The sequence below is a fragment of the Prionailurus viverrinus genome, chromosome A3 (assembly GCF_022837055.1).
Source record: "Prionailurus viverrinus isolate Anna chromosome A3, UM_Priviv_1.0, whole genome shotgun sequence".
Taxonomy (NCBI): domain Eukaryota; kingdom Metazoa; phylum Chordata; class Mammalia; order Carnivora; family Felidae; genus Prionailurus; species Prionailurus viverrinus.
The window spans coordinates 115,326,557-115,398,645 of NC_062563.1; the positions used below are offsets into that span (position 1 = coordinate 115,326,557).

The following is a 72,089-nucleotide window of genomic DNA, read 5'->3' on the forward strand; positions in this document are numbered from 1 at the left end:
TTGATTTCATAAAACTATATCCTGACAATGATATTAAAATTGTGATAATTTTTAATTTAATAAATTATGTGTGGTTTGAGTAAAATGAATGTTGATAGCTGGTCAATATTGGAAATTTTTCCAGTGCTATGAAAAAGCCAGGGATGTGATGTGAATTTAAGGTAACCCAATTTTAATTTATGACTTATTCCTGTAAGACTGGAAATTACTGTGGGGTGCCTAGGTGACTCAGTTGGTTAAGCATCTGGCCTCGGCTCAGGTCATGATCTCACGGTTTGTGGGTTCAAGCCCTGCACCAGGCTCTCTACTGTCAGCACAGAGCCTGCTTCAGATTCTCTGTCTCCCTTTTCTCTGCCCCTCCCCTCCTCATGCTTTCTCTCTCTCTCTCTCTCCCACTCTCAAAAATCAATAAATATTTTTTAAAAATTAAAAAAAGAATGGAAATTATTGCTTGTGTGTCTAAAATAAAGGCAAAAAAAAAAAAAAAGTGCCTTTCCTTCCCTTGGAAGATATGGTGGCTCCCACCAGTTGTAAATAGTGTAGATTGTCTGGTAGGTGTCAAGTGTGGTGCTGGTTTGTTCCAGATGCTTGGAGTGTTGTTCAGACTATCAGAAGGTCAGACACATGGAATCCCTTGATCACTGTATTATTTTTATATTGCCACTATCATAAATTATCACAAACGCTGTGGCTTAAAACAACACACATTTATTTTCTCACATTTCTGTCTTCCAGATGAAGTCTGAAATCAGTTTCACTGGCCCCAAACCAAGGTGTTGGCAGGAGTACTCTCTGCAAAGGCTCATGGAATCAGTTTCCTTAACTTTTCCAGCTTCTAGAGTGGCATTGCTTGCATTCCTTGGCTCACTGCATTCCTTGCTTGCATTACTTCTATCTTCAAAGCCCACAGTGTAGCATCCTCAAATCTCTCTCGGTCTGTCTTTCTGTTTCTCTCTGTCTCCTTCCCCCTCTTCTGATGTCACACATTGCCTTCTCTCTTCTGTAGGATACGTGTGGTTATGTTTAGGGCCCACATGGATAATCCAGGATAATCTCATCTCAAGATTCTTCATCACATTTACAAAGTCTCTCTTACCATCTAAGGTAACATTCATAAATTCAAGGGATTAAGACCTGGATATCTTTGGGGCCAATATTCAACCTACTACACTTATGAATCTTCCTTTGTCCTTTCTATAATGTGTCCAGTGCTGTGATAATCCCTACAGACATATAGATCAATGTGAGTTTTCCCTCAAGAAACTCAGTTTAGATGGAGAGAAATATATGCATATAAAGTGATATATAAAGTGACTGTAATGCCAGAGAGGTTTACAAATAGGGTTTTCACAGTATCAAAGAGGAATGGCTAATTTTCAGTGAGAAACCGAGAAAGCCCTGGAGATCTGTCTTAATGAGAATATTTTAAGTGGAACATTAGCACTGCAATACAGAGAAGGGTGATGAGGATAGAGAGGAGTCTGAAAACTGCTACCCAAGAAACGGTTAAATATCCTACAGAGAAGAACTTTTTAGAGGATATTGATAGAAGAAGAAGTGTCCTTAGTTTCTCTTGCATAGAAGAGAAGAACTAAGGGTAAGGGGTAGATGTAAGGTGAGGAACAGGACAAGGATGTCCATTCTTACCCCTTTTATTCAACATAGTCCTGGAAGTCCTAGCCACAGCAGACAACAAAAAGAAATAAAAGGCATCCAAATTTTTTTTTTTTTTTAAATTTTTTTTTCAACATTTTTTATTTATTTTTGGGACAGAGAGAGACAGAGCATGAACGGGGGAGGGGCAGAGAGAGAGGGAGACACAGAATCAGAAACAGGCTCCAGGCTCCGAGCCATCAGCCCAGAGCCTGACGCGGGGCTCGAACTCACGGACAGCGAGATCGTGACCTGGCTGAAGTCGGACGCTTAACCGACTGCGCCACCCAGGCGCCCCGAAAGGCATCCAAATTTTTTAAGAAGGAAGTAAACTTTCATTATGTTCAGAGGACATGTTACTCTATAGAATAGGCCCTAAAGTTTTCTAGTTCTATGAGAACTGATAAATGAATTCAGTAAGGTCACAGGACACAAAATCAGTGTGCAGAAATCTGCTGCATTTCTATACACAGATTTAAAAAAAAACAGCAGAAAGAGAAATTAAGAAAATAATCCCATTTACAATTGCACCAATAATAATAATATACCTAGGAATAAACCTAGAAGGCGAAATATCTGTATTCTGAAAACCATAGAACATTGATGGAGGAAATTGAAGATAATGCAAGAAATGGAAAGATACTCCATACTCATGGACTGGAAGAAATATTGTTAAAATGTCTCTACAACCAAAAGCAATCTACATATTTAATGCAATCCCTATCAAAATACCACCAGCATTTTTCACAGAACCAGAACAAATAATCCTAAAATTTATATGGAACCACAGAAGACCCCGAAGAGCCAGAGCATTCTTCACAAAGAAAGACAGAAGTAGAGGCAACACAATTCCAGATTTAAAGTTGTGTTACAAAGCTGTAGTAATCAAAACAGGATGGTACTGGCACAAGATAGACACATAGATCAATGTATCAGAATGGAAAACCCTAAATGAACCTACAACTATATGGTCAATTAATCTTCAGCACAGCAGGAAAGAATATGCAATGGTAAAAAGACAGTCTCTTCAACAAATGGTGTTGGAAAAACTGGTCAGATACATGAAAAGAATGAAACTGGACCACTTTCTTATCCCATAAACAAAAATAAACTCAAAATGGGTTAAGAACTTAAATGTGAGAGCTGAAATCCTAGAAGACAGTACAGTAATTCCTCTGGCATCACCCATAACAACATTTTCCTAGATATGTCTCCTGAGACAGGGGAAACTGAAGCAAAAATAAACTATTGAGACTACATCAAAATAAGCTTCTGCATAGCAAAGGAAGCAACCGACAAAACTAAAAGACAGGCCACTGAATGGGAGAAGATATTTGCAAATGATCTATCTGATAAAAGGTTAGTATCCAAAATATATAAACTTGTGCAATTCAATTCCAAAAAAACACAAATAATCCCATTAAACATAGGCAGAAGACATGAACAGACATTTCTCCAAAGAAGGCATACAGATGGCCAACATCACTCATCACTCATAATCATCATCAGGGAAATGGAAATCAAAATCACAGTGAGATACCACCTCACACTTGTCAGATTGTTTAAAATCAACAACACAAGAAACAACAAGGAGCCCTCGTGCACTGTTGGTGGGAATGCAAACTGGTGCAGCCAGTATGGAAAACAGTATGAAGGCTCCTCAAAAAATTAAAAATAGAATTACCACATGATCCAGTAATTTCATTACTGAGCATTCAACCTAAGAATATAAAAACGCTAATTTTAAAAGGTATATGCACCCCTATGTTTTTTGCAGCATTACTTACAGTAGTCAACATACAGAAGCAACCAAAATCTCCATCTATAGATAAATGGATAAAGAAGACATGGTGTGTATATACAATGGAATATTACTCCGCCATAAAAAGGAATGAAATCTTGCCATTTGTAACAATATGGATGGATCTAGTGGGTATAATGCTAAGTGAAATAAGTCAGTCAGGGAAAAACAATTACCAGAGAGGAGGTGAATGGTGGGATGAGTGAAATAGGTGAAGGGGATTAAGAGAGCATTTATCATGATGAGCACTGAGTAATTGTAGAATTGTTGAATCACCGTATTTTACACCTGGAACTAACATAACACTGTATGTTAATTATACTGGAATTTAAAAAATACACACATACATACATAAATGAAAAAAACCACAGCCAGACATAAAAGATAGATCACATACAAAAGAATAACAGACTTTAACCTGACAATAATGGACACCAGACGTGATAGAATGATATCTGTAAAGTGCTGCAAACAAGTAAGTGTCCACTTTGAATTTTATATCCAGGAAAATAGTCTTTCAAAATTAAAGGTGAACAAGAAAAATTTTCAGGTGCACAAAATCTGAGAACTTATCAATAGATATTCACTAATGAAACTTCCCAGGGATGTATTCAGCATTATTTACAATAACAAAATTATGGAAGCAACCCAGTGTCATCGATAGGTAAATGGATAAAGAAGATATTGTGTGTGTGTGTGTGTATACATATATGTATACATATATATGTGTGTATATATGTATATATACACACACACACGCATACACATACACACAATGGAATATTATTCGGCTATAAAAAAGAATGAAATCTTGCCATTTGCTACGATGTGAATGGAGCTAGAGAATATAAGGCTGAGTGAAATAAGTCAGAGAAAGACAAGTATATGATTTCACTCATATGTGGAATTTAAGAAGCAAAACAAAGGGAAAAAAAGAGAGACAAACTGAAAAACAGACTCTTAGCTATAGAGAATGATCAGATGGTTACCAGAGGTGGGTGGGGGGATGGGTGAAATAGGTGAAGGGGATTAAGAGTACTCTGCTCTTGAGGAGCACTGAGTAATGTATAGAATTTTGAATCACTATATTGTATCCCTGAAACTCATATAACACTGTATGTTAACTACACTAGAATTAAAGTTCTCTAAAAAAAGAAAAAAAGTAAGGGGTAGATATAATAGAGAAGCAGATTTGCTGCACGTAAGTAAAGCACTTCACCATACTTCCCCTCAAGACAGTGCATGCCCACCACTGAGAATGGATAGGAAGGACAGGATGGTTGTCTGCTGGAATTGGGGCACAGAGGATTTCCGTCTTTTTATAGGAGTTTAGGGGAGACACATTCCAAAGATTTATGAATCACACAAACCAAGAAGATTTCAAAATAACTTGGATAACTCACATAGGAATACTAAATCAGTTTTGATATGCCATATGATGCCATGGTAACAAAACCACCACAAAACAGGTTTATTTCTTGCTCATATTACATATCCATTTCAGGTGGACAAGGGGCTCTGTCTTATATTGTCCCCATTCAGGAATCCAAGCTACAGGGGCTCTATCATTTGAAATGTTGCCAGTTGCTGAAGCAGGGAAGGGAGTTCTATAGTGTCTTACACTGGCAAGAAATTAAACGTTCCACCCCCAAATCAGTGCCCTATATTACATATGCTCCCAAGTTATTGTCTGGAACCAGTCACATGGTCAGTCCTGTCATATATATTGAAGGAGAAGAACTAGAAATATAAGTGAATAAACTAATACCCATTGTAGCCCATTTCCTGGACGCTAAATAGTTGGTTCACGCTCCTCCCCACACAGAATGCCTCCATCCCCTCCACAAGGGAGATGCCCCCAAACCAAGGAACTCGGAGTGAAGACTAGAGTCTCTACATGTAGTGGCTCTTGATTATGAGATTTATGAACTAAAAATTCAGCCTTAAAACTCAACCTGTATCCGCTGGTGAAACAGGTACTGGATAAGCTGAATAAACATTTCCATTCTGAAAGGAAAAAAATGGAAGCAGTAGATACTGATCTAGACAATTCCGAAATTCACCTACGTAGATATTTTTGAGAGCCCTTTACCTAAAGACATGTAGATAAATGAGAGTTTGCACTTGCCCTCAAAGAACTCAGTTTAGATTGGGGACATACATGTATATAAATGGCTGTAATGCAAGAGAGGTTGAAAAACAGTGTTTTCACAGGGCACCTGGGTGGCTCAGTCAGTTAAGCCTCTGACTCTTGATTTCAGCTCAGGTTATGATCTCGTGGTTCATGGGTTTGTGCCCTGCATTGCGGGTCTGCACTGATGGCGTGGAGCCTTCTTGGGATTCTCTCTCTCTCTCTCTCTCTCTCTCTCTCTCTCTCTCCCTCTCTCTCTGTCCCTTCCCCACTCTTGTTGTTTCTCTCTCAAAATAACTAAGTAAACAAAAAAAAATAGTGTTTTCATAACATCAAGGAGGATGGTTAATTCTCAATAAGAAACTTGGGAAGATCTTGGAGATCAGTCCTGTGAAATTATTTTAAGTGGAATATTCCTAGATTAGGCCCCAGGTAGGCTCTCTGAGAGGGCTATAGAGTCCAGTTACTGTAGCCCTTGGCTTCTCCCTCAGAGAAGATTCTTTCCTTGACATTAGTCCCATTGGCCACACAAGAAATGAGCATTGGGACAGGGTGTGAATAGCCTTATTGAGCTCCTTGTAGTCTGTAGATATTTGGTGTCCAAGGGTTGTTTAAAATTTTCAACAAAGACTCTTTTAGTCCTAGCCCATGCTTCCTCAGTTATTTCAAAATCTTAGTAGTCTCTCTATCAGTATAATTAAAATCGGTTGCATGTGCCAAATAGGCACATCCACAGTTCTTTTTCAGACACAGTTCTTAAATTTCTGTATTTGCTTTGTCATCCTGATCTCTCTCTGGAGATCTGCAATTGCACATGCCTTGATTTTATTGGACTTCAGTGGGAAACCACAGTTTTAGCACCTTTTTCCTGAGTTATTGTGTCTAATTGAGAGAATCTCCTTGGTGGAACACTTTAATAGGATTTTGTTGATATTGTTTGAGATGACTTAATTCACTCACAGGTGTTAACTCTCCATATAATGGCTCTTTTTTTATTTGTTATTAAAAATGTTTTTTTTAACGTTTATTTATTGAGAGAGAGAGAGAGAGAGAGAGAGAGAGAGAGAGCATGAGCACAGGAGGGGCAGAGAGAGGAGGAGACAGAATCTGAAGCAGGCTCCAAGCTCTGAGCTATCAGCACAGAGCCCAATGCGGGGCTCGAACTCACAAACCACGAGATCACGACCTGAGTTGAAGGCGGACACTTAACTGCCTGAGCCACCCAGGCACCCCTCCATACAATGGCTCTTGATTTGACTCTTTCTTTAAGCCCAATTTTAATCAAGTTTTGTATCTCAAATGTTTCTTTACTGTTGGAGTTGGGAAGCAGTTGCCTCTTCCAATCTGCTACAGTTTGCAAACAAACAAGTGTCAAATCTTTTATGAGCTAATTTCTTTGCCAAATGCAGCAATAAACACACACAATTCTTGTCCTTTTTTCAAATTCTGTATGCAAGTTCACTGAGTACATGATTGCCTCCTAACTTACTGTTGGCTACAGTTTTACCAAATGGTTTGCCACCAGATAACTTGAATTTCCATCTCTCCAGCCTCCAGTATCCATTTTCTCACTTCCCATTGCATGCTTTCTTTTAGCCAAGGCTATAGATTTAGATTATTGGTTAGCAATATCCCTTACCACTTCAGTTATCAATGTCTGTATCAGTCATAATAGATTATGTTACTGTAACAAACAATCCCTAGTCGCTGTGGCTTAAATTGATGAAGATTCATTTCTTGCTCTAGCAAAGTTCACTGTGGGTTGGGAACCTCTCCAAAAAATGTGTCTTCCATATGATGGTTTAGCATTTACCTCCATATCAACATTTGCTTCTCTGATTATTCCCAACAGTAGAACAACAGGGTGGATTGTTGAACCTCAGCAATTAAAAGCTTCCATGTGAATTAAAATATGTGACTTTTAATTTTTTTGACTAGAGTAAGCCTCACCTAACCTCAAGGAACTCAAGGAAAATCAATTCTCCAAGGCCTGAAAGAAAAAGAATTAGACAGCCCTGATATCCACCACAGATGTTAACTTTTTATTTTGTCTGGTAAGAACATTAAACACACGTATATACACACACACATACCATCCTGTCCTCTAATAATTCACCATCTTTTCCTTAAAGAAATCATTTTTTAACCATTAGGTACAAAATCACCTGTGGAAAACTCTGCACCACTTTTTTTTTTCTATGCTTAAGGACTGAAACCACATTTTTCAGAGTCCCTGACAGTGGGATTCTTTGTTATATTCTTTCAAGGACACATTCACATGTGATTTGGAAGGCAAAAGAAAAACAAAAGCAGTTACTGTGCCTATGTCTGGTGAGCAGAAGGTGGGCTTTGGTGAACAATGGTACGTTCTTGTGGCCTGCTGACAATCACTCACTTGATGCCCTAGACACCTGAGCTTGCTGGTGATAGCTTCCTGGGATTCCTATATGGTCAGTACCCTGGACATTTCTACATTTTTGAATGTAGCTTCTATCTCTGAGATGTATCCCTTCTTGCTTGAAATATCTACAGGGGCTTTTCTGACTGAAAAAGTGTATGATGGTAAGAAACACACCCTCACATATGGTGATCAGACCTGGTTATGTTTGAAGCAGTAATGACTTCATCTACTGGAGAAACACAGATATTGGCATATAGTGGCAAAACAGCTACTAAATTATCAGGTGTAGTTGTCTATTATAAAGTGCCTGTTGACGGCAAAGCTTTAGGGGGGCCAAGTGCTTGCTTCAATAGAGTATTATAATGGATATGAAGACCACGAGGACTATGGCATGGGATAACTACTTCTGACTGCATTGGAGAACATTTAAAAAGAAAAAGAAAAAAAACCTCAAAACTTAAATTTCTTGGCTCAAAGCATTGTCAGAAAACCAGAGAGCTTTTATGACTGCCTTAAAAGAACCTTTTGTCTCTTGTAGTCATAGCCATCATTAATGTATCAAAAACATAAGATTCAGAATTTGATACTGTAGATTGCAGAGTTAAAGCAAATTTGGATTCAGGGCTCACCAGATCTTTTTTAAAAGTTGGGGCATTGATTGGAAAGAATGGAATTCTAATAACTGAGATAGAGACATCTATGTGGAGTTTAGTGATCTGGTTTCTTTTTAAATTTTTTTTTTCAACGTTTATTTATTTTTGGGACAGAGAGAGACAGAGCATGAACGGGGGAGGGGCAGAGAGAGAGGGAGACACAGAATCGGAAACAGGCTCCAGGCTCTGAGCCATCAGCCCAGAGCCTGACGCGGGGCTCGAACTCACGGACCGCGAGATCGTGACCTGGCTGAAGTCGGACACTTAACCGACTGCGCCACCCAGGCGCCCCAGTGATCTGGTTTCTTGTCATAACCTCCATTGCTTGAGGTCTCTGTAAGGACCTCGGTTATAGTTATTTCACAGGGATGCTTATTCATCTCAAGACTCAAGACTCCTAACATCTTTTATTACTCCAGACCCATAACAAGAAATAGATCACCAAAGATTTCAGGGGATAGGTAAAAATGTCTGACGTTGCAGGAGAATTATAAGATTTTACCAATTTATTTCTGCCTATAGAAGGAATGCAGCCTTGCTGAAACTTGATTATATAGATAGCATTGCAAAAACACATTTTAAGACTTCTGACCCCCAGAAGTGTAATATAACAAATTTGTGTTAAGCCATTAAGTTTGTGGTAACTTTTACAGCAGTGGTAGGAAATGAATACAATGACCTACTCAAATCTTAAAAAAATTTTTTTTCAATGTTTATTTTTGAGAGAGAGAGAGAGCGTGCAGAGGAGGGGCAGAGAGAGAGGGAGACACAGAATCTGAAGCAGGCTCCAGGCTCTGAGCTGTCAGCACAGAGCCCGATGTGGGGCTCGAACCCACAAACCTGAGTTTGAGAGATCATGGCCTGAGCTGAAGTCAGACGCCTAACCGACTGAGCCACCCAGGCGCCCCCTAAGGTTTCTTTTTAATATGTATCATCAAAACAATTGTAGTTCTGGTGAACAGAGAAATAATTTGAATAGTCACAACATATCATTTAATTCCAAGATCTAAGCCAACTCTCAGAGAGGGCCCCTTGAATGAAGTGAAAAACATGTCCTTTTGAGGAAGGATCCTGAATGCACCTACAAGTATGTACTTTAAGTATTTATCCTAGCTTTTCTGTAAAGAGTTTATGAATGGAAAATGGGAATACCTAATCTTTTAAGGGTTTTTTGTACAGTGACTCTGAAGTGACACTAATCCCTGATGACCAAAAAGGTTACTGTGTTCTGTCAGAGTAAAGTTTATAGATGTCAGATGATAAATAATAGTTTTCACCTGAGTCTTATCAGAGTGGGTATTAGTGTATTAGTTTTCTATGCTGTGTAACAAATAACCACAAACTTAGTGGCTTAAAACAACACCCATTTATTAGCTCACAATTCTATAGATCAACTGTGTAAGCTTGGCTGGGATCTCAGTTTAGGGTTTTCCAAGGTCAAAGGTATCATGTGGGCTAGACTCTTATTTGAAGGCTCTATGGATAAACCCACTGCAAAGTTCATCAGATTGTTGGCACAATTCAGTTACTTATTCTTGTAGGACTGAGATTCCAGTTTCCTTGCTGACTGTTGACCAGAGAGGTTCTCCTCTGATCCTAGAGGTTGCCTGCATTCCTTTGCATGTGACCATCCCTTTCTATTTTCAAAGCCAGAAATGACATATCGACTTCTTTTCACACGTTGAATCTCTGACTTTTCCTTATGCTGCCAGCTGGACAAAGTGCTCTGCCTTTTAAGGGCTCATGTGATTAGATTAGGCTCAGCCAGATAATATTCTTGTTTTAAAACCAGCTCTGCCATATAACTAACATAACCATGAAGATGAGAACTCCTCAAATCCACAGGTTCTGGGGATTAGAGTGGGACATCTTTGGGGGACCATTTTTGAAATTCTGCCTACAATACTGGGCCAAGTGGATCTATGTATCCACTCAGCAATTACATTCTATTTTATAGTTGGAATAGATATTCTTGGCTACTGGAAGAATCCCAACAATGGGTATCTGACTTGTGCAAGAATTCTATTATCATAGGAAAGGTCAGTTAGAAGTCTTTGGGGATATGATAGAAAATAGTGCCAACCTCAGTCTCTGGTACCAGGTATAGAGCTTTTATTTTTATTACTTTTTGAAATTTTACCATATTTATTTTTAAAAATTTATTTATTTAAATTCAAGTTACTTAACATACAGTGTAGTATTAGTTTCAGGAGTAGAACCCAGTGATTCATTGTTTACATATAACACACAGTGCTCATCCCAATAAGTGCCCTCCTTAATGCTCATCACCCATTTAGCCCATTACCTCCCCCCTCCCCTCCAGCAAATCTCAGTTTGTTTTCTGTATTTAAGAGTCTTTTATGGTTTGCCTCCCTCTCTGTTTTTATCTTATTTTTCCTTCCCTTCCCCTATGTTCATCTTTTTGTTTCTTAAATTCCACATGTGAGTGAAATCATATGATATTTGTCTTTCTCTGACTGACTTATTTTGCTTAGCATAATAAACTCTAGTTCCAGCCATTGTTGCAAATGGCAAGATTTCATTCTTTTTGATTGCCGAGTAATACTCCGTTGTATATATACACCATATCTTCCTTATCCATTCATCAGTCGATGGGCATTTGGGCTCTTTCCATACTTTGGCTATTGTTGATAGTGCTGCTATAAAAATTAGGGTGCATGCATGTGCCCCTTTACATTAGGACTTTTGTATCCTTTGCATAAATACCTAGTAGTGCAATCGCTGGGTTATAAGGTAGTTCTATTTTTAATTTTTTCAAGAACCTCAAAAATTGTTTTCCAGAGTGGCTACACCAGTTTGCATTCCCACAAATGTGCAAAAGAGTTCCCCTTTTTCCATGTGCTCACCAACATCTGTTGTTTCCTGAGTTGTTTATCCATTCTGACATGTGAGGTGCTATTTCACTGTCTTTTTGATTTGTATTTCCTTGATGATGAGTGATGTTGAGTATCTTTTTATGTGTATGTTAGCCATCTGCATATCTTATTTAGAAAAGTGTCTATTCATGTCTTCTGCCCATGTCTTCACTGGATTATTTGTTTTTTGGGTGTTGAGTTTAGTAACTTCTTTATAGTTTTTGCATACTAGCCCTTTATCCAATATGTCATTTGTAAGTATCTTCACCCATTCTGTTGGTTGCATTTCAGTTTTGTTGATTGTTTACTTCACTGTGCAGAAGCTTTCTATCTTGATGAGGTCCCAATAGTTCACTTTTGCTTTTGTTTCCCTTGCATCCAGAGATGTGTCTAGTAAGAAGTTGCTGAGGCTCAGGTCAAAGAGGTTTTTGCCTGTTTTCTCCTCTAGGATTTTGATGGTTTCCAGTCTTACATTTAAGTCTTTCATCTATTTTGAGTTTATTTTTGTGTATGGTGTAAGAAAGTGGTCCAGGTTCATTCTTCTGCATGTTGCTGTCCAGTATTCCCAGCACCATTTGCTGAAGAGATTGTCTTTTTCCCATTGGATATTCTTTCCTTCTCTGTCAAAGATTAGTTGGCCATACATTTTTGGATCCATTTCCAGGTTTTCTATTCTGTTCCATTGATTTATGTGTCTGTTTTAGTGCTACTACCATACTGCCTTGATGATCACAGCTTTGTAATATAGCTTCAAGTCCTGAATTATGATGCCTCCAGCTTTGGTTCTTTTTTTCCACAATACTTTGGCTATTCAGGGTCTTTTCTGGTTCAATACAAATTTTAGGATTGTTTGTTCTAGTTCTGTGAATAATGCTGGTGTTATTTTGATAGGGATTGCATTGAATATGTAGATTGCTTTGGGTATTGACATTTTAACAATATTTGTTCTTCCAGTGCATGAACATGGAATGTTTTCCCATTTCTTTGTGTCCTCTTCAATTTCAATTTCTTTTATAAGCTTTCTATAGTGTTCAATGTATAGACTTTTTAGCTCTTTTGTTAGGTTTATTCCTAGGTATCTTATGGGTTTGGGTGCAATTATAAATGGGATCACTTCCTTGATTTCTCTTTTTGCTGCTTCATCATTGGTGTTTAGAAATATAGAATATATATTGGTGTGTAGAAATATAGAAACTGACTGGGTGTCTCAGTTGGTTAAGCCTCTGACTTTGGCTCGTGGTTCTCATGATGATCTCATGGTTTGTGGGTTCAAGCCCCACATCGGGTTCTGTGCTGACAACTCAGAGCCTGGAGTCTGCTTCAGATTCTGTGTGTCTTTCTCTCTCTCTGTCCTTCCCCACCTCTCACTCTGTCTCTCTCTCCCTCTCTCTCTCAAAAGTAAATAAAACAATTTTTTAAAAAAGAAATGCAACAGATTTCTGTACATTGATTTTATATCCTGTGGCTTTGCTGAATTCATGTATCAGTTCTTGGTATACAACTTTTAATCTGGGCTACCCTATATTCTTTAAATCAACAGAAAAGAACACAAGAAGTAGGTAATTATTTTGTGTGTTTTTTTTAATGTTTTGGGACAAAGTATAACTTTACTGTTTAAAAAATTTTTTTTTTATTTGAGAGAGAGAGAAAGTAGGGGAGAGGGGCAGAGGGAAAGAGAGAGAGAGAGAGAGAGAGAGAGAGAGAGAGAGAGAATTCCAAGCAGACTCCATGCTCAGCATAGCGACTGATGTGGAGCTTGATCCCATGGCCCTGGGATCATGACCTGAGCCAAAATCAAGAGTTGGACACTCAACTGACTGAGCCACCTAGGCACCCCTACCTTTAGTGTTTTACTCAAGTGTCATGTCAACTGTCAAAATTGAGTCTGCAGAGATCTTGAACATGTCAGTTTTTTACAGAGTATCATACTCTCCACTATGCTGATAATATGGTGTTGATGGACCACCATCAACTAGCAAATTCCTAGGTGTTTTTGCTAGACATATACATGCCAGAGGATGGAAGATAAACTTACTGTCCTGGTGAAGTTTCTAGGAATTCTGTGGTCTGGGGTTTATAGAGATCATGTCCTTCAAAGTGAAAGACACATTGCTGTATCTTGAGTCCTATTACTAAGAATGAGGCATGGCACTCAATGGGATATTTGAATTCTGGGCAACATATCTCTTATTTGAGTTTGCTGTTCTAACTTATTTATTAAATGATCCATAAGCATAGGCTGCTTTTCTACTTGGATCTTATGATCCAGATGGTCCAATAATACCCAAAGTATCTGGTAGGGACTTTGGCATGTACACACATATGTGTGCACACACGTATATACATTATGCTATATTATGTAGTGTTAAATATTATGCTGCATTATAATATGTAATGCTATATGTTATAATACATATAGCACTTATGGAAAACTATTTTTTATATATATAGATTTTATATATATTTATAATTTATTATATATATATATAAAATCAGGCTTGATTTCATTTTATTTTATTACATATATTAAAATCAGGCTTGAACAGGTACTAAAGGTAGGAATAAATTGTGGAAACAAATAGCTCAGACTCCCGGGGAGTTCCTTTTGACCAAGTAATGAAGGAGCAAAAACTGGCTTAAAAATATTCCATCTGATGCTGGTAGCAGCTACATCAATCTAGTCCCACTCATGGGTATACTGGAAAGACTGGAAAGAAAGAATGTTCTATTGTTTATTCATTTATTTGCCCACTGGAAGACAACACCTGGTGGGTTGGGGCGCTATCCTATCATATATAGTATATGCTTTAAACCAGTAAGTTACAGCAGGTGCTATTTCTTCCATTTTCTCCCATTATCCCATAGTCCATCAAGGGGAAGAAGTGGCCTGGCTCCTCTCTCTATTGTATGTAGTAATATATGTTTTGCTTCCCATTTCTGCAACTTTGGGCTCTGTTGATTTAGAAGTCTTAAAAGTTTAGTTTCTAATGCAGTTTTATTTCCACCACTGGGCAAAAAATCGTTTGATTAAGCTAGAAGTTGAAAATGCCACTTGGTTACTTTGTATTCATCATGTCACTGAAACAACAGGCAAAGGAGTTGTTGATTCTGATTTTGAAGGGGAAATAGAATTGTTGCTATCCAATGTGAGTAAGAAGGAGTGTATCAGGAATCTTAGATTCTCTAGGGCATCTCTATGCCCAATCGTTAAAGTTAATAATAGAATAGAGCAGCCCAGAATTCCCAAAGCTCAGAGTCTTTGGGAATGAAACTTTGAATTATCTTATTAGATCATAAAAACATTTCTAGCTGAAGAACTGGCTGAGGGCAATGGGGACAGTGGAATGGATAATGGAAGAAGTTATAGATATCTACGATGGACCAGTTGTAGAAATATGGATTGTAATAGTTGTGCATATTTTCTTCTGAAACACCTCCAAAATTCCTTCCATATCAGTTTAATTTTACAGATAAGGAAACCAAGGAAACTTGCAAGTTAAGTAACTTGCCTAATCCACACAGATGTCACATGGCAGGGCCAAACTCAAACTAGATCTGTCAGAATTCAAAGCCCATGTTTCTTCAATTATACTCCAAAGAAGGCAAGACAGGAATGCAACTTAAAAGAAGATAGCTCAACGCTTGACATAAGGAAATGGTGGTATAAGGAAAATGGTTCATGTAGTATTTCATTTACCTGGAAAAACAAAATAAAATTAAGTAGGATAAATTTGCCATAATTTCAAGCCCTGTGGCCAGGAGCATAGAAAGAACACATGGAAAGTGACTCTAGCTGAGGGGGCTTCTAGCATGAAGGGCTAGTGCACTGCCTCTACCTCCTCCCCCCAGAAAACCATTTTTTGTGCACGTGGTTCTCAGGGAAGTAATTCCAGCATTGAGCCCACGAAGAAACAAATCCATGTGTACTTCATGCCCTTTCAATTCTCAAGTGCTGTGTCATGCCACATGAGTGGGAGGCTAAATGCTTACTTAGGACATTGTGGGATGGCTTCAAGGGAGACTATTAGGCACAATTCTGAATTTTCTTCAATATGGGATGGGACTTAGCAGGATCCAAGACCACAAAGAGCATTTTTGGGTCTCAGCCTACTATTGTTTGGAATCCACGGCTGTTCCTGGTGTTCTGGAGGAGCTGGAGGGTACATCTGGAGGGTTGCCTTGCTGCTCAAGAAAACTGTCATTTCATCTTCATAATGTGCTGCACAAAAATTTCCCAAGCCTGTGAATGGAGGGTCAGTTCCAAAGTGGGACAGCATAAATCTTTGAGCCCTTTTAAAAAGCAGAGCATTCAGAGTGGAGGAACAGAAAAATTGTAAAATCAGGGGAAGTCCTCACCAAAAACCTCTTTCATAACGGGATATGCTGGGTAGTAATGGTACTGAGGTGCCCTTGTCCAACTCCTGATGCTCTGTGCAAGGCCATGTTCTGCTAGGCACTGGGAGAACTGGTCTCACACAAGTGTAAAGGAAATGTTCTGGGCTACAAGAGCAGCACTACTGCCGTCTCCAGCTCCTTCCCTTTGGGGTTGGTCCTTCAGCTCCTTCTTTTTGGGGTTTGCCCTTACAAATTGCCTGTGGGTTTTCATTTGGGCTAGAGAGTTGCCACCACTACATATAGCCCTGGAGGGTAGAGTTCCTAACAGAGTACTCTCAGACCAGCTGCATCTGTATCACCCAGAGTGGCACTAAAAATGCAGGTTTCCTCATATTGAATCTGGACTCCCTTGACATCTGTATTTAGAGAAGGTTCTTACACATTAAAGTTGAGGCCCACTTCTTCAGGGACTTTTCCTTTTTACATGATAGTAAAAGTTAACATTTAATGAATGCTTATTATATACCAAGCATCATACTAAGAGCTTATCTGTCTTATTTAATGTTAACACTGTTTATCAAGGTGAGACTTATCACCTCCAGAATTTTTGCAGAAGCCAAACCCGAGGCACAGGGAAAATAAATCATTTGTTCCAGGTCACATAGTCATTTATGGAGTCAGGATTTGAATCCAGGTAATCTAATACAGAAAGCATGTTCTTAGTCACTATGCTACACCCTAGGAATTTATCCTTCGTTTTCTTACTTTGACTAAGACAAAGTGGATTTTTTAAAGATGAACTTTCCTAATAAATGAAAGGAAATTGTGTTTCAGAGAAGAATTTCTTTATCCCTACATCACAAGACTGTCCAGGTATAGTTGGTTGGGTTGGCACAGCCTCCCCGCCACCAAGTCCTCATCTCCTTCCTGTCCTTAACTCGTGAGGAGGCGTGTTGCCCCCTCTGCTTCAATCTACTAACTTTACTTCCTGCTCTCCTGCAGGAACCCTGGCTCCAGGTGGGCAGGTCTGTGTACCTCCTCATGCCTGCATCTTGGCCCATTGTGGTTTATTTGGTCTTCCCACCTAGTGAAGGACAAATTTATCCTCATACAACCTCTAAAGACCAGTCGATCACATCCTCCTTCCTCAGAGAAGCTACCAGGAAGCCCACAAAGGTCCTTCCTCCCACAGGCTTTCAGCCTACTTTTCAGCCCTGGACTAGTTTTCTGGGTTCTTCTTTTCTTTCCTGTAGTAGGAGGCAGTGCTTAGCTACTTATCTTCTTAGAGCTTCTCTAACTGGAGGGATTCTGTTCCTTTCATGCCAAGTGGAGCATGGGACCTAGTTTCCTCATTGTCCTAAAGGCAGCCACACAGCCCTGTGAATGGTTTCAGTACCATTTGTAATGCAAGCATGGCACATTGTGCAGTTTGATGAAACTTACTTTGTGTTGTTGTGCCTGGTGCACAGTTCTTAATTCTCTTCCTGAGATGGGCTTTCTGCTCCCTATGTTTCCTCTGAGGGTGAAGCTTCTCTTTTCCTCTTGTCAACCCCAAGAAGTGAACATAACACAGACCCCTTGCCAGTACAGTGCTCTGTGTCCCAACTGGGGCATTTGCATTCCAACTGCTTTAACTCGTGTCACCAAGCCTATGTCCTGCCCTGGAAGAGCTGCTTTGGGACACTTCCTCTCAGAAGTCTTCCCTGCCCATTTCTTCCTGAGGTGAGCTCCTCAATTCTTAGGTCATGTATGGGAGAACAGCTGTACTCGTACTTTATAATAACCGTTACTGTGAGTGTGAGTGCTTCACTTTCATATTGTGATACATAACCATTAAAATTCTGTAAAATTAAATAACAAATTTAATTAAAAACAATTAATTAAATTAAAATGAAATAAAATTAAATAAATTAAATTTTGTAAAATTAAAATCCTGACTACTCCCTTGAAAGGCATCCAAGGACAGTAGGCAAGAGAGAAGGTTGATGAGGCCACATCAAGGCTCATGTTCTAGCCATCATCTCCTTTGACCATGAGAGAGGAACTTAATACCATTTGTTGAAGACACTGACTTTTTCCCATTGGATATTCTTTCCTGCTTTGTTGAAGATTAATTGACCATATAGATGTGGGTTCATTTTCTGTGTTTTCTATTCTGATCCAATGATCTATGTGTCTTTTTTCATGCCAGTAGCATACTGTGTTGATCATTAGAGCTTTGTAATATAACCTGAATTCCATAATTGTGATGCCTCCAGCTTTGCTTTTCTTTTTCAAGAATACTTTGGCTATTCAGAGTCTTTTGTGGTTCCATACAAATTTTAAGATAGTTTGTTCTAGCTCTGTGAAAACTACTGATGTTATTTTGATGGGAATTGTAGTAAATGTGTAGACTGCTTGGGATAGTATAGACATTTTAACTATCTGTTCTTCCAATCCATAAGCATGAAATGTCTTTCCATTTCTTTGAATCATCTTCAGTTTCTTTCATCAGTGTTTTATAGTTTTCAGAGTACAGGTCTTTCATCTTTTTGATTAGGTTTATTCCTAGGTATCTTACTGTTTTTGGTGCAATTGTAAATGGAATTGATTCCTTAATTTCTTTCTGCTGCTTCATTATTAGTTTATAAAAATGCAACATATTTCTGTACATTGATTTTATATCCTGGGATTATTGAATTTGCATATCAGTCCATCAATTGATGTGTTCATAAACAAGATACATGTGTGTATACACACACACACATACACACACACATATATTCACATATCAGTCCATTGACTGATGACAGATGAATGGATAAAGATGTGTGTGTATATTATAATAATATGGAATATGATATACTATTAATATAATATATAACATATAATATATATTAAGATAATATATAATATATATTAATATGATATATAATACACACAATGGAATATTACTCAGCCATATAAAGAATGAAATCTTGCCATTTGCAAAACATGGCTAGAGCTAGAGATGATTGTGCTAAGCAAAATAAGTCAGAGAAAGGCAAATACCATATGATTACACTCATATATGGAATTTAAGAAACAAAGCAAATGAGCAAAGGGAAGAAAGAGAGAGAGACAAACCATAAAACAGACTTTTTTTTCAAATTGGTCATACATTCTTATACAATAGTACATTGTTTTATTTTTTTTTATATATTAAACACAATTTATTGTCAGATTGGCTTCCATACAACACCCAGTGCTCATCCACACAGGTGCCCTCCTCAGTGTCCATCACCCACTTTCCCATCTCCCCCATCCCCATCAACCCTCAGTTTGTTCTCAGTATTTAAGAATCTCTTATGGTTTGCTTCCTTCCCTCTCTGTAACTTTTTTCCCTCCTTCACCTCCCCCATGGTCTTCCGTTAAGTTTCTCAGGATCCACATATGAGTGAAAACATATGGTATCTGTGTTTCTATGCCTGAAACACAGGCATAGAATTATTTCACTTAGTATAATACTCTCCAGTTCCATCCATGTTGCTATAAATGGCCAGATTTCATTCTTTCTCATTGCCAAGTAGCATTCCATTGTATATATAAACCACATCTTCTTTAGCCATTCGTCAGTTGATGGATACTTAGGCTCTTTCCATAATTTGGTTATTGTTGAAAGTGCTGCTATAAACGTTGGGTTACATGTGCCCCTATGCATCAGCACTCCTGTATCCCTTGGGTAAATTCCTAGCAGTGCTATTGCTGGGTCATAGTGAGGACCCTCCACACTGTTTTACAGAGCGGCTGCACCAGTTTGCATTCCCACCAACAGTGCAAGAGGGTTCCTGTTTCTCCACATCCTCTCCAGCATCTATGGTCTCCTGATTTGTTCATTTTAGCCACTCTGACTGGTGTGAGGTCATATCTCAATGTGGTTTTGATTTGTATTTCTATGATGAGGAGTGACGTTGAGCATCTTTTCATGTGCCTATTGGCCATCTGGATGTCTTCTTTGGAAAAGTGTCTGTTCATGTCTTTTGCCCATTTCTTCACTGCATTATTTGTTTTTCACGTGTGGAGTTTGGTGAGTTCTTTATAGATTTTGGATACTAGCCCTTTGTCTGATACATCATTTGCAAATATCTTTTCCCATTCCGCCAGTTGCCTTTTAGTTTTGTTGACTGTTTCCCTTGCAGTGCAGAAGCTTTTTATCTCGAGGAGGTCCCAATAGTTCATTTTTGCTTTTAATTCCCTTGCCTTTGGAGATGTGTCGAGTAAGAAATTGCTGCGGCTGAGGTCAGAGAGGTTTTTCTTGCTTTCTCCTCTGGGTTTTGATGGTTTCCTGTCTCACATTCAGGTCCTTGATCCATTTTGAGTTTGTTTTTATGAATGGTGTAAGAAAGTGGTCTACTTTCATTCTTCTGCATGTTGCTATCCAGTTCTCCCAGCACCATTTGTTAAAGAGACTGTCTTTTTTCTATTGGATGTTCTTTCCTGCTTTTCAAAGGTTAGTTGGCCATGCATTTGTGGGTCCAATACTGGGATCTCTATTGTATTCCATTGGTCTATGTGTCTGTTTTTGTGCCAATACCATTCTGTCTTGATGATTACAGCTTTGTAGTAGAGGCTAAAGTCTGGGATTTTGATGCCTCCCGCTTTGGTTTTCTTCTTCAATATTACTTTGGCTATTCAGGGTCTTTTGTGGTTCCATACAAATTTTAGGATTGCTTGTTGTAGCATTGAGAAGAATGCTGGTGCAATTTTGATTGGGATTGCATTGAATGTGTAGATTGCATTGGGTAGTATTGACATTTTGACAATATTTATTCTTCCAATCCATGAGCATGGAATGTTTTTCCATTTTTTTTGTATCTTCTTCAATTTCATTCATCAGCTTTCTATAGTTTTCGGCATACAGATCTTTTACATCCTTGGTTAGGTTTATTTCTAGGTATTTTATGATTATTGGTGCAATTGTGAATGGGATCAGTTTCTTTATGTGTCTTTCTGTTGCTTCATTATTGGTGTATAAAAATGCAACTGATTTCTGTACTTTAATTTTGTATCCTGTGACTTTGCTGAATTCATGTATCAGTTCTAGCAGACTTTTTGTGGAATCTGTTGGGTTTTCCATGTCATCTGCAAAAAGTGAAAGCTTGACTTCATCTTTGCCAATTTTGATGTCTTTTATTTCATGCAGTTGTCTGATTGCTGATGCTAGAGCTTCCAACACTATGTTAAACAACAGCGGTGAGAGTGGACATCCCTGTCATGTTTCTGATCTGAGGAGGAAAGCTCTCAGTTTTTCCCCATTGAGGATGATATTAGCTGTGGGCTTTCATAAATGCCTTTTATGATGTTTAAGTATGTTTCTTCTATCCCAACTTTCTTGAGGGCTTTTATTAAGAAAGGATGCTAAATTTTGTCAAATGCTTTTCTGCATTGATTTAGAGAATCATATGATTCTTTTCTTTATTAATGTGATATATCACATTGATTGATTTGTGAATAGTGAACCAGCCCTGCAGCCCAGGAATGAATCCCATTTGATCATGGTGAATAATTATTTTTATACGCTGTTGAATTTGATTTGCTAGTATCTTGGTGACAATTTTTGCATCCATATTCATCAGGGATATTGGCCTGTAGTTCTCTTTTATTGCTGGGTCTCTGTCTGGTTTGGGAATCAAAGTAATACTGGCTTCATAGAATGAGTCTGGAAGTTTTCCTTCCCTTCCTATTTCTTGGAACAGCTTGAGAAGGATAGGTATTATCTCTACTTTAAATGTCTGGTAGAATTCCCCAGGGAAGCCATTGGTCCTGGACTCTTATTTGCTGGGAGATTTTTGATAACTGATTCAATTTCTTCACTAGTCTGTTGTCTGCAGACAACAGTCTGCACATGGAACATTCTCCAAGATAGATCACATACTGGGTCACAAAACAGCCCTTAATAAGTATTAAAGAATTGAGATCATACCATGCACACCTTCAGACCACAATGCTATGAAACTTGAAATCAAATTTTCTATTTGATTCAAATTTCCTGTTTCTTCCCGTTTGAGTTTTGGAAGTGTGTAGGTGTTTAGGGATTTTTCCATTTCTTCCAGGTTGTCCAGTTTGTTGGCATATAATTTTTCACAGTATTCCCTGATAATTTCTTGTATTTCTGAGGGATTGGTTGTAATAATTCCATTTTAATTCATGATTTTATCTATTTGGGTCATCTCCCTTTTCTTTTTGAGAAGAATGGCTAGAGGTTTATCAATTTTGTTTATTTTTTCAAAAACCAACTCTTGGTTTCATTGATCTTCTCTACAGTTTTTTTAGATTCTATATTGTTTAATTTTCCTCTGATCTTTATTCTCTTCTTCTGCTGCGTTGGGGTGTCTTTGCTGTTCTGCTTCTAGTTTCTTTAGGTGTGATTTTAGATTTTGTATTTGGGATTTTTCTTGTTTCTTGAGATAGGCCTGGAATGCAGTGTATTTTCCTCTCAGGACTGCCTTCTCTGTATCCCAAAGCATTTGGATTGTTGTATTTTCATTTTCATTTGTTTCCATATAAATTTTAATTTCTTCTCTAATTGCCTGGTTGACCCATTCATTCCTTAGTAGGGTGTTCTTTAACCTCCATGCTTTTGGAGGTTTTCTAGACTTTTTCCTGTGGTTGATTTCAAGCTTCATAGCATTGTGGTCTGAAAGTGTGCATGGTAAGATCTCAATTCTTTTATACTTTTTAAGGGCTGTTTTGTGACCCAGTATGTGATCTATCTTGGAGAATGTTCCATGTGCACTCCATGAGCAGAAGAAAGTATATTCTGTTGCTTTGGGATGCAGAATTCTAAATATATCTGTCAAGTCCATCTGATCCAATGTATCATTGAGGGCCCTTGTTTCTGTATTGATTCTCTGTCTAGATGAACTATCCAGTGTTGTAGTGGAGTATTTAAGTCCCCTGCAGGGGCGCTTCAGTGGCTCAGTCTGTTGAGCATCCTACTTTGGCTCAGGTCATGATCTCGTGGTCTGTGGGTTTGAGCCCCGTGTCAGGCTCTTTGCGGACAGCTCAGAGCTTGGAGCCTACTTCGGATTCCATGTCTCCCTCTTTCTCTGCCCCTCCCTGCTCATGCTCTCTCTCTCTCTGTCAAAAGTAAATAAACATTAAAAAAAAAGCCCCCTGCAATTACCACATTCTTATCAATGAGGTTATGTTTGTGATTAATTGTTTTATATATTTGGGGGCTCCCCCGTATTCAGTGCATAGACATTTATATTGTTAGCTCTTCCTGATGGATAGGCCTTGTAATTATTATATAATGTCCTTCTTTGTCTCTTGTTAACAGCCTTTAATTTAAAGTCTAGTTTGTCTGATATAAGTATGGCTACTCCAGCTTTCTTTGACTTCCAGTAGCATGATAGATAATTCTCCATCCCCTCACTTTCAATATGAGGTGTCCTCAGGTCTAAAATGAGTCTCTTGTGGACAGCAAATAGATGAGTCTTGTTTTTTTAATCCATTCTTATACCCTATGTCTTTTGATTGAAGCATTTAGTCCATTTACATTCAGTGTTTTTTTTAATAAATATTTTTATTGTTTTTATTTATTTTTGAAGGAGAGAGACAGAGCATGAGTGGGGGAGGAGCAGAGAAAGAGGGAGACACAGAATACGAAGCAGGCTCCAGGCTCTGAGCTGTCAGCACAGAGCCCGATGCAGGGCTTGAACTCATGAACTGTGAGATCATGACCTGAGCCAAAGTTCGATGCTTAACGGACTGAGCCACCAAGGCGCCCCACATTCAGTGTTCTTATTGAAATATGTGGTTAGAAGGTGAGTCAAGATGGCGGCGTAGGAGGACGCTGGGCTCACCGCGCGTCCTGCTGATCACTTAGATTCCACCTACACCTGCCTAAATAACCCAGAAAATCACCAGAGGATTAGCAGAATGGAGTCGCTGGAGCCAAGCGCAGACGAGAGGCCCACGGAAGAGGGTAGGAAGGGCGGAGAGGCGGTGCGTGCTCCACGGACTGGTGGGAGGGAGCCGGGGCAGAGGGGCGGCTTGCCGGCCAAGCAGAGCCTCCGAGTCTGGCTGGAAAAGCGGAGGGGCCGGGCGGACTGTGTTCCGACAGCAAGCGCGACTTAGCGTCTGGGAGGACATAAGTTAGCAGCTCTGCTCAGAAAGCGGGAAGGCTGGAGGACAAAGGGAGGGAGAGCTGCTGAGCCCCCGGACGACAGAGCTCAGTTTGGCGGGGAACAAAGGCGCTCGCCAGCGCCATCTCCCCTGCCCATCCCCCAGCCAAAATCCCAAAGGGAACCAGTTGCTGCCAGGGAACTTGCTCGCTCCGCACAAACACCCAACTCTGTGCTTCTGCGGAGCCAAACCTCCGGCAGCAGATCTGACTCCCTCCCGCTGCCACAGGGCCCCTCCTGAAGTGGATCACCTAAGGAGAAGCGAGCTAAGCCTGCCCCTCCTGCCCCCGGGCACCTTGCCTACCCACCCCGGCTAATACGCCACATCCCCAGCATCACAAGCCTGGCAGTGTGCAAGTAGCCCAGACGGGCCACGCCACCCCACAGTGAATCCTGCCCCTAGGAGAGGGGAAGAGAAGGCACACACCAGTCTGACTGTGGCCCCAGCGGTGGGCTGGGGGCAGACATCAGGTCTGACTGCGGCCCCACCCACCAACTCCAGTTATACACCACAGCACAGGGGAAGTGTCCTGCAGGTCCTCACCACTCCAGGGACTATCCAAAATGACCAAGCGGAAGAATTCCCCTCAGAAGAATCTCCAGGAAATAACAGCTAATGAGCTGATCAAAAAGGACTTAAATATGGCACAAAAACAGACACATAGACCAATGGAATAGAATAGAAACCCCAGAACTAGACCCACAAACATATGGCCAACTCATCTTTGACAAAGCAGGAAAGAACATCCAATGGAAAAAAGACAGCCTCTTTAACAAATGGTGCTGGGAGAACTGGACAGCAACATGCAGAAGGTTGAAACTAGACCACTTTCTCACACCATTCACAAAAATAAACTCAAAATGGATAAAGGACCTAAATGTGAGACAGGAAACCATCAAAACCTTAGAGGAGAAAGCAGGAAAAGACCTCTCTGACCTCAGCCGTAGCAATCTTTTACTCGACACATCCCCAAAGGCAAGGGAATTAAAAGCAAAAGTGAATTACTGGGACCTTATGAAGATAAAAAGCTTCTGCACAGCAAAGGAAACAACCAACAAAACTAAAAGGCAACCAACGGAATGGGAAAAGATATTCGCAAATGACATATCGGACAAAGGGCTAGTATCCAAAATCTATAAAGAGCTCACCAAACTCCACACCCAAAAAACAAATAACCCAGTGAAGAAATGGGCAGAAAACATGAATAGACACTTCTCTAAAGAAGACATCCGGATGGCCAACAGGCACATGAAAAGATGTTCAGCGTCGCTCCTTATCAGGGAAATACAAATCAAAACCACACTCAGGTATCACCTCACGCCAGTCAGAGTGGCCAAAATGAACAAATCAGGAGACTATAGATGCTGGAGAGGATGTGGAGAAACGGGAACCCTCTTGCACTGTTGGTGGGAATGCAAATTGGTGCAGCCGCTCTGGAAAGCAGTGTGGAGGTTCCTCAGAAAATTAAAAATAGACCTACCCTATGACCCAGCAATAGCACTGCTAGGAATTTATCCAAGGGATACAGGAGTACTGATGCATAGGGCCACTTGTACCCCAATGTTCATAGCAGCACTCTCAACAATAGCCAAATTATGGAAACAGCCTAAATGTCCATCAACTGATGAATGGATAAAGAAATTGTGGTTTATATACACAATGGAATATTACGTGGCAATGAGAAAAAATGAAATATGGCCTTTTGTAGCAATGTCGATGGAACTGGAGAGTGTGATGCTAAGTGAAATAAGCCATACAGAGAAAGACAGATACCATATGGTTTCACTCTTATGTGGATCCTGAGAAACTTAACAGGAACCCATGGGGGAGGGGAAGGAAAAAAAAAAGAGGTTAGAGTGCGAGAGAGCCAAAGCATAAGAGACTGTTAAAAACTGAGAACAAACTGAGGGTTGATGGGGGGTGGGAGGGAGGAGAGGGTGGGTGATGGGTATTGAGGAGGGCACCTTTTGGGATGAGCACTGAGTGTTGTATGGAAACCAGTTTGTCAATAAATTTCATATAAAAAAACCAAAAAAAACAAACAAAAAAAGAAAGATATGTGGTTAGATTCATTGTGATATCTGTAGATTTCATGCTTGTAGTGATACTTTGTGGTCCTTGCAACATTTCACTCACAGAGTCCCCCTTAGGATCTCTTGTAGGGCTGGTTTAGTGGTGATGAATTCCTTCAGTTTTTGTTTGTTTGGGAAAACCTATATCTCTCCTTCTATTCTGAATGACAGACTTGCTGGATAAAGGATTCTTAGCTGCATATTTTTCCTGTTCATCACATTGAAGATTTCCTGCCATTCCTTTCTGGCCTGCCAAGTTTCAGTAGGTAGGTCTGCTACTACTCTTAAGGGTCTACCTTTTTAAGTTAGGGCCTGTTTACCCCTAGCTGCTTTCAGAATTTTCTCTTTATCCTTGTATTTTGCCAGTTTCACTATGATATGTCGTGCAGAAGATCGATTCAAGTTACGTATGAAGGGAGTTCTCTGTACCTTTTGGATTTCAATGCCTTTTTCCTTCCCCAGATCAGGGAAGTTGTCAGCTATGATTTGCTCAAGTATACCTTCAGCCCCTTTCTCTCTCTCTTCTTCTGGAATTCCTATGATATGGGTATTGTTGCGTTTCATTGCATCACTTAGTTTTCCAATTCTCCCCTCATACTCCTGGATTCTTTTTATCTTTTTCTCAGCTTCCTCTCTTTTCCATAATTTTATGTTCTAATTCACCTATTCTCTCCTCTGCCTCTTCAATCTGTGCTATGGCCACCTCCATTTTATTTTGCACCTCATTTATAGCATTTTATTAAATTCATCATGACTTTTTTATTCCCTTGATCTCTGTAGCAATAGATTCTCTGCTGTCCTCTATGCTTTTTTTCAAGCCCAGCAATTGATTTTATGACTATTATTCTAAATTCGTGTTCAGTTATATTGCTTAAATCAGTTTGGATCAATTTGTTAGCTGTTGCTACTTCCTGGAATTTCTTTTGAGGAGAATTCTTTCATTTCATCATTTTGGCTAGTTTTCTGTCCCTTATGCATTTTAAAAGCTTGTGTGCTCTGCACCTGTGAGCACTGCTATATTAGAGGAAGGTCATACACTTTCCAGTGTCTGGCCCTTCAGGAGGTGTTTTTTGGGAGATTGTTACTTGCTCTCTGTTGTTGTGACTTTGGTTATTTTATTACCCTACACGTAGTGGTATTTTGGACCCTCCACAAGGTGTTCTTTGATTTATTCCTTGGAGTAAAGGAAAGGAAAACAGACAAACAGGAGACAAAAACATGCAAACACCCAAACAACACAAATAAACAATAACAAAAAACTAAAGACTAAAAACAACCCCCAAACACTGACTACATGTAAAGAAGAGGGTGGAGGCGGTGCTGATGGAAGAGCACATACAAAGACAGAAATGACAGGAATGGGCAGCAGGGGGAGAAAAAATAAACATTGACTTTGCAGGGAGACTAAAAGGCTTAATCCAGAGAGAGAGAGAGAGAAAGGAAAATAAAGAAGGAGGAGGGGAAAACGAAATAAAGATAAAGTTCCCCAGACAGAGAATCTATATGACTTGATTATTCCAGAGAGAAAGGAGTGTAAAGAAGGAGATGTAGAACATGTATCAAAACAATGGGTTAAATATGTCTGTTTAGACAAACCAATAACCATTGTAACCAGCCTAGGGGAGGGAATAGATAGGAGGAGAAAAGGGGTGGGGCGGAGAATATATCTTTATATCCAGAATTGACCTAGAGTTAATCCAGGCAATGCTGCAGTGCTGGTCGGGAGGAGCTTTCTGCAGGGTCTGTGTTGCTCCGGGGATACGCAGTTACCCAGTACAAAGGGGCGCGGTTTGGTGTAGTCTGGACTCACCTCCACTATGGGCCCCGGGAGTGATCCCTGAAGCTCCGCCTTGGTGTGGCAGGGGCAGGAGATGGTGATCCCTCAGTCTCTTCGCCACAGAGCCAGATCAGGTGGACTCCGTTTGAGTCTTCCTCACTGTACTATGGGCGCAAGCGGAGCGGTCCTTCTCTCTCCGCCAACTCCCCTGACCCTGCGCTTGGGTTTCAAAGTCCTGCTCCATGTGCTCTGGCGCTGGGAAAGCGCCTCTCAGTGTGGCCCGATTTGTGGTCCCAGCTGGCTTTGTCTGTGCCACTGCACTTCATGGAGGACAGCCTTTTCCTACTGTGGACTGAGCCACTGCCCTTGCCGCCTGAGCCCCTGGGGTGGTGGTCGCAGGCTGGCTTTGTCTTTTTCCACAGCACCCCAGGGAGACGGCCACCTTTTCTTCCTGCAGACTGCGCCCTCAGTCCAGCCACTGCCACTGGGGGAGGCGGACGCAGGCAGGCTTTGTACTATCGCACAGCCCTCCAGGAGGGAACTACTTTCTCCAACTTCGGACTGAGTCCCTGAGGTACCACCACACCCAGGGATGGCTACCCCCATCCCCTGCCCGCCCTCCCTTGCCGATGCGCGAACAGGGAGCAGGCCCAGTCCGAAGAAAGCCCTGCAGTTAGAGATCGGATCCCTCTCAGTCTCAGTCCGAGGTCTTTCTCCTGTCCAGATACGGTCCTACACTTCCCTAGCCACTCTTTCTCTTCCCTTTGTCTCTCCGCAGAAGGGGGGGGGGGGTCCCTCCTCTCCGTGCCCATGCAGCTTTTTTTTTTTTTTATCTCCCCCAGTTCGTAATCACCCACCCATCTTTTTTCCAGCTTTCCCATTTTCTTCCTGGTAGATTCAGTCTCTTTTCCTCCCAGGCTCTGTTGTTCAAAATCCTTTGGCTTCTGCACTTCTTTGTTTGAGAGACGTGGGAAGTATGGTTCCCACTACTTGTCGGCCATGTTGGCCTCCTCTGCCTCAGGTGCCGTCTGACTCTGCTCCGCCATTTTTTGTTGTCCCTCTGCCTCTAAGCCCACGCGAAGATCGCAGGGCACTGGGGAGCAGTTGACGATCCTCGGGCTGACAGAGCTCCCTCCGGAAGACGCGGCATGACAGGTGCTAGGGCAAGGGGCGGCCTGCGTGTGGGCCGCCGGAGCGTGGTGGGGGATGGGGGGGGCGGTGCTGGGACAGCAGACTCTTAACTACAGAGAAAAAACTGATGGTTACCAGAGGAGAGATGGTAAAAAAAAAAAAAAAAAAAAAAAAAAAAAAAAAAAAAGGAGAAAATGAGGAACTTAATAGATATTTCTTAAGTCAGGAAAACGGGGAAATGTGTTCTTGTTCTGACGTTGGAGGTTAGTCAGTGATGTGAGGCAGAGATCCCAGGGAAGATGGAGTGGTCCTTTGGAGCACTAGAGTGTGGGGGCTGAAGAGTGGACTCTGGAGTCAAGCAAGTTAGTTTTGAATCTGGCTGTCTGACGTACCAAGTGTGGAAACTTAATATGGGCAAATTAATGAATTGTTGTGTCTCAGTGTGCTTATCTGCTGTTGAAAGATACTAATTATACCTACTTTGTAGGGTTGTTAAGACAAATGAGCTAATGTAAGTGAAGGGCAAAGAGCAGTGCTTGGCATACAAAAAGTGCTATATAGGTGTTAGCTACCTGAAAGCCATATGATGGGACAGGGACATGGAGAGAGATGCAGATGTATCTGGGGAAGAAGACAGGACTGTAAAGGTGGAGGGACTTTCAGGAAGATCAGAGGAAGCATCTGCTCAGCTGCTAGTGCAGAAGTTTAGGAAAGGGTGCTTGGAACAGGGAGGAAATGCCTATCTGGAGGAAGCAAGGGCCAGGGACTCCCACAAAAGGAACAAAGAGACAGAGAAGCCAAGTGGTACACCTGCCTAACCTGGAGGTGTATGGGGAGACCCAACAAAGGGAGAAAGGAGGTGTCGAGGATCTCTCCAGACCTCGCAGTGGAGCCTGGGATTTGGGTGATGGAGACCTCGGAGCCCAGGACGTTGTGCCAGCCGTGCCAAGTTTCAGTCAGGTTTCTGTTACTTTAGGATGAAGTGACTATGTTCAATAACTTCTGTAGCATTTAGGAAGATATTTAAAATTTCCCTTTTCCTTAGCAAATAAAAAAATTACAGTCTGGTCTCAGCCAAAGTTAAAATTGCAAGAAGCCATTTGGGCAGTGTTTCTTTTTTTAGTGAAAATTTTAAAGTTTTAATTTAAATTCCAGTTAGTTAACATACAGTGTAATATTAATTTCAGATGTAGTGTTTATTAAATTTTGCATGCATCAGAATCACCCTATGGTCTGGGGTGGAACCTAGCAGCTGTAGGTTTAAGAAGGCCCCACATGATTTCGGTATTTACCAAAATGTTTGGGAAACACTTCTCAGGCCTTACTCTTCAGTGGATACATACATCACCTGGGGATCTTGTGAGAGTGCAGATTCTGAAGGTCCAACATGGAGCCTGCAATTCTGCCCTTCTAACAAGCTCCCAGATGAGGCCGCTGCTGCTGGTGTGAGGAGCACAATTTGAATATAAGACTGAGAGCAGGCATCAAAGTCCAAGGGAGAATGCAGGGAAATCCTGGAATGGTTGCAAGAGGAAATGAGGAGTGGGAGAGTTGGAAAGAGCTGTGTCTGCTGTTTGCCTCTGTCATATCTACAGGCTATTTAGCCTCATGCAGAATCACCTGAGACAGACAGGCAGTTAGTTACAGTCTTGGATCCCACCCTCGACTTACTGAATTAGAATCTCCAGGGGAGGGTTTTGGGAGTCTGCATTTTTTTTTTATAAGCACCTGAAAATGATCTGTATCAATTAGCCAAGTTTAGGAAACGCTGATGAAAACGTCAAGACGTCAGAGAGGTTTCCCCAGTCATCTGTAATTGTTTCACTCATTGCTTGAAGAAATTTTCCATTTTACCGAATGTTCATTTAATGGTTTACAAGCAAAATTCACAATATTTTGTCTTATGGCTTCCAGTTCAGAAGACAACAGGAAAACTGTGGAGATGAGAAAAAGTGGCAACAAAAAATTGGAACAAGATACCTGAAAAAAAAAAAGTGAGTTCCGTTAGCAAATGAAACATTAAATGCTTATCCACATTTTGTATTATGAAATTATTGAAGCCTGGGTAAACTTTGATTTTAGTTGTAGACTTTGAAAATCAGCATTAAACCTTAAACACCAGTGTTAAACACCAGAAAAATGTTTCCAGGAATGCTTTGCAAAGTTGGAAATCTTGATTAATGGAGTGGCCAATTTCATCATGCTAGGAGCCACAGAATGTTTTTATTTATTTTGTTTATCTATTTATTTTTAGTTTCAAGTTTTTATTTAAATTCCATTTGGTTAACATATAGTGTAATATCAGTTTCAGGTGTAGAATTTAGTGATTCATCACTTACATAACAACACCCAGCACTCATCACAACAAGTTCCCTCCTTAATACCCATCACCCATATAGCCCATCCCTCCACCCACCTCCCCTCCAGCAACCCTCAGTTTGTTCTCTATAGTTAAGAAATCTTCTTTATCCATTCATCAGTCAATGGACATTGGGCCCTTTCCATAATTTGGCTGTTATTGATAATGCTGCTATAAACATCGGGTGCATGTATCCCTTTGAATCAGTATTTTTGTATCCTTTGGGTAAATACCTAGTAGTGCAATTGCTGGATTATAGGGTAGTTCTATTTTTTAACTTCTTGAGGAAACTCCATACTGTTTTCCAAAGTGGCTGCATCAGTTTGCATTCCCACCAATGTCGGAGGGTTCCCCTTTCTCCACATCCTTGCCAACATCTGTTGTTTCCTGTGTTGTTAATTTTAGCTATTCTGACAGGTGTGAGGTGATATCTCATTGCAGTTTTTATGCATATGCATATGCACTCTATGATGATGAGTGATGTTGAGAATCTTTTCATGTGTCTGTTAGCCCTCTGGATGTCTTCTTTGGAAAAATGTTCATGTCCTCTGCCCATTTTTTTAACTGGGTTATTTGTATTTCGGGTGTTGAGTTTGATATGTTCTTCATATATTTTGGATACTAACCCTTTAATAGATATGTGATTTGCAAATATCTTCTTCCATTCCAAAGGTTGCCTTTTAATTTTGCTGCTTGTTTCCTTTGCTGTGCAGAACTTTTGTATTATAATGAAGTCCCAATAGTTTATTTTTGCTTTTGTTTCCCTTGCCCCAGAGACAGATCTAGTAAGAATTTGGTATGGCTGATGTCAAAGAGGTTGCTGCCTGTGTTCTCCTCTAGAATTTTGATGGTTTCCTTTCTCACATGTAGGTCTTTTATCCCTTTTGAAATTATTTTTTGGTATCGTATAAGAAAGTGGTCCAGTTTTATTCTTTTGCATGTCGTTGTTCGGTTTTCCCAGCACAATTTGTTGACGAGACTGTGTTTTTTTCCATTGGATATTCTTTCCTGCTTTGTCAAAGATTAGTTGACCGTATAGTTGTGGGTTCATTTCTGGGTTTTCTCTTCTGATACGTTGATCTATGTGTCTGTTTTTGTGCCATAGTGTCTTGATCACTACAGATTTGAAATACAGCTTGAAGTCTGGAATTGTGATGGCTCCAGATTTGTTTTTCTTTTTCAAGAATTCTTTGGCTATTCGGAGTCTTTTGTGGTTCTATACAAAAATACCACCAGCATTTTTCACAGAGCTAGAACAAAAAGTCCTATGAAAAAGCTCTGTGAAAAATGCTGGTGATATTCTGATAGGGAATGCATTAAATGTTTAGATTGCTGTGGGTAGTATAGACATTTTAACAATACTTCTTCTTCCAATTCATGAGCGTGGAATGTTTTTCCATTTCTTTGTGTCCTCTTGAATTTCTTTCATAAGTGTTCTAAAATTTTCAGAGTAAAGATATTTTACCTCTTTAGTTAGTTTTATTTCTAGGTATGTTATGATTTTTGGTGCAGTTGTAAATGGGATCAATTCCTTGATTTCTCTTTCTGCTGTCTCATTATTAGTGTATAGAAATGCAACAGATTTCTGTACATTGATTTTGTATCCTGTGACTTCACTGAATTTGTGTATCATGGCTATTGCATTTTTCATTGTAGCCTGACTAGTTTTTAGGTATTTTATCTCTGCAGTAAGGGACTCCCTGGTGCCTTCTATGCTTCTTCAAGCTCATCTAGTATCCTTATGGTAAATTCTGGATCAGGCATATTACTCATACCTGTTTTGATTAGATCTCTGGCTTGACCTTTTCATGTTCTTTCCTTTGGGATGAATTCCTCCATCTTGGCATTTTGCCAAGGTCTCTGTCTTCTGTGTGTTGGGGGAGCCTGTTATATTTCCTGCTCCTGAGAGTAATGGCTTTATGAAGAAGAGGTCATATACTGTCCAGAGTCTGATGCTTCAGGAAGTGTCTCTGGTGAATGCTGTGTGTACTCTACTACTGTGTTTTGGCTGCTCTTTCCCTCAGGTCAGTCCTCTGCAGAGTTTCTCCTTGCCTGCAGTGGAGAGTGTTTTGACCTTGGCCAAGTGTGTCAAATTTTAACTAGGTGTGCTCTGGTCTATTTGTTAAAAGAGACCTGATGCTATTTCCACTAGAGCTGAAGTTTTGCAGCTATGAAGTTTTGTCTATGGTTGGTAGACATGGTGCATGTGGGGGTTTGCTGGTCTTCTGGGGAAGAGGCCTGCTTCATTGCTTCTCAGGCACACTTGCCCAAGAAAAGCAGCACCTGCAGAGTGCAGGGAGGCGGGGCTTGGTGTTGAGACATTTAGGCTGCCACTGTTGGTGCAGTGCTGCTTACTGAAGTTTATGTTGAGGAGCAGGGGAGAGAAATGGCATCGACCAGCTCCCTCATCTCCAGAGCGGGGGTTTGCACCCCGTGCTGTCTGGGAAGCCCTCCCAGAAGAGCAAACAGTCTCCCCTTGTGTGTCCCAATCATCCCTTAGATCCCTGCCTTCACTCTGTCTGTGGCTGGACCTTCTGCCCACCTGGCAGTGCAGTGCACCTGCGTTCTATCCCAGGAAGGCTGGCTGAGTTTTTAAATTTTTTTTTCAACGTTTATTTATTTTTGGGACAGAGAGAGACAGAGCATGAACGGGGGAGGGGCAGAGAGAGAGGGAGACACAGAATCGGAAACAGGCTCCAGGCTCTGAGCCATCAGCCCAGAGCCTGACACGGGGCTCGAACTCACGGACCATGAGATGGTGACCTGGCTGAAGTCGAACGCTTAACCGACTGCGCCACCCAGGCGCCCCCTGGCTGAGTTTTTAAACTAAGGACCTGGTGTGGTAGGGACCCTCATTGGTCCTCTGGGGAAGAGTCTCACTGCACTGGGACTGATGCAAATTTGTTCCAGGAAGACAGTCACACCAAAGTGCAGGGGTGTAGAGTTTGGAGTGAAGTGCAGCAAAGAGCCAGTCTCCAAGTTAGCCGCTCTCAGAACATGTCTCTGTACCTCTGCTGAGGGGTGAGGGAGGGTAATGGCACCTGCTGGCTTCTTTTGTCCCCAGAGAGGCAATGCCACATCTCCTAGATGAGCTCCCAGAAGAGGGAAGTGTCTTTCCCAGTGCATCCCAGGGGATCCTCAGATTAAAAAAATTTTTTTTAATGTTTATTTATTTTTTTTTTTGAGAGAGAGAGACAGAGTGTGAGTGGGGGAAGGGGCAGACAGATAGAGAGACACTGGATCTGAAGCAGGCTCCAGGCTCTCAGTTGTCAGCACGGAGTCTGACACAGGGCTCTAACCCACGAACTGTGAGATCATGACTTGAGCTGAAGTCCGGCACTTAACCAACTGAGCCACCCAGGCACCCCACCAGGGGATCCTCAGATTGCCGACTCCAGTCTTTGAGCCTCGCTGGTTATAAAAACTCATGAAATTGAGCCCCTGTCATTTTCCCAGTCAGTGGATTTGGGGAGTTCTTTGTGCAACTCCCCTATGTGCTCTTCTCCCTCTCTCTCTGTCTCTCCTCTCTTCTCTTTGCAGCACCAGGGGTTCCTCCCCTCCACAGCACCCATGATCCATTTCTCCCTCAAACCACATCTCTGCACCTCCTACCTTTCACTTATGTGGCCTCTTCCCTCCCTCTAGTTGTGTGGTTTGTTCTGTTAGTCCTCAGATCAATTTCTTGGGTATTGAGAATGATTTCTTATTGATCTAGCTGTGTTGGAGGGAGGAGGCAAGCCTAGGGTCCTACTCTGCCATCTTAGCTCCTCTTCCCACAGAGGTGTTGGTAAATTGATCTTGAGGACAAAAGTAAGGTGAAGTGAGGTTCTACCTCACAGAAGCTCCTCTCCAAGCTCAGAATGGAGAGTTGATTTCATGAGGAAACTTGACTTTGGATCTTCTGAGGATACTTGGGTTGGCTCAGTAAAGATCAGCTAGTGGTGTAGATTGGACTCGAGGTTTCCAAAGATCATTTCAAAAATTTTTTTTGGCAGTAAAATATACATAACAGAATTTACTATCTGAGCCAATTTTAAGTGTGTAGTTCAGTGTTATTGAGTACATTCACATTGTTGTACAACCATCACCGCCTTCCATCTCCACAACGCTTCATCTTGCAAAACTGAACTGAAAACTGAAACTCTGGACCCATTAAAAAATATAACTCCTCTATCTTCCTCCTCCCAGCCCCTGATAACCACCATTCTACTTTCTGTTTCTATGATTTTGACTACTATAAGTACCTCTTATAAATGGAATTATGTAGTATTTGTCTCTGTGTCATCTTCCACTCTTAAAGCAGGGAAAATTTGTCTTATACCCTAGTTTTTCTCTCTTGTGCTCCCCCCCACTTTCTCTTTCTTCCTCTCTCTCTTTCTATAGATAGACAGAGAGGCATAATAGATTATATGATGTGTTTAATAGCTTATATGATATATATATTATATCATATACATATGCCTAGTCAGATATGCTATTTCTTTGGTGGTTATATCTCTAATATGTATATATTTCTCTTTCCCCACATATGAAACTTTTCAGAATGTTCATGCAAAAGACAGATTAAACACATTTTTATTCTTGCTAAACTGTTTGAGTTACAAATCTTAATGCATATTTTCTTAATGAGATGTTAATATTTTCACAGAAGCAAATTCTTAGCAAAGAAGTAAATCGCAGACATCAGTGAGCAGGTGAAGGATATTTATATTAAGTGGGGAGGTGTGGGTAGAGATAAAAATTCCAAAGCCCAGGCCACAGCCCAGACCAATTAAGTGAGAATCTTGGAGGGTGTGTTCCAGACATCAGTGTTTTTTTCAACTCCTTCAATGACTTAAACGTGCAGCCAAAGTTGAGAATCACTGTCCAAAGTAAGGACTAAGGCAGTGGCTCACAGTCACTTCTGCACATTAGAATCAACTGGGGAGCTTAAAAAAAAAAGCACAGTGCTTGAGCTCTGTCTTAGACCAATTAAATCACAACTTTTGAGGAATAGAGTCTGGGAAATATTGTCTTTTAAAAAAACTTCCAGGTGATTCTAAATATAGCCAAGGGTTGAGAACCACTGAACTAAAAGATGGATATTCTGAGAAATTAGTAATAAATTTATTATTGTATTCTAAAGCAGGACCCATAATTGAGTTTGTGGATGAATTTTTTCAAACTTTAACAAAAACTAATTTTGATGCTTCATATATAGTTTCTGCTTATGGAAAAAAACTAGAATGCTACTATAAAGTAAAATGGTGAACATGGCATGACATAAAGGAAATATGGAGAAATAGTAGAGACTTAGAGAACTCAGAAGTAGACCATAGTTTATACTAGAATTTTGGAAGTTCTTACTGTAAAAGTAATTTGCACTTAAAGCATATTTTTTAAATTTTTTTTTTTTTTCAACGTTTTTATTTATTTTTGAGACAGAGAGAGACAGAGCATGAACGGGGGAGGGGCAGAGAGAGAGGGAGACACAGAATCGGAAACAGGCTCCAGGCTCTGAGCCATCAGCCCAGAGCCTGACGCGGGGCTCGACCTCACGCACCGTGAGATCGTGACCTGGCTGAAGTCGGACGCTTAACCGACTGCGCCACCCAGGCGCCCCTAAAGCATATTGTTTAAAAAAGAGAAGCAAACAAATGATAGTAAAAGTCACCAGATATAACCACTCTTAACTTTTTAGTGTGTATGATTTATTTTTTCCATTTTTCATTTCCATATTTAAATGCATTGTACATAGTTAAAAAAGAGCTTTATTGTGGAGAACTTTGGGCATATGCAAAAGCACCCTGAATAGTATAATGACCTCAATTTCCCAGTTACTTTACTTCTGTTATCAACCCATAGTCCATCTTGTTTTATCTAAATCCTCCTCCACGTTTCTCTCTCTTAAATCACTGTTGAAGCAAATCCAAGATATATCATTTTATACATAGTTATTGTTTCAGTTAATATATTATGAATATTTTTTCATGTCAGTAACTATTTTCCTATTACTTAATTAAAAAAATTTTTTTTAAATTTACATCTAAATTAGTTAGCATATAGTGCAACAATGATTTCAGGAGTAGATTCCTCATTGCCCCTTACCCATTTAGCCCATCCCCCCTCCCACAACCTCTCCAGCAACCCTCTGTATATTCTCCATATTTATGAGTCTCTTCTGTTTTGTCCCCCTGCCTGTTTTTATATGATTTTTGTTTCCCTTTCCTTATGTTCATCTGCTTTGTGTCTTAAAGTCCTCATAGGAGTGAAGTCATGTATTTGTCTTTCTCTGACTAATTTCACTTAGCAAATACTCTCCAGTTCTATCCACGTAGCTGCAAAAGACAAGATTTCATTCTTTTTGATTTCCGAGTAATACTCCATTGTACGTATATACCACATCTTCTTTATCCATTCATCCATCGATGGACATTTGGGCTCTTTCCATACTTAAGCTATTGTTGATAGTGCTGCTCTAAACATGGGGGTGCACGTGTCCCTTCAAAACAGCACACCTGTATCCTTTGGGTAAATACCTAGTCGTGCAATTGCTGGGTTGTAGGGTAGTTCTATTTTTAGTTTTTTTTGAGGAACCTCCATACTGTTTTCCAGAGTGGCTACACCAGCTTACATTGCCACCAACAATGCAAAAGAGATTCTCTTTCTCCGCATCCTCGCCAACATCTGTTGTTGCCTGAATTGTTAATGTTAGCCATTCTGACAGGTGTCAGGTGATATCTCATTGTGGTTTTGATTTGTATTTCCCTGATGATGAATGATGTTGAGCATTTTTTCATGTGTCGGTTGGCCATCTGGATGTCTTCTTTGGAGAAGTGTCTCTTCATGTCTTTTGACCATTTCTTCACTGGATTATTTGTGTTTTGGGTTTTGAGTTTGATAAGTTCTTTATAGATTTTGGATATTAACCATTTATCTCATATGTCATTTGCAAATATCTTCTCCTATTCTGTGGGTTGCCTTTTAGTTTTGCTGATTGTTTCCTTCGCTGTGCAGAAGCTTTTTATTTTGATGAGGTCCCAGTAGTTCATTTTTGCTTTTGTTTCCCTTGCCTTGGGAGATGTGTTGAGTAAGAAGTTGCTACAGCCAAGATTAAAGAGGTTTTTGCCTGCTTTCTCCTTGAGGATTTTGATGGCTTCCTGTCTTACATTGAGGTCTTTCATCCATTTTGGGTTTATTTTTGTGGATGGTGTAAGAAAATGGTCCAGGTTCATTCTTCTTCATGTGGCTGTCCAGTTTTCCCGGCACCACTTGCTAAAGAGATTGTCTTGATTCCATTGGATATTCTTTCCTGCTTTGTCAAAGATTAGTTGGCCATACGTTTGTGGGTCCATTTCTGGGTTCTCTTTTCTGTTCCTTTGATCTGAGTGTCTGTTCTTGTGCCAGTACCATACTGTCTTGATGATTTCAGCTTTGTAGTAGAGCTTGAAGTCCGGGATTGTGATGCCTCCTGCTTTGGTTTTCTTTTTCAAGATTGCTTTGGCTATTCGGGGTCTTTTCTGGTTCCATGCAAATTTTGGGATTATTTGTTCTAGCTCTGTGAAGAATGCTGGTGTTATTTTGATAGGGATTGCATTGAATACATAGATTGCTTTGAGTGGTATCAACATTTTAACAATATTTGTTCTTCCTATCCAGGAGCATGGATCTTTTTCCATTTTTTTTTTTTTTGTGTCTTCTTCAATTTCTTTCATAAGCTTTCTATAGTTTTCAGTGTATAGATTTTTCACCTCATTGATTAGATTTATTCTTGGGCATTTTATGGTCTTTGGTGCAATTGTAAATGGGATCAATTCTTTGATTTCTCTTTCTGTTGCTTCATTGTGGGTGTATAGGAATGCAACCGTTTTCTGTGGGTTGATTTTATATTCTGCAACTTTGCTGAATTCATGAATCCGTTCTAGCAGTTTTTTTGGTGGAATCTTTCAGATATTCCATGTAGAGCATCATGTCATCTGGGGAGAATGGAAGTTTGACCTGCTCCTGGCTGATTTGGATGCATTTTATTTCTTTGTGTTGTCTGATTGCAGAGACTAAGACTTCCAATACTATGTTGAATAACGTGGCGCGAGTGGACATCCCTGTCTTGTTCCTGACCTTAGGGGCAAAGCTCTCAGTTTTTCCCATTGAGGATGATATTAGCGTTGGATCATCATATATGGCTTTTATTATCTTGAGGTATGCTCCTTCTATCTCTACTTTCTTGAGGGTTTTTATCAAGAAAGGATGCTGTATTTTGTCAAATGCTTTCTGTGCATCTATTGAGAGGATCATATGGTTCTTGTCCTTTCTTTTATTGATGTGATGAATTACATTAATTGTTTTGCAGATAATGAGCCAGCCCTGAATCCCAGGTATAAATCCCACTTGGTCGTGGTGGATACTTTTTTTAATGTATTGTTGGATCTGGCTGGCTAATACCTTGTTGAGGATTTTTGCATCCATGTGCGTCACGGAAATTGGTCTATAGCTCTCCTTTTTAGTGGGGTCCATATTTGGTTTTGGAATCAAAGTAATGCTGGCTTCATAGAAAGAGTTTGGAAGTTTTCCTTCCATTTCTATTTTTTGGAACAGTTTCAAGAAAATAGATGTTAACTCTTCCTTAAATGTTTGGTAGAATTCCCCTGGAAAGCCATCCGGCCCTGGGCTCTTGTTTTTTGGGGAACTTTTGATTACTACTTCTATTTCTTTATTGGTTATGGGTCTGCTCAAATATTCTATTTCTTCCTGTTTCAGTTTTGGTAGTGTATATGTTTCTAGGAATTTGTCCATTTCTTCCAGATTGCCCATTTTATTGGCATATAATTGCTCATAATATTCTCTTATTATTGTTTTTATTTCTGCAGTGTTGGTTGTGATCTCTCCTCTTTCATTCTTGATTTTATTTATTTGGGTCCTTCCCTTTTTCTTCTTGATCAAACTGGCTAGTGGTTTATCGATTTTGTTAATTCTTTCAAAGAACCAGCTTCTGGTTTTATTGATCTGTTCTACTGTTTTTTTGTTTTGTTTTGTTTTGTTTTGTTTCAATAGTATTAATTTCTGCTCTAATCTTTATTACTTCCTGTCTTCTGCTGGTTTTGGGTTTTATTTGCTGTTCTTTTTCCAGCTCTTTAAGGTGTAAGGTTAGGTTGTGTATCTGAGATCCTTCTTCCTTCTTTAGGAAGGCCTGGAGGCTATATACTTCCCTCTTATGACTGCCTTTGCTGTGTCCCAGAGGTTTTGGGTTGTGTGTTATCATTTTCATTGGCTTCCATATACTTTTTAACTTCCTCTTTCACTTCTTGGTTAGCCCATTCATTCTTTAGTAGGATGTTCTTCAGTCTCCAAGTATTTGTTACTTTTCCAAATTTTTTCTTGTGGTTGATTTTGAGTTTCATAGCATTTTAGTCTGAAAATATGTACAGTATGCTCTGGATCTTTTTGTATTTGCTGAGGGCTAATTTGAGTCCCATTTGTGGTCTATTCTGGAGAACGTTCCATGTGCACTGGAGAAGAATGTATATTGTGCTGCTTTAGGATGAAATGTTTTGAATATATCTGTTAAGTGCATCTGGTCCAGTGTGTCATTCAAAGCCATTGTTTCCTTGTTGATTTTTTGGTTAGATGATCTGTCCATTGCTGTGAGTGGGGTGTTGAAGTCTCCTACTATTATAGTATTACTGTCAATGAGTTTCTTTGTTTCTGATTAATTGATTTATATATTTGGGTGTTTCTGCCTTTGGAGCATAAATGTTTACAATTGTTAGGTCTTCTTGGTGGATAGACCCCTTAATTACAATATAATGCCCTTTTGTGTCTCTTGATATAGTCTTTATTTGAGAGTCTAGATTGTCTGATATGAGTGTGGCTACTCTGGCTTTCTATTGTTGACGATTGGCATGATAGATGGTTCTCCATCCCCTTACTTTGAATCTGAAGGTGTCTTTAGGTCTAAAGTCAGTCTCTTGTAAACAGCATATAGATGGATGTAGTTTTCTTATCCATTCTGTTACCCTTTTTCTTTTGATTGGAGCATTGAGTCCGTTGACATTTAGAGTGAGTACTGAAAGATATAAATTTACTGCCATTATGTTGCTTGTAGAGTTGGAGTTTCTGCTGGTGATCTCTGATCCTTTCTAATCCTTGTTGCTTTTGGTATGTATCTATGTATGTATGTGTGTATATATGTATGTATTTTTTTTTTAACATTTATTTATTTTTGAGACAGAGAGAGACAGAGCATGAGTGGGGATGGGGCAGAGAGAGAGGGAGACACAGAATCCGAAACAGGCTCCAGGCTCTGAGCCGTCAGCACAGAGCCAGACGCGGGGCTTGAACTCACGGACCGTGAGATCATGACCTGAGCCGAAGTCGGACGCTTAACCGACCAAGCCACCCAGGCGCCCCTATATGTATGTATTTATATTTTCATCTTTTCTCTCCTCAGAGAGTCCCCCTTAAAATTTCTTGCAGAGCTGGTTTGGTGATCACAATCTCCTTTAATTTTTGTTTGTCTGGGAAACTTTTTATCTCTTTTTCTATTTTGAATGATAGCCTCTCTGGATAAGAATTCTTGGCTGCATATTTTTCTGATTCAGCACATTGAATATATCCTGCCACTCCTTTCTGACCTGCCAATTTTCTGTGGATTGGTCTGCTGCAAACCTGATCTATCTTCCCTTGTAGGTTAAAGACTTTTTACCCCTTGCTTCTTTCATGATTCTCTCCTTGCCTGAATATTTTGTGAATTTGACTATGATATGCCTTGTTGATGGCTGGTTTTTGTTGAACATAATGGGAGTCCTCTGTGCTCCTGAATTTTGATGTCTTTGTCTTTCCCCAGGTTAGGAAAGTTTTCTGCTATGATTTGCTCACATAACCCTTCTACCCCTATTTCTCTCTCTTCCTCTTCTGGGACTCCTGTGATTCTGATGTTGCTCTTTTTTAATGAGTCACTGATTTCTCTAATTCTTAAATCGTGCTCTTTGGCCTTAATCTCCCTCTGTTTTTCTGCTTCATTATTCTCCATAAGTTAGTCCTCTATATCACTGATTCTCTGTTCTGCCTCATCCATCCTTACTGCCGTGGCATCCATCCGTGATTGTAGCTAAGTTTTAGCACTTTTTATTTCATCCTGACTAGTTTTTACTTCTTTATCTCTGCAGAAAGGGATTCTAATCTATTTTCGGCTCCAGCTAGTATTCTTTTTATCATTATTTTAAATTCTGGTTCAGACATCTTGCTTCTATCTGTGTTGGCTAAGTCCCTGGCTGTCGTGTCTTTGTGCTCTTTCTTCTGGGGTGAATTCATTAGTTTCATCATTTTGAAGGGAGAAAATGAAGTAATGAGGTAGAAAAAATGAAAATTAAAAAAATATTAAAATTAAAAAATTAAACACACACACACACAAAATCGAATAAATGATGCTAGATCCTAGGTGTGTTTTGGTCTGGGTGTTGAAAGTGGCTTGATAGATTAGAGAAAAAAGGAAGAAAATAAAAAAGAAAAACAAAGGATATTGTTTGAAAATTTGGAAAATTGAATACACTGAAGTAGACTAAAATGAAATGATGAAAGTAAAATAGAATTTGAAAAAATTTACACAAAAGTAAAGAATGTAGTAGAAAAAATTAAAGAAAAATATTTTTAATAAAAATTAAAAATAAAAATGAAAATTTTCTCTTTGTGTATTCAGAAAAAGAAAAGAAAAAGAGAAAACAGCAAAAAAAAGGATATCATTTGAAAATTTGAAAAAGTAAATACACTACAGTAGGCTAAAATAAAATGATGGAAGTAAAATAGAATTTGAAAAAATTTACACAAAAGTAAAACATATAGTAAAAAAATAGTAAAGAAAAGTATTTTTAAAAAAAAAATTTTTTTTTCAACGTTTATTTATTTTTGGGACAGAGAGAGACAGAGCATGAATGGGGGAGGGGCAGAGAGAGAGGGAGACACAGAATCGGAAACAGGCTCCAGGCTCCGAGCCATCAGCCCAGAGCCTGACTCGGGGCTCGAACTCACGGACCGCGAGATCGTGACCTGGCTGAAGTCGGACGCTTAACCGACTGCGCCACCCAGGCACCCCCCACAGCAGTTTATTTTGAAGGACTCTGTCAGTTTACTTCCCCAACCCCCCCCCCCAAATTAAGTTAGGATCCAGTTAGGTTCTGGTTATTCTAGACTACATCAAAGTCACCTCCTTGAAATTGACAAACTAGTTTCTTCAACTCTCTATATCATCATCTCCCTGTTTTACTTTCTTCTTCATGATTAACACAATTTACTGAAAAGAAAAATATTTTTAATAAAATTGAAAATAAAAATGAATTTTTTCTCTTTCTGTATTCAAGAAAAAGAAATGAAAAAGAGAGAAAAAAGAAAACTGAATAGGTGGAACTGCTAACAGGCTGAAATTACTTCTTTTTCCCCTAGAAGTCAGACTATGAAGGGGCTTATACTCCATAAACTAAGCTGGCGGTGGTAGGCTTGTGTTCTTGAAGAGCGAGGTTGGCCCAGATGGGTGGGGCTTAGTGTAATGGTTCCGTTCTCCACTAGATGGCACTGCTAGCCTACTGGAGTGGATTGTTGTGGTGCTCATAGGTATGTATGCACATGTGCGGGAGTGGTGAAAATGGCGTCACCCAGCTCCCCAGTCTCTAGTATCAGTACTCTGTTCTCCCCGATCAGCAATCACGCACCCATCCTTTGTCTTCAGCTTTCGTTCACTCCCTGTTTTTACACTGTCTGTGACCAAGCCCCAGGTAGTACCTCTCTCCTGCGTTTTGTCTCAGATGCGGCCATTTTTCCCAGCCCCTTACTTCTGAGGGACTGCGGCTTTGACTTGTTCTGCCCCTCTACAGGAGGGTCTCACCAAGCAGTGGCTAAATGACAGCTGCACCCAGGAAAGTTCGTGGGACTGTGCTGCTGCTGATGTCCAGAGACTGTGGCTGGGTGCCAGCCCACCCCAGAAAAAGTTTGCGACTTAGTGTAGCAGCAGCGTTTCAGGGATTATGGAAAATCACAACACACATCTGGCACCAGGCTTCACCCTTAATGACCTTGTTCCAGCACCAGCGAATATGGTGGTCTGGGGTCTGCTGGGTCCAGGTGGCTTCAACAGTCTCTACCAAATGTCCTTCCAGCAGTGGAACCGCTTTTCCCTATGTAGCCTGAGAACCTCCCGGACCCCACTCTGCTCCTAGGGATTCACCCTTTCCACCAGAGCACTGCCAGTTATGGAGCTGCATGGTTGCAGACTCTGAGCTCCCCCTGTTTACAGTCTTAATGGAATTTAAACCCTCTCCTTTCTCCTTTCTCCATTTTTAGTTCAGTCCTTGCAGCTGTTTCCAATTTTCTACTTTCTCTCCAGCTACTTTTGGGGAGGGATGCTTTTCCCGTATTCTTCCCGTTGCCCCACCCCCCACCTCCATCCTCTCTCTGCCTGAAAAAGCAGCTCTGTGCCCTCCACGGCTTCTCTCTCCCCAAGTTCAGCTCTATGCACCATGTACCTGCTGAAATCTGTGGTTCAGGTTGTGCAGATTGTTGTGTTAATCCTCAGATCAGTTTTCTAGGTGTGCAGGATGGTTTAGTGTTGGTCTGGCTATATATCATGGACAGGAGACACGTAAAAAGTTCCATGCTGTTCTGCCATCTTGGCTCCCTCCTCTGTTAACTTAATTTTTAATGGCTATATAGTATTTCATCATATGGATGCATCATTATTTATTTGGACAGGCTGTATTGTTGCTTCTAGTATTTTATTACTAAGTACAGACCTTTAGTGAATATCCTTCTAAAAATACATTTTTGATTTTTAACAAAATCAATTATTAGAAGGGGAACTGGTGCTCAAGCTTTTGTATATTTTAGATAGTTTTTGACAGACTTTATCAACTGCCCCCTTAGTAAGCTTGTATCCTCTTGGCTATCTATGAAAAATGTCCTCTATTTCACATCTTTGCCAGTATTGAGTATTATTTCAAGAAGACTTTGCCATTTTGATAAGTAAGAAATAGTATTTTATTTATTTATGTATTAAAAATATTTATTATTTTTTGAGAGAGAGAAAGAGAGAGAGAGACAGATGTGAGCGGGGGAGGGACAGAGAGACAGGGAGACACACAATTCGAATCAGGCTTCAGACTCTGAGCTCTCAGCAAAGGGCCTGACCTGTGGGCTCCAACTGAAGAACCATGAGATTATGACCTGAGCCGAAGCCATACGCTTAACTGACTGAGCCACCCAGACACCCCCCAAAATAGCATTTTATTATTGCTTTAATTTAATTGCAGTTTTTTCTTGTGAGAATAGAATTCTCACAGAAAAAATTCAAATGTCATTACAGTAATATGTACATACGGTTACAAATGACAGTCTCCATGCCTAAATTTTTCTCATCCACAGGCCCCCAGAAGGCCACCGACTCTTTTAGCTATTTCTTCTGGTGGATACTTCTGTATCTCTAAATGATTCAATCTCTATTTATTAGTTGTTAAAGATAGACATTTTCCACGAGTTTTCTGTTATAATATTTGAGAATTTATATTTCATTTCCCATTTCAAATATTTATATCACTCTTTTTTGAAAGCTTCTTTATCAGTTACATATTAACCTTTTTATATCTTCTTCCATTAAGTAGAGTTGCTCACTTCATATTTGCTTGGTTTTAGAATTCAAGAATAGAAATCATTTTCCCTCAGAGCTTTATATCCACTGCTTTGTTGTCTGTTGGAATTTAGTGTTTCTGATGTGATGACCTAATATCTTTTGAATTTTTGTTCCCTTTTGATGATCTGTCTTATTTTCTTTTTCCTCTTACTCTGGAAGTGTCTAGGATAACTTCTTTGTCATTAATATTCTTTTTTTTTTAATGCCTGAAGTTGGTTTCTTTCTTTCACATTGCCATGTGTTTAGTCCTGTGGAACCCCATTCTCTCTAACTTTACCTGAGTTTTCTCACTTTTTCCTGTTGTGGACAACTTTCCCTAATACTTTCTTTGCCCCTTACCTTTAGCGTCTCTGACAATGGCACAAAATCAAGCAATCGATCACTGTTTATATATTGTTTGCTGTGGGGGATACAAAACAGGTAGGCTACATAATCTCTCTCTAAGAAACTTATACATTATAACCATATTATTTGGAGAGAGGTTCTAACATCAGTAAGTGGCCATGATAAAGTAGGAAACGTGTTTTTCTCAGGATCAGGGACTACACATTGTGTGAAGGTGTTATGTGAGTGGGAGCAGTAGTATTAGGATATACTATCACTAGTTGAACAATTAGTATGGGGGACATGCGTTTTTTCTTGCTCTAGTGGGGGAATTCTGTGTTAATCCTCAATAAAGGAAAGGCCATGGGTTAATCATAACTACACAAGATCAATTATCAGAGGGACTGAGGAAATACGAGTTTTGTATTTTTTCCTGATGGTCTGGTTTAGTCTGGGACAGAAATTAATGAAAGAGTAGTTAACAGTGACAATGAACTTTCCCAAATGTTTGATGTCTTAAAGAGCTTTGGAAATGTCTGTTTCTTACTCTACTTGAAATGAGCCAAACTCTCTGGTAGTACACAATAAGTTCTCCTTTGTTGAAAGTACCAGACATAACCAGCAGTCTGTGAGCATAATAAAAATATAACTTGCCCAACTTCTACAGAGAAAGAAGAGATAAGATATGAATGCAAATGAAACCACATAAGATAAGCTGAATCTGTGTATGTTTCTTTTTAAACACTTAAAATAATCTAAAATAAAATAAAACAATCTATAATGATGTTTATTTTTTTAAATTTTATTAAAAAATTTTTTTAAGGTTCATTTATTTTTGAGACAGAGCGAGGCAGAGCATGAACAGGGGAGGGGCAGACAGAGAGGGAGACACAGAATCCGAAACAGGCTCCAGGCTCTGAGCTGTCAGCACAGAGCCCGACGTGGGGCTCAAACTCAAGGACCATGAGATCATGACCTGAGCTGAAGTCAGAAGCTTAACCAACTGAGCCACCCAGGCGCCCCCAATGATGTTTTTTTTTTTATATAAAATGTTTGATACATTGAAAAATTTTTGAAACTTGTATGTAAGTTACAAAGCATAATAACAAAGTGAACAGCCATGAACCCATCATTCAGTTTAAGACCTAGAACATTACTAATACACTGAAGTTTCCCCTGTCTTTTTCCCGCTTGTCCATGTCCCTGTCTCTATCATCAAAGTGAATGTGATTGTAGATTTTAACTAATCATGCTAGTTTTTAATTTATTTTTTATTATTTTCCCCCTCCCTCCCACCCCCCCATCAAACCTCAGTTTATTCTCAGTTTTTAAGAGTCTCTTATGGTTTGCCTCCTTCCCACTCTGTAGCTATTTTTTCCCTTTTCCCTCCCCAATGGTCTTCTGTTAAGTTTCTCAGGACACACATAAGAGTGGAAACATATGGTATCCATCTTTCTCTGTATGACTTATTTCACTTTTCATAATACTCTCCAGTTCCATTCACATTGCTACAAAAGGACATATTTCATTCTTTCTCATTGCCAAGTAGTATTCCATAGTATATATAAACCACAATTTCTTTATCCATTCATCAGTTGATGGACATTTAGGCTCCTTCCATAATTTGGCTATTGTTGAAAGTACAGCTATAAACATTGGAGTACAAGTGCCCCTATGCATCAGCACTCCTGTATCCCTTGGGCAAATTCCTAGCAGTGCTATTGCTGGGTCATAGGGTAGGTCTATTTTTAATTTTTTGAGGAACCTCCACACTGTTTTCCAGAGTGGCTGCACCAATTTGCATTCCCACCAACAGTGCAAGAGGTTTCCCGTTTATCCACATCCTCTCCAGCATCTGTAGTCTCCTGATTTGTTCATTTTGGCCACTCTGACTGGCGTGAAGTGCTATCTGAGTGTGGTTTTGATTTGCATTTCCCTGATGAGGAGCGACGTTGAACATCTTTTCATGTGCCTGTTGGCCATATGGATGTCTTCTTTAGAGAAGTGTCTATTCATGTTTTCTGCCCATTTCTTCACTGGGTTATTTGTTTTTCGGGTGTGGAGTTTGGTGAGCTCTTTATAGATTTTGGATACTAGCCCTTTGTCCGATATGTCATTTGCAAATATCTTTTCCCATTCCGTTGGTTGCCTTTTAGTTTCATTGGTTGTTTCCTTTGCTGTGCAGAAGCTTTTTCTCTTCATAAGGTCCCAGTAGTTCATTTTTGCTTTTAATTCCCTTGCCTTTGGGGATGTGTCAAGTAAGACATTATTGCGGCTGAGGTCAGAGAGGTCTTTTCCTGCTTTCTCCTCTAGGGATTTGATGGTTTCCTGTCTCACATTAAGGTCCTTCATCCATTTTGAGTTTATTTTTGTGAATGGTGTAAGAAAGTGGTCTAGTTTCATCCTTCTGCATGTTGCTATCCAGTTCTCCCAGCACCATTTGTTAAAGAGACTGTCTTTTTTCCACTGTATATTCTTTCCTGATTTTCAAAGATTAGTTGGCCATACTTTTGTGGGTCCAATTCTAGGGTCTCTATTCTATTCCATTAGTCTATGTGTCTGTTTTTGTGCCAATATCATGCTGTCTTGATGATTATAGCTTTGTAGTAGAGTCTAAAGTCTGGGATTGTGATGCTTCCTGCTTTGGTCGTCTTCTTCAAAATTACTTTGGCTATTCAGGGTCTTTTGTGGTTCCATACAAATTTTAGGATTGCTTGTTGTAGCTTTCAGAAGAATGTTGGTGCAACTTTGATTGGGATTGCATTAAATGTGTAGATTACGTCGGGTAGTATTGACATTTTAACAATATTTATTCTTCCAATCCATGAGCATGGAATGTTTTTCCATTTCTTTCTATCTTTTTCAATTTCCTTCATCAGCTTTCTATAGTTTTCAGCATACAGATCTGTACATCTGTTCCTAGGTATTTTATGCTTCTTGGTGCAATTGTGAATGGGATCAGTTTCTTTATTTGTCTTTCTGTTGCTTCATTATTAGTGTATAAGAATGCAACTGATTTCTGTACATTAATTTTGTATCCTTTGCAACTTTGCTGAATTCATGTATCAGTTCTAGCAGACTTTCGGTAGAGTCTTTTGGGTTTTCTGTGTAGAGTATCATGTCATCTGTGAAAAGTGAAAGCTTGACTTCATTTTTGCCGATTTTGGTGGCTTTGATTTCCTTTTGTTGTCTGATTGCTGACTAGAACTTCCAACACTATGTGAAACAACAGTGGTGAGAGTGGACATCCCTGTCATGTTCCTGATCTGAGGGGGAAAGCTCTCAGTTTTTCCCCATTGAGGATGATATTAGCTGTAGACTTTTCAACGTTTATTTATTTTTGGGACAGAGAGAGACAGAGCATGAACGGGGGAGGGGCAGAGAGAGAGGGAGACACAGAATCGGAAACAGGCTCCAGGCTCTGAGCCATCAGCCCAGAGCCTGACACGGGGCTCGAACTCACGGACCTCGAGATCGTGACCTGGCTGAAGTCGGACGCTTAACCGACTGCGCCACCCAGGCGCCCCAGCTGTGGACTTTTCATAAATGGCTTTATGATGTTTAAGTATGTTCCTTCTATCCCAACTTTCTTGAGGGTTTTTATTAAGAAAGGTGCTGAATTTTGTCAAATGCTTTTTCTGCATCGATTGACAGGATCATATGATTCTTTTCTTTTCTTTTATTAGTGTGATGTATCACATTGATTGATTTGTGAATAGTGAACAAGCCCTGCAGCCCAGGAATGAATCCCATTTGATCATGGTGAATAATTCTTTTTATACACTGTTGAATTTGATTTGCTAGTATCTTGTTGAGAATTTTGCATCCATATTCATCAGGGATATTGGCCTGCAGTTCTCTTTTTTTGCTGGGTCTCTGTCTGGTTTGGGAATCAAAGTCATGCTGGCTTCATAGAATGAGTCTGGAAGTTTTTCTTCCCTTTCTATTTTTTTGGAACAGCTTGAGAAGGATAGGTATTATCTCTGCTTTAAATGTCTGGTAGAATTCCTCGGGGAAGCCATCTGGTCCTGGACTCTTATTTGTTGGTACATTTTTGATAACTGATTTAATTTCTCCACTAGTTATGGGTCTGTTCAAGTTTTCTATTTCTTCCTGTTTGAGTTTTGGAAGAGTGTGGGTATTTAGGAATTTTTCCATTTCTTCCAGGTTGTCTAGTTTGTTAGCATATAGTTTTTCATAGTATTCCCTGATAATTGCTTGTATTTCTGAGGGATTGGTTGTAATAATTCCATTTTCATTTGTGATTTTATCTATTTGGGTCATCTCCCTTTTCTTTTTGAGAAGCCTGGCTACAGGTTTATCAGTTTTGTTTATTTTTTCTTTTTTTCTTTTTTTAATTTTTTTTTCAACGTTTATTTATTTTTGGGACAGAGAGAGACAGAGCATGAATGGGGGAGGGGCAGAGAGAGAGGGAGACACAGAATCGGAAACAGGCTCCAGGCTCTGAGCCATCAGCCCAGAGCCTGACACGGGCTCGAACTCATGGACCGCGAGATCGTGACCTGGCTGAAGTCGGACGCTTAACCAACTGCGCCACCCAGGCGCCCCTGTTTATTTTTTCAAAAACCAACTCTTGGTTTCATTGATCTGCTCTACAGTTTTTTTTTTTAGATTCTATATTGTTTATTTCTGCTCTTATCTTTATTATTTCTCTTCTTCTGCTGAGTTTGGGGTGTCTTTGCTGTTCTGCTTCTATTTCGATTAGGTGTGCTGTTAGATTTTGTATTTGGGATTTTTCTTGTTTCTTGAGATAGACCTGGATTGCAATGCATTTTCCTCTCAGGACTGCCTTCGCTGCATCCCAAAGATTTAGATTGTTGTATTTTCATTTTCATTTGTTTCCATATAAATTTCAATTTCTTCTCTAAATGCCTGGTTGACCTATTCATTCTTTAGTAGGGTGTTCTTTAACCTCCATGCTTTTGGAGGTTTTCCAGACTTTTTCCTGTGATTGATTTCAAGCTTCATAGCATTGTGGTCTGAAAGTATGCATGGTATAATTTCAATTCTTGTAAACTTATGAAGGGCTGTTTTGTGACCCAGTATATGATCTCTCTTGGAGAATGTCCCATGTGCACTCGAGAAGAAAGTATATTCTGTTGCCTTGGGATTCAGAGTTCTAAATATATCTGTGAAGTCCATCTGATCCAATGTATCATTCAGGGCCCTTGTTTCTTTGTTGATTCTGTCTAGATGATCTATCCATTGTTGTAAGTGGAGTATCAAAATCCCCTGCAATTACCACATTCTTATCAATAAGGTTGCTTATGTTTGTGATTAATTATTTTATATATTTGGGGGCTCTCATATTTGGTGCATAGACATTTCTAATTGTTAGCTCTTCCTGATGAATAGACCCTGTAATTATATAATGCCCTTCTTCATCTCTTGTTACAGCCTTTAATTTAAAGTCTAGTTTGTCTGATATAAGTATGGCTACTCCAGCTTTCTTTGACTTCCTGTAGCATGATAGCTAGTTCTCCATCCCCTCACTTTCAATCTGAAGGTGTCCTCAGGTCTAAAATGAGTCTCGTGTAGACAGCTAATAGATGGGTCTTGTTTTTTTATCCATCCTGATACCCTATGTCTTTTGGTTGGAGCATTTAGTCCATTTTGTATTCAGTGTTATCACAGAAAGATGTGGGTTTAGAGTCATTGTGATATGTATAGGTTTCATGCTTATAGTGGCATCTCTGGTAGTTTGTGGTCCTTGCAACATTTCACTCACAGAGTCCCCCTTAGGATCTCTTATAAAGGGATGGCTTAGTGGTGACGAATTCCTTCAGTTTTTGTTTGTTTGGGAAAACCTTTATCTCTCCTTCAATTCTGAATGACAGACTTGCCAGATAAAGGATTCTTGGCTGCATATTTTTTATGTTCATCACATTGGAAGTTTCCTGCCATTCCTTTCTGGTCTGCCAAGTTTCAGTAGATAGGTCTGCCACTTCTCTTATAGGTCTACCCCTGTAAGTTAGAGCCTGTTTATCCCTAGCTGCTTTCAGAATTTTCTCTTTATCCTTGTATTTTGTCAGTTTCACTATGATATGTCTTGCAGAAGATCGCTTCAAATTATGTCTGAAGGGAGTTTTCTGTGCCTCTTGGATTTCAGTGTCTTTTTTCTTCTCCAGATCATGGAAGTTGTCAGCTATGATTTGTTCAAATATACCTTCAGCCCCTTTCTTTCTCTCTTCTTCTTCTGGAATTCCTATGATATGGATATTGTTGGATTTCATTGCATCCCTTAGTTCTCTAATTCTCCCCTCATACTGGATTTTTTAAAATCTCTTTTTCAGCTTCCTCTTTTTCCATAATTTTATCTTCTAATTCACTTATTCTCTCCTCTGCCTCTTCAATCTGTGCTGTGGCCGCTTCCATTTTAATTTGCACCTCATTTATAGCATTTTTTTTAGTTCCTCATGCCTATTTCTTAATTTCTTGATCTCTGTAGCAGTAGATTCTCTGCTGTCCTCTATGCTTTTTTCAAGCCCAGCGATTAACTTTATGACTATTATTCTAAATTCTTGTTCCGTTATATTGCTTCAATTGGTTTGGATCAATTCTTTACCTGTCACTACTTCCTGGAGTTTCTATTAAGGAGAATTCTTCAGTTTTGTCATTTTGGATAGTATCTGAGGTAGCTCCAAACTGCAGGGCACTTCCCCTGTGCTGTCCGGAATAACTTGTATTGTTGGCTGCGGCCGTAGTCAGATCCAGTGTCTGCCCCAGCCCACCACTGGGCCACAGTCAGACTGGTGTGTACCTTATCTTCCCCTCTTCCAGGGGAAGGACTCACTGTGGAGTAGTGTGGCCCCTGTCTGGTCTACATGCACACTGCCATGCTTGTGGTGCTGCTTCAATGGGATCTGGCCAAGGGCAAATTAGATGGGGTGGATCCACAAGCTGCACAGGGGTGGGAGGGGCAGACTTAGCTTGCTTTGTTGTCATTGGTCCCCTGCAGGAGGGGCCCTAAAGCACCCATATTAGTTTTTAAAAACTCTTTAAAAAATAGAAATTTGGGTCCAGAAATAGAATATTGGAAGAACCTGAGAATAAGGTGAGTAAATTTTCGCTCTCTAGTATAACATAGTATATACAATTGTTGATGGACATTTGGTTTATGTCTCATTGTTGGATATTACATAAAACATGGCTAAGAAGCGCATGTCTCACATGTGTACTTCTGTAGGGTATATAATAAAGAGTATAATTGCTCAGTCATAGGTTGGGCATATCTTCAATTTGAATAAATAATGATAAACATCTTCAAAGATAGTAGAACAAATTTAATCTCTCATTAGACATCTATGAAACCCCATTTGCACACAACTTTACCAACATTTGATATTGTTAAATTTCAAATTTTAGCCTTCATGAAATAACAGAAAATATATATGTTGGTCTATGTCCCCCCATTCCAGAATTTAGGCATAAAGCTCCAAAAACCCTTGTACATAATTTCCTAAGTGATAGAATCACTAGGAGCAATTTTTTTGTTTTAATATTTGGTCATTCGTATATTTTCAAGTTTGCTATTATACATGGTGCTACAATTAAAATGATAAAATATACTGAAAATATTTTTTAAAGGATTAAAATAAATGGAGACATATGCCATATTTATGCATAAGGAGATTCCATGTTGCAAACATGTCACTTTTCCTTGAGTTGATTCTTAGATTCAGTTCATTTCTCAAACAAACAAACAAAAACTAAGCAAGCTTGTTAATCATATTTTATTTGATTGAAATAGTTTTTGCATCCCCATGGGATAATTGATTTACTCAAAAGATTCTCAATAGATATAGTGCTATTAGGTGAAAGTTGTTTGGGGAAGGGTATTTACACAAGGCCAAGGTATGCCACAGTTTGTTTGCTAATTGCAAAGGGAAATGCACTTTTACAATGGAGAGTTCTGTCAGTCTCTCTTTTACCAGGAAACAAACCAAGTATCAATAATGGTGGGACAGGGGCACCTGGGTAAATCGGTCAGTTAAGCGTCCAACTTAGGCTCAGGTCTGATCTCACCGTTCCTGAGTTCAAGTCCTACATTGGGCTCTGTGCTGACAGCTCAGAGCCTGGAGCCTGCTTCTGATTCTGTGTCTGCCCTCTCCTCTGCTCACGCTCTGTCTCTCAAAAATGAGTACACATTAAAAAAAAATTTAAAGAAAATAATGGTGGGACAATCCATTATGTTGTGACTCATGATGTGATGCAGTATAAAGAACCCAGTGAATCTGGATGGGGTTGGAAGATGGCGGCATAGGAGGATGCTGGGCTCACCGCGCGTCCTGCTGATCACTTAGATTCCACCTACACCTGCCTAAATAACCCAGAAAATCGCCAGAGGATTAGCAGAACGGAGTCTCCGGAGCCAAGCGCAGACGGGAGGCCCACAGAAGAGGGTAGGAAGGGCGGAGAGGCGGTGCGCACTCCACGGACTGGCGGGAGGGAGCCGGGGCGGAGGGGCAGCCTGCCGGCCAAGCAGAGCCCCCAGTCTGGCTGGCAAGAGCAGAGGGGCCGGATGGACTGTGTTCCAACAGCAAGCGTGACTTAGTGTCTGGGAGGTCATAAGTTAACAGCTCTGCTCAGAAAGCAGGAAGGCTGGAGGACAAAGGGAGGGAGAGCTGCTGAGCCCCCGGACGACAGAGCTCAGTTTGGTGGGGAACAAAGGAGCTTGCCAGCGCCATCTCCCTCGCCCATCCCCCAGCCAAAATCCCAAAGGGAACCAGTTCCTGCCAGGGAACTTGCTCGCTCTGCGCAAACACCCAACTCTGTGCTTCTGCGGAGCCAAACCTCCGGCAGCAGATCTGACTCCCTCCCGCTGCCACAGGGCCCCTCCTGAAGTGGATCACCTAAGGAGAAGCGAGCTAAGCCTGCCCCTCCTGCCCCCGTGCACCTTGCCTACCCACCCCGGCTAATACGCCACATCCCCAGCACCACAAGCCTGGCAGTGTGCAAGTAGCCCAGACGGGCCACGCCACCCCACAGTGAATCCTGCCCCTAGGAGAGGGGAAGAGAAGGCACACACCAGTCTGACTGTGGCCCCAGTGGTGGGCTGGAGGCAGACATCAGGTCTGACTGCGCCCCCTCTCCCCCCACCAACTCCAGTTATACACCACAGCACAGGGGAAGTGCCCTGTAGGTCCTCACCACTCCAGGGACTATCCAAAATGACCAAACGGAAGAATTCCCCTCAGAAGAATCTCCAGGAAATAACAACAGCTAATGAGCTGATCAAAAAGGATTTAAATAATACAACAGAAAGTGAATTTAGAATAATAGTCATAAAATTAATTGCTGGGCTTGAAAACAGTATAGAGGACAGCAGAGAATCTCTTGCTACAGAGATCAAGGGACTAAGGAACAGTCACGAGGAGCTGAAAAACGCTTTAAATGAAATGCAAAACAAAATGGAAACCACCACGGCTCGGATTGAAGAGGCAGAGGAGAGAATAGGTGAACTAGAAGCTAAAGTTATGGAAAAAAAGGAAGCTGAGAAAAAGATAAAAAAATCCAGGAGTATGAGGGGAAAATTAGAGAACTAAGTGATGCACTAAAAAGAAATAATATGTGCATAATTTGTATCCCAGAGGAGGAAGAGAGAGGGAAAGGTACTGAAGGGGTCCTTGAAGAAATAATAGCTGAGAACTTCCCTGAACTGGGGAAGGAAAAAGGCATTGAAATCCAAGAGGCACAGAGAACTCCCTTCAGACGTAACTTGAATCGATCTTCTGCATGACATATCATAGTGAAACTGGCAAAATACAAGGATAAAGAGAAAATTCTGAAAGCAGCAAGGGTTAAATGTGCCCTCACATATAAAGGGAGACCTATTAGACTCGTGACTGATCTCTCTTTGGAAACTTGGCAGGCCAGAAAGGATTGGCACGAGATTTTCAGTGTGCTAAACAGAAAAAATATGCAGCCAAGAATCCTTTATCCAGCAAGTCTGTCATTTAGAATAGAAGGAGAGATAAAGGTCTTCCCAAACAAACAAAAACTGAAGGAATTTGTCACCACTAAACCAGCCCTACAAGAGATCCTAAGGGGGATCCTGTGAGACAAAGTACCAGAGCCATCACTACAAGCATAAAACATACAGACATCACAATGACTCTAAACCCGTATCTTTCTATAATAACACTGAATGTAAATGGATTAAATGCGCCAACCAAAAGACATAGGGTATCAGAATGGATAAAAAAACAAGACCCATCTACTTGCTGTCTACAAGAGACTCATTTTAGACCTGAGGACACCTTTAGATTGAAAGTGAGGGGATGGAGAACTATTTATCATGCTACTGGAAGTCAAAAGAAAGCTGGAGTAGCCATACTTACATCAGACAAACTAGACTTTAAATTAAAGGCTGTAACAAGAGATGAAGAAGGACATTATATAATAGTTACAGGGTCTATCCACCAGGAAGAGCTAACAATTATAAATGTCTATGCGTCAAATACCGGAGCCCCCAAATATATAAAACAATTACTCATAAACATAAGCAACCTTATCGATAAGAATGTGGTAATTGCAGGGGACTTTAACACTCCACTTACAGAAATGGATAGATCATCTAGACACACGGTCAATAAAGAAACAAGGGCCCTGAATGATACATTGGATCAGATGGACTTGACAGAGATTTTAGAACTCTGCATCCCAAAGCAACAGAGTATACTTTCTTCTCGAGTGCACATGGAACATTCTCCAAGATAGATCATATACTGGGTCACAAAACAGCCCTTCATAAGTTTACAAGAATTGAAATTATACCATGCATACTTTCAGACCACAATGCTATGAAGCTTGAAATCAACCACAGGAGAAAGTCTGGAAAACCTCCAAAAGCATGGAGGTTAAAGAACACCCTACTCAAGAATGAATGGGTCAACCAGGCAATTAGAGAAGAAATTAAAAAATACATGGAAACAAATGAAAATGAAAATACAACAATCCAGACGCTTTGGGATGCAGCGAAGGCAGTCCTGAGAGGAAAATACATCACAATCCAGGCCTATCTCGAGAAACAAGAAAAATCCCAAATACAAAATCTAACAGCACACCTAAAGGAACTAGAAGCAGAACAGCAAAGGCAGCCTAAACCCAGCAGAAGAAGAGAAATAATAAAGATCAGAGCAGAAATAAACAATATAGAATCTAAAAAAACTGTAGAGCAGATCAAGGAAACCAAGAGTTGGTTTTTTGAAAAAATAAACAAAATTGACAAACCTCTAGCCAGGCTTCTCAAAAAGAAAAGGGAGATGGCCCAAATAGATAAAATCATCAATGAAAATGCAATTATTACAACCCATCCCTCAGAGATACAAACAATTATCAGGGACTACTATGAAAAATTATATGCCAACAAATTGGACAACCTGGAAGAAATGGACAAATTCCTGAACACCCACACTCTTCCAAAACTCAATCAGGAGGAAAGAGAAAGCTTGAACAGACCCATAACCAGCGAAGAAATTGAGTCGGTTATCAAAAATATCCCCACAAATAAGAGTCCAGGACCAGATGGCTTCCCAGGCGAGTTCTACCAGACGTTTAAAGCAGAGATAATACCTATCCTTCTCAAGCTATTCCAAGAAATAGAAAGGGAAGGAAAACTTCCAGACTCATTCTATGAAGCCAGTATTACTTTGATTCCTAAACCAGACAGAGACCCAGGAAAAAAAGAGAACTACAGGCCAATATCCCTGATGAATATGGATGCAAAAATTCTCAATAAGATACTAGCAAATCGAATTCAACAGCATATAAAAAGAATTATCCACCATGATCAAGTGGGATTCATTCCTGGGATGCAGGGCTGGTTCAACATCTGCAAATCAATCAACGTGATACATCACATTAATAAAAAAAAAGAGAAGAACCATATGATCCTGTCAATCGATGCAGAAAAGGCCTTTGACAAAATCCAGCACCGTTTCTTAATAAAAACCCTTGAGAAAGTCGGGATAGAAGGAACATACTTAAAGATCATAAAAGCCATTTATGAAAAGCCCACAGCTAACATCATCCTCAACGGGGAAAAACTGAGAGCTTTTTCCCTGAGATCAGGAACACGACAGGGATGCCCACTCTCACCGCTGTTGTTTAACATAGTGCTGGAAGTTCTAGCATCAGCAATCAGATAACAAAAGGAAATCAAAGGCATCAAAATTGGCAAAGATGAAGTCAAGCTTTCGCTTTTTGCAGATGACATGATATTATACATGGAAAATCCGATAGACTCCACCAAAAGTCTGCCAAAACTGATACATGAATTCAGCAAAGTCGCAGGATACAAAATCAATGTACAGAAATCAGTTGCATTCTTATACACTAACAATGAAGCAACAGAAAGACAAATAAAGAAACTGATCCCATTCACACTTGCACCCAGAAGCATAAAATACCTGGGAATAAATCTAACCAAAGATGTAAAAGATATGTATGCTGAAAACTATAGAAAGCTGATGAAGGTAGTTGAAGAAGATATAAGGAAATGGAAAGACATTCCCTGCTCATGGATTGGAAGAATAAATATTGTAAAAATGTCAATACTACCCAAAGCTATCTACACATTCAATGCAATCCCAATCAAAATTGCAGCAGCATTCTTCTCGAAACTAGAACAAGCAATCCTAAAATTCATATGGAACCACAAAAGTCCCCGAATAGCCAAAGTAATTCTGAAGAAGACCAAAGCGGGAGGCATCACAATCCCAGGCTTTAGACTCTACTACAAAGCTGTAATCATCAAGACAGCATGGTATTGGCACAAAAACAGACACACAGTCCAATGGAATAGAATAGAAACCCCAGAACTAGACCCACAAACGTATGGCCAACTCATCTTTGACAAAGCAGGAAAGAACATCCAATGGAAAAAAGACAGTCTCTTTAACAAATGGTGCTGGGAGAACTGGACAGCAACATGCAGAAGGTTGAAACTAGACCACTTTCTCACACCATTCACAAAAATAAATTCAAAATGGATAAAGGACCTGAATGTGAGACAGGAAACCATCAAAACCCTAGAGGAGAAAGCAGGAAAAGACCTCTCTGATCAGCCGTAGCAATCTCTTACTCGACACATCCCCAAAGGCAAGGGAATTAAAATAAAAAATGAACTACTGGGACCTTATGAAGAGAAAAAGCTTCTGGACAGCAAAGGAAACAACCAACAAAACTAAAAGGCAACCAACAGAATGGGAAAAGATATTTGCAAATGACATATCAGACAAAGGGCTAATATGCAAAATCTATAAAGAGCTCACCAAGCTCCACACCCGAAAAACAAATAACCCAGTGAAGAAATGGGCAGAAAACATGCATAGACACTTCTCTAAAGAAGACATCCGGATGGCCAACAGGCACATGAAAAGATGTTCAGCGTCGCTCCTTATCAGGGAAATACAAATCAAAACCACACTCAGATATCACCTCGCACCAGTCAGTGGCCAAAATGAACAAATCAGGAGACTATAGATGCTGGCGAGGATGTGGAGAAATGGGAACCCTCTTGCACTGTTGGTAGGAATGCAAATTGGTGCAGCCGCTCTGGAAAGCAGTGTGGAGGTTCCTTAGAAAATTAAAAATAGACCTACCCTATGACCCAGCAATAGCACTGCTAGGAATTTATCCAAGGGATACAGGAGTACTGATGCATAGGGACACTTGTACCCCAATGTTTATAGCAGCACTCTCAACCAAATTGTGGAAAGAGCCTAAATGTCCATCAACTGATGAATGGATAAAGAAATTGTGGTTTATATACACAATGGAATACTACGTACAATGAGAAAGAATGAAATATGGCCTTTTGTAGCAACGTGGATGGAACTGGAGAGTGTGATGCTATGTGAAATAAGCCATACAGAGAAAGACAGATACCATATGGTTTTACTCTATGTGGATCTTGAGAAACTTAACAGAAACCCATGGGGGAGGGGAAAAAAAAAGAGGTTAGAGTGGGAGAGAGCCAAAGCATAAGAGACTCTTAAAAACTGAGAACAAACTGAGGGTTGATGGGGGGTGGGAGGGAGAGGATGGTGGGTGATGGGTATTGAGGAGGGCACCTTTTGGGATGAGCACTGGGTGTTGTATGGAAACCAATTTGACAATAAATTTTATATATTGAAAAAAAAATAAAAATGACTAATCTGATTAAAAAAAAAAAAAAGAACCCAGTGATAACTATAATGTATTTGTGCCCAAAGTATATAATATGAACTTAACCACACTTTTAGGAACAATTTCCCACTTATAGGGAATATAGGATATAGAGGAAAAAATTAAATAACACTATCTAGAAATTATCAGACAAATCCAGAACGTGGGTCAATCTATAGGACAACAAACTTGATAGCTAAAAGTCAATGTTATGAAAAAAAACGGCAAGGGGACTATTCTAGAATACAAGAAACTTAAGAGCCATAATAATCAAATATGATATGATGATGTATGTGCCTTGATTGGATCTGGGTACAAAAAATTACTAGTTTTTAAAGACATTTTTGGATAATTGGGGAAATTTAAATATGGGCTAAATATGAAATGAATATAGGGAATTGCTATTTTTCTTAGGTTTGATAATTGCATTCTAGTTTTGGAGGAGGATACTCTTAGTAAATTAACACTGAAATACTTAAGAGTGAAGTGCCATAATGCTTATTATTTTCAAATGTGTAGAAATGAAAATAATCTTTACAAATATATTCATATATGTATAAAGCAAATTTGGGATATATTAAAAATTAGTGAATCTAGCTTGTGATTATACAGGTGATCATTGCACTATTTTTTCTGTATGTTTGAAGTTTTCCCTAAAATTATAGAAAAAACACATCAAATTAGATTATGAAAATTTCAATGGGACTTTTCATAGAACTTAGCAAGTTAAATCTAAAATTTAGTTGGAAGGGATGCCTGGGTGGCTCAAATGGTTAAGTGTCTGACTCTTGATTTCAGCTGAGATATTATGGTCATGAGATTGAGTCCCTCAGTGGGCTCTGTGCTGGGCACTGAGCCTGCTTAAGATTCTCTCCCCCTCTGCCTCTTCCTCACTCGAGTGCATGCTGTGTCTCTCAAAAAAACAAAAGATACAAAATCCTTAATAACAATAAAGGACTGAAATATTACTATATTAATTTTATGAATCTGTATACATAAAAAATCATAAAATGAAGAGACATAACATAAACTAGAAGAATTTATTTCCATACATATAACACAAATAAAAGATAAGAAATGTGAAATGCAACAAAAAACCAAACAAACAACTTCTAAAAATCAGTGAAAAAAAGTTAACCCAACAGAAAGGCAGACAAAAGATGTGAGTATTTTTGATAGAGAGGTTGAATGAAGTTGAACATTCATTTTTGAATGTCTCTGTTCTGAGCCCAGCATAGGGTGATAAGTAAACAAAACAAATAAATAGCTTTGCTCTTGAACAACTAATATTTTAGTGGATAACACTGGTAAAGAGAAATAAGAACTCAAAACTGAAATAGAAACTGAGTCAATAGTGTGGTGGAAAGAGTGCAGGCTCTGTGGTCAAACTCCTAGATACAATCTCAGCTCCTCTGAATGGCATCTCATGTGCATTCCTCTGATTCTCTAAGCTTCCATTTCCTCTTCTGGGAATAAAAACACCTACCCCATATGGTTGTTGAGGAAGTTAAATGAGATAATGATACATGCAAAGCACTTAGCATGATGTCTGTTATGTAATAATCACTCAATAAATATTAGATCTTCTTAATCTTCTATTATTAATAACAATCCCACAGAATGGGTGTAATCAATTAAATTCTGAAACCACCATTTCAGAACATTTTGCAACACATTTGCACCAGCAATGCTGGCAACTGGACTCTGGATTCTGCAGCTGCCCTAGTTATTCCCAGAAACTCAGCTGTTGCAAAGCCAAGTTCATTTCCTTACAGAAAAAGCCAAACATCCACTAATAGAGCAGGACATTGATTAGCTCATTAGTGAGAATAGATAAAATGAGAAGAGAATCCAGAGAGAAGAGTGTCTCTAAGAACATCAACCTCTAAGAGATCAACAGAGGCAGTGAATCCCATAGAAGACACTGAAAAGCAGCAGCAAAGAGTTGGAGAGACAATTGGCAGGGCAGTGATTTGCAAGTGCTTTGGAGCTAAGGGAAGAAAGGGCTCTGGGATAGGGTGGTTAATTAACAGTGCAGATGCTGGTGAGAGGAGCAGTAAGGACTCACAAATGTCTTCTGGGCTTAGCAAGAAGGAGGTTATTTGTGACCTTGCTGAAAACACTTTTGCAGGGTTGGGATGAGGGTAAGGAGGGGAACAGAAGCCAGATTACTATGGGCTGTAGAATGAGTGGGAGGTAAGGATAGAAGTAGTTGAGTTTAGACAACTCACAAGAGTGTTGGTAGGGAAGGGAAGGAGAGAACCAGAAGGACATGAACTCAAGATACCTCAGGGAGTTTATTTTGTTTTGCTTAAAGTTGGGAGAGATTTGAGGACGTTTAAATGCAGATGTGAAAGAATCTGAAAAAATGAAAAGTTTGGGGAGTGGAAGCAAGAGATGATACAGAGATAATAAGCTCCTGAGGAAGAGTAGCAAATGTGTATGGAGAGTCTAGTGTCCTAGAGACACTCTCTGAAAAATAACAGGTGGTCCCTGACTTCCACAAAATATTGACTCAAGGAAAGTGGTTTTACCTCTCTCTTCCACTCTCTCCTCTTTGCCCAAAGTGGTAACTTCTTTTAATTGGAAAACAAGGAGGACTGAATTTAATAAATATGTCCAACTTTAGATTTTATGCTATGAAATATAAGGTAATAAGAATGTTCTAAATGTTCTAAATCCTGAATGCTGTCACCTGGGACATGTTCTGAGAACTACCTCTCGAATGGTAGCATGTAGTCGTGAACAGAATTGGGGAGAGGCACATGAGAGACCTCAAAGATACTAATAATGCTCTTTTTCTGACAGTGGATGACAGGCACGGAAATGTTAGTTGTACCATTTTTCTTTATAGTTACTCTATTACATGTGCTCGATATTTAATAAGAGCAATTTAAAAATTGCTTTATAATACAGCAGAAGATGTGTCAGCATTTGATGTTTCAGTTCTTAGGTTGGAGAGTGGGCTCTTGAGTATGTGTTTTATATGCATACACATTATACACATACATCTACACTTTTGTATCTTATCAGATCTTACAAAACATAGTCATTGAAAAACCAGAGAGAGGCAAGTCCTCCATGAACTTGGTGATGATTATCAGTTTGGAAATCTTAATTAGGAAATTCCTGCTTCTGTGTGGGGATAGCTTCAGGGAGATCAGAAGGAATGAGTGGGAGGAAGAATTTGCTTCTGAGTCAGAGTTCTACAGTATTTGCATTGACCTTTGTGATCTGTCGTTGTTTGCCAGAGGTGAGGCCATGTAAGCCTTGGGACAAGTGACTGGGGCCAGTGGTTCCAGTTGACAGACTGGGTCAAGGCTGATGTAACTTATGTGCCCTTACTTGGTCTCTATCTCCCTGTTGTGCCCACTGCCTCCCAGGAAACTTCAAGGCCATTTTTGGCCCCAGGGCTACTTTTTGGATCATGGCTGCCTGCTCAGAGGCCCCTGGTCTTCCTTCCTGTGGACCTGAGAGTCCAGTCTGCTTTCTTCTCTTACACAGCATCACCTCCTCTAGTCCTTAATGTTCCCTGCGCTGAAGACTGACTATGAAACGGGATGGGTTTCTTCAACTTCTTCAAAAGTAACCACCAAGTTCCCTTTTATTTTAGCTTTTTCTCTTTTAATCACTCCAAGCAAACAGGCAGGAGAGAACCTAAATTCTAGAAGTGGGGAAACAGAGGATCTTGAAATCCTTCAGCCTTCTTCTGGAGCTGGATCCTGGTCTGTAGCCCCTGATTTCCTTCTGAAACGCTCTGCTTTCTATTTTAAATTGAGATGTGGAGGGGCGCCTGGGTGGCGCAGTCGGTTAAGCGTCCGACTTCAGCCAGGTCACGATCTCGTGGTCCGTGAGTTCGAGCTCCGTGTCAGGCTCTGGGCTGATGGCTCAGAGCCTGGAGCCTGTTTCCGATTCTGTGTCTCCCTCTCTATCTGCCCCTCCCCCGTTCATGCTCTGTCTCTCTCTGTCCCCAAAATAAATAAACGTTAAATTGAGATGTGGATAGGTGGGGTTGACCTCCCACTTCCAGATGCTCCATGGAGGCCCAGATGGCTGCCATGAAAATGGCATGCTCACATCTATGGTCTGGAGCATAACTGAGAGAAGTCCCCAACGACTGCCCCTTCAGCTTGCAACACTACTGCAGCTCATGTTTCCTGCAGGCTCCTCCTCATCAGTGACCGGTTGATGGTGGGCTTCCTAAGGCTGGGCCATTCAGGGGAGATGTAGCTGTCTGCTACCAGTGACTCTGGTACAAGGATTCCCCACTGACTTGGCTGAATCTTTTTTGGAACTTCTTGGAAATCTGAAACTCTTGCAAGCCAGCCCTCTTCTCTTGCCTCTCTCCTTCCATAAGTGCCAGACCTGCATTCTCGCCTTCTCATGCTCCCTACATATCACTCTTCCATTTTGAATCCCATCTTGCTGTCTGCTTCTTGGCAAACCTTAGTTAATTAATTAGTAATTAATTAACTAACACACTCCCTCTTTGGTAGCACAGAGGCCCATGGGAACAACATAAATAGGATCAAGATGTCCCTTCTGGAATTTAGGTTGCTGAGATGCTTCAGTGTGGGGCATACACATCTTCATGAGTTAGGTGGAGATGTGATATCCTAGGGGCTTTATTACATTTCCCTGTGTATCTGGGACTCAAAGTCATCCTTCAGCCCTTTGTCAGAGACCTGGAGCCTAGAGGCTGGTGCTGGAGGAGGAACCAGCAGCAGGAGTGGCAAGAAGCCCAGGCAGGTCTGGCTCCATCTCTGGGGGTGCTGGAGCAGACCCTGGTGCACCAGTGTCCAGGTAGAGAGGCAGAGGATCAGAGCATACCAGGCAGTATGGAAGTGTCTGGGCAGGTGGAAGATGGCTGAGGTGGGGGGTATGACAAATAGCACCCTCCCTCTCAGGGATGAGCCCAAGACTTGTATCCCTAAAGACAGAAACAGAGTTGATCCCTGGTCCCTGGGGAACTGGACAATATCTGGGAGAAAATGGACACAGTTACCGGCCAGGTTGGTTCAGGGGCATCATTGGCCTTGCAGCACGAAGGCAGGGCTCCTTGGCTATTCTCCTGAGTAGGAGAAAAAGTAGAATCAGAGGCTAAGGTAGAATGAGAATGGGGTTGGTGGAGGGAGGGAAAGAGGGGCCCAGGAGCAGAGGGGTCACTACAGGAGTGGGGAGGGGTGGCTGCTGGTTAGGTATGAGGCTGTGCTGTGAACCTTGTGGGAGACCACAAGGCGACCATGTGCTGTATTCGTGGGGGGCCTGGTGGGGGGCACTGGGCAGGCTTAATTGGGGTATGTGCTACTCTGTGATAGTGGTCAGCTGAGGTCTGTGTTTTGATGAGCATGACAGGCATGTGGATATTTTCCAAAGTGCCATGATTGGTTCAGTCAGCCCTTGAGCAGTACTGTGAGCTGGAGAGGCTTGAAGGGCCCGGACAGATGTTGAAAGTCCCTGATAATGAAAAGTGAGAACATTTGTGCACCAACTGCTTTCTGTAGCTGTTAATCCCAGTCTCCTTTTCAAATCCATCTTCAGTCCTAACTGCTGCAAGTGGGAAAACCAATGCGCTAAGCCTCCTCCCCAACTCAGGCTTCACAAAGATACACACAGCCAAAAATCTCTAGATGGGGAGGAAGGAGTAGCCACGCCCTCTGTAATGCAGGTGCTGCTCTGGCAATGCCCAAATATACAGAGCTGGCTGAGGGACAGCAGAACTGGTGTGGGAACTGGACAAATTCCAGACAGCACAGGGGTGCTAGTGGCAGGCAGTGGGCAGGGAGAGGGGGGCGGTTATCCCAAAGAGGTAAATCAGAAAAACAACACTTCCTGTGGTTCCTCCTGAAATCACGACTTCCTGCTTCTGCCTTCTTTGGGCCTCTGTGGCCGCTGGCTTCACGACACATCAGGAGGAGGGGCATTGAGGGTGTAGATGCTAGTTAAGTATTTGGATTCCCAGGTCTCTCTTCCATGCACGCTGCTTTCTAATCTTGAGATGATGACTCTAGGGTCTTTTTTAATGGTCCTGTTTAGGAGACAGAGGCACAGAGGAAAGTGCATCCTAAATCTGGGGATTCAGCCTGCTGACCTACTCTTCCATTGGCCCTCTGCTGAAAATGTGTCTTTTGATTTGTGCCTGGTGATTTCCATCCATGGTATGATTGCAGACTTTGTTGTAACCTGTGGGCACCTTACTGTGATAGAAATATAGAATGTTGCATGTAACTCAAAGGACCATTTCAAAAGTCAGGGAAGGGGTCAAGTGCCAGCTATTTTCTAGGTACCATGCCTGACATTTTACACACATTATCTCATTTATTTGTTAGAGCCACCACAGGTAGGTAATATTATTTCCTTTTGCACAGTAGGAAAATCAGGTTCACATAGGTTAAGTTAACTCAGCTCAAATCTTAGCTCTGCTAAGACTTATTTGAACACCCTTTGGTGGACATTAAAGCCCTCAACCTTTCTTTTCTCAAAGAAGGGCTACATCGCTTTTGAGATCAGCAAGGCACTTCATCTTGGGAGGAGGAAACAACAGCCCTGAGGTATGAAGTGCCTTGCTGAAAGTCACACGGGGAATTATAGTAGGCTTGCGGTGGGTCTCAGGACTCCTAGGTTCTGTTCTGGGGCTCTTTTTGTCCAGCCGTGCAGGTGACTGACTGTGACAGGAACCCAGGATCTTGTGAGCCCCACTGATGTCTCCTGCATAGAGTTCTTCCTGGTGGAAGTCCCTCCCATGGAGTTTGTACTCTGGACCATGTTCTGCCCTTCTCGGTTAGCTCCACTGGCCAAACTCAAGCCTGTATCTCACTGCCAAGATCTCAGACCTTTATATTATCTGTCTCTCATTTGCTATTTCCCCTACATGAGAATAGGAAAAGTACTTGACCCTTGAACAACACAGGTTTGAACTGCAAGGGTCCACTTCTATGTGGATTTCTTTGGATAGACGCTGTACAGTACTGTAAATGTCTTTTTCTTATGATTTTCTTCATAACATTATCTCTTCTCTAGCTTACTTTATTGTAAGAACACAATATGTAATACATACAAAATACGAAACAGGTGTTAGTTGTTTACGTTCTTGGCAAGGCTTCCGGTCAACAGTAGGCTATTAGTAGCTAAGTATTTGAGGAATCAAAAGTTATATGCAGGTTTTTGACTGTGCAGGGGTCAGTGCCCCTAATCCCTGAGTTGTCCAAGGATCAACTGCACCTCAAAGCAGACATTTATGAGTCAGCTCTTTTAGGTGAGGTTTTAACAAAAGTTTCTCTTGAAATAGAAGTCAGGCTTTTTGTTTTAATGGTTGTCTATGAAAACTTATTCTCATTTATAAAGTAAAAGAGGAAGGTTGCCAGGTGGAGGCAGAGAATGTGGAGAAGTAAACAACTCAGTGGGCAGCAGGCTGTGTTCTTTGACCCGGCAAACTCCCTCGGGGTCACGGTTTGTGCCCAGCAGCCTGGGGACACCGTGGGGACCATGGACCTGCACATTCTTCCTCCTCACCCCCACAACCTCACAGTGTTCTGGGAATATGTTCTGAGCTTTCTTCTTTCCACACCTTCTCTCATGAAGTCCCCTCTGCCAGGGATGCCCTCCCTGATTTCTCCTCAATTCCTATTCTGCTGTTCTAAAACCAAGTGCAAGTGCCGCCTCTTTCATGAACACTTTATATATATATATATATATATATATATATATATATATATATATATATATACCTCACATGATAACTGCTCTCCCCTGTCAGACTTCCCAGTGCTTGGTGTCTCTTATGCTGTTCCACTAAATGTTGCCCTGCTTTGTGCTGCCGTCACTTTCTGTCTTAGCTGCAGCAGCAGGGGACACCGTACTGAATCTGACAACTGGGTCTTTGACATGAGGCCTGTACTGAAAACTCTTGGGTGGCCTTCCACGACCTAATTTCTCAATGCCTTTCATGTGAAGAACCTTATAGTTACTCTCCCACCGTCCTCAACTTCTTCCCTTCTTTATGCAGTTCTGCTCGGGGGAGAACGCTTTCATCGAGTGGTCATTTTAGAGCATATGGTGGAGTGTTGGCACAAAAGGAAATCCTGTTTCTTTCTTGGTCAGGGTCCATTTGGAATCCTGGAAGAGTAACTCCTGTCCTCTGTTGACCAAGGACAAATGGAGTCACTTATGTTAAGGGACTTGGTTTTCACTGGGCTAACTGTATTTCTGTGCTGGAAGCTGTGGAACTGGTGAGCTTGAAGAGGAGGCAAAGACAAGAGAAAGAATAGAAAGGGAGGGTCTCTGGGAGGAGGGCCAAGTGCTCCTCAAAAGGAATTTAAGAGAAATCTCAGGGCAGACAAGGATGAGGAAGCTGGAGGGACAGTTCAGGGGAGCTGAAGCCCCAAGCTGCATACTCAGAGATTTGCTAATTCTCAGAGGGGAAAGTGGTGCAACCATTCAGCTTCATTCAGAGTCACAGGGATCCAGGCAAAAGAGGCTTGACTATCTAAGAGGCTAAGAGGGCTAAGAGAACATTCACAGCTTTGGACTGGAAGGGGACCTGGAAAAGGAAAACACCATGTAAGGTGATAACCCTTGTGAAAAAGAAAACCACAGGTCCCCAACAGAGTCACTAATGTTGAGGCATCACATCAGTATACAAAGACTTAATACCTATCCCAGTTTCAGTTTCACCCCCTCCCCTGGGAATGTAATCTTTAACCAGCCAAACTGGAGTTTCCTTGTCAATACTAGGAAGTAATCTACTGAAGGACCCCTTCTCTTCCCCTTAGGAGGCCCACCTGGCCTAAAGCAGGAGATTGCCAGCAATCTCCTCCCACCTCTTTATTTTACTTTTTTAAAATATAATTTATTGTCAAGTTAGCTAACATACAGTGTATACAGTGTGCTCTTGGCTTCGGGAGTAGATTCCCATGATTCATCGCTTACATACAACACCCACTGCTCATCCCAACAAGTGCCCTCCTCAATGCCCATCACCCTTTTCCCCCTCTCCCCCACCCCCACATCAACCCTCAGTTTGTTCTCTGTATTTAAACCTTTCTTTTCTGCAACTTGACAGAGGTCCTTTCTGTTTGCTAGATGGGATGCTGCCGGATTCATGAATCCTATACTGAAGCCAATTAATCTTCAAATTTACTTGATTGAATTTTGTTTTATAACACCTAGAACTCTGAATTTACCTAATTTTAACTGCACTGGGTAGTTTCTACACCCAGTAATTTCCTAACAAGACTATAAAGTAACTTGTGGACTGAACAGTTCATTGCTAGAAAGGCCACGGTGAAGGGAGAACCGAGGGAGAGAAGGCCCTGCACTTCTGACTGATGCAGACAGACCCAGAGGGTAGATGAAGTGACTTCAGGGTTTCCTGCATCATGTCCCTCGGCAGGCAGTGTCCAGCATGTGCCCAAATGACAGCCCCCCCCTCCCCCCCGCACACTTCTTGAGGATGCCCAGATCTGGACAATTTGATCTGGAACCATCTAGTTGTATTATAGCCCACCCCTGTGTTGTGTCCCACCTATGGATCCCTTAGGATCACCTGGTTTTGAAGGTCAGGATAAAGGTCTCCATTAGAGATTTCTCCATGATCAGATAGAAAAATATACTTCTTAAGTGGTTGGACTCTGCTGTGCATTCTTTCCCTAGCAGTGTCTGACAGGGCCCAGTACTTGTCTCAGACCTCACGTGCTGGGAGGGACCCTTCAGCTCAGGTTTCAGTCTAATTAGTCCCATGGGCTTTCACAGGCTTCTGGGAAAAGGAAAGAGGAAAGTTATTGTGTATAAGATGGGTATTCTTTCTTTTTTTTTTTTTTTTTTTCTGCCCCACAATACCGTTGATCACATTCCCTATGCAGTATCTTTCATCCCTATGACTTTTTCATTCCATAACTGGAAGACCATATCTCCTACTCTCCTTCACCCATTTTGTTCATCCTCCAACCCCCTCCCCTCTGGCAACCACCAGCTTATTCTCTGAATTTATTGCTCTGTTTCTGTTTTTGGTAGTTTGTTTTTTATTTGTTTTGGTTTTTAAAGTCCATATGTAAGTAAAATCATATGGTATTTATCTTTCTCTGACTTATTTCACTTAGCATAGTATCATCTGGGTCCATTCATGTTTTCACAAAAGGCAAGGTCTCATTCTTTTTTTTTTTAATGTTTATTTATTTTTTAGAGAGAGAGAGAGAAAGAGAGAGAGAGCGAGCTAGCAAGGGTGGGGCAGAGAGAGGGAAACAGAGGATCCAAGGCTGGCTCTGCACTGACAGCAGAGAGCTCAATGTGGGGCTCATACTCACAAACAATGAGAGCATGACCTGAGCTGAAGTTGGATGCTTAACTGACTGAGCCACCCAGGCACCCCTAAATCTCATTCTTTTTTATCGCTGAGTAATAGTTTATACATATTTCTCATATATATCATATATATGTGATATATATGCCACATTGTCTTTATCCATTCATCTATTGATGTACACTTAATGTTGCTTCCATATCTTGGTTATTGTGAATAATGCAATAAACCTAGGGGTGCATATGACTTTTAGAATGAACGTTTCCATTTTCTTTGGGTAAATACCTGAGTGGAATTAGTAGATTCTATGGTATTTCTATTTTTATTTTCTTTTTTAAAAAATATAATTTATTGTCAAATTGGCTAACATATAGCGTGTGAAATGTGCTCTTGGTTTTTGGGGTAGATTCCCGTGGTTTATCACTTACATACACCCAGTGCTCATCCCAACAAGTGCCCTTCTCAATGCCCATCACCCATTTCCCCCTCTCCCCCCCCCCCCAGTTTGTTCTCTTTATTTAAGAGTCTCTTATAGTTTGCCTCCTTCCCTCTGTGTAACTATTTTTGTCCCCTTCCCTTCCCCCATGGTCTTCTGTTAAGTTTCTCAAGATCCACATGTAAGTGAAAACATATGATATCTGTCCTTCTCTGACTGACTTATTTCACTCAGCATAATACCTCCCAGTTCCATCCATGTTGCTGTAAAGGGCATTATTTCATTCTTTCTCATTGCCAAGTAGTATTCCATTGTATATATAAACCACATCTTTTTTATCCATTCATCAGTTGATGGACATTTAGGCTCTTTCCATAATTTAGGTAATGTTGAAAGTGCTGCTATAAACATTGGGGTATATGTGCCCCTACGAATCAGCACTCCTATATCCCTTGGATAGATTCCTAGTAGTGCTATTGCCGGGTTGTATGGTAGTTCTATTTTTAATATTTTGAGGAACCTCCACACTGTTTTCCAGAGTAGATACACCAATTTACATTCCTGCCAATCATGTAGCAGGGTTCTTTTTCTCCATATCCTTACCAACACTTGTTATTTCTTTTGTTTTTTAGTTTAGCCATTTTCACAGATATGAGGTGGTTTCAATTATTATTATTGTGGTTTCAATTTGCATTTCCCTGATGATGAATGGCATTGAGCATCTTTTCATGGGTCTGTTGGCCATCTGTCTTCTTTGGAAAAATGTCTATTCAAGTCCTCTGCCCTTTTTTTTTTTTGAATAATAATATTTAACTTGTTTAATTTAATGGATATGAGAACTCTGCCCCTAACAAA

At 40.5% G+C, this 72,089-nt stretch overlaps 1 long non-coding RNA gene across 1 annotated transcript; it reads left to right on the forward strand.

The window, feature by feature from the left end:
• The first annotated feature begins 20,503 nt into the window (after window positions 1–20,503).
• LOC125162293 (uncharacterized) lies at window positions 20,504–32,784 on the forward strand. The gene is made up of 3 exons (XR_007150952.1): window positions 20,504–20,544; window positions 29,776–29,779; window positions 32,614–32,784. It is a non-coding gene; the product is annotated as an uncharacterized LOC125162293 (long non-coding RNA).
• The last annotated feature ends 39,305 nt before the right edge of the window (window positions 32,785–72,089 follow it).